The following is a 51036-nucleotide window of genomic DNA, read 5'->3' as shown; positions in this document are numbered from 1 at the left end:
TGTGATACGCGTGAGCAAATGTGATATGCGTGAGCATATGTGATATGCGCCATGCGCATAGGTTTTGGCTTTGTGCCTTCATGACATCTTGATTTCAAGCCTCTTGTCTATATCTTGTGGGTTGACCCGCCCCGCTCGATGTTAAGGCGGGTGCATACCTCTTCATCATAAATTCTGTACTAAAGGATAATTTGAATGTTGAGTATAAAGGTTTTGACTGTATACATTAAAATAGACTTTGTGCCTTCATGACATCATGATTTCAAGCCTCTTGTCTATATCTTGTGGGTTGACCCGCCCCGCTCGATGTTAAGGCGGGTGCATACCTCTTCATCATAAATTCTGTACTAAAGGATAATTTGAATGTTGAGTATAAAGGTTTTGACTGTATACATTAAAATAGACTTTTAAGCAACTTTCAACCGCTTTATTCATTTTAACCAACTTTTTTATATGACTCGTTTGAGATAAATCACAACGCGCATAAGTAAGCGGGTCAAAATTTACGACGACTAATCCAACTTTTACATTCTTCTAAAGGAAAAAGACCCAGGAATAAAGTGTTATCTGGTGGACCCACCTGGATCTGGTTTGTATAACAAGGTTACAAGGGGAGTGATGTACACTAAAGAAGAGGCTGAAGGAAAGAGATTAAAGAATCCGTTTGATACCATAACCGAAGGTATCGGGATTAACAGATTAACAGAAAATTTTAAAATGGCTCAACTTGATGGAGCTTTTAAAGGCACTGATATTGAAGCTGTGGAAATGTCTAGGTACACAATCTATCCTTATCTTCAAGAATATATATATGTAATCATGTAATATCACAATTTTTTGCGTCTTACTCTTATCAGTTTGTAGTAGAGTGACAGTTTTGAACCGTTTACTCTTAAAGGGGTCGATTAGGTTATGCTTCCTTTCAAATGTGTAAAAGTAGTTCTAAAATGGGAACCGTCAAATAAATTGAAACTAGGGGTCCAACTCGGCTCGTTTAACTTACATAAAGGTTGAGTTCTTACTAGAGTTCTAGCTCGGCTCGTGAGTAACTTTTCAAGCTCCAATTTGGCTCTGGCCATTATTATTTAAATATATATTTTTTTTATCAATTTTCAATTATATACTAATAAATAGCATAATATATATTCTTTAGTTATTGTTTTCATCATTTATATATAATAATAATTATTAAATATATTAAATAAAAGGCTCGTGAGCCGGTTCGAGCTCGATAAGTGAAGCTCATGTTCGGGCTCATTTGTTTTTAGGCTCGAGCTCGTTTAAGCTCGGCTTCACGAGCAGTTTGGCTCGTTTACACCCCTAATTGAAAGTAAAACAACGTTTATGTTTAATGAATACTGCCTCCAAAATCTTGTCGTTTAAAGGTTTGAAATTTTTTTATTACTATTGTAATAATATTGTTTTTGTAGTCATAGTTTAACGCAAAAATACATTTATAATTTTTTTTTATAAAGGGCCAACAGTTAAAAAGTTTGCGGGTCAACCTGTCTTGGGTCATTTTGACCCATACTCGATACATAGTTATTTGAAATTAATAAAACTCAGATAACAAGTTTTGGTGGGCCAGCCTGAGACCCGTTTGCCCGCACTGAAAAACAACCCATTTAGCCACCTGTATAATTATGTCATTATTCTTTTTAACAAATATTATGCTTCTTCTATTGATCAGATTCCTTCTAAAGAATGATGGGCTTTTTGTTGGAAGTTCTTCATCAATGAACTGTGTTGGAGCCGTAAGATTAGCCCGGTTATTAGGCCCGGGTCATACTATCGTTACAATTTTATGTGATAGCGGGATGAGACACTTAAGCAAGTTCTGTAATCCCGAGTACCTTTCTCAACACGGTTTAACACCTTTGGCCAAAGCATTAGAGTTTCTTGATCGTAGATGATATTGTTGTATCGCGCAGGGGACAATATTACTACAAAGTCATAGATTATTTAAATAGGTGTTACGATTAATGTTATATATTTTTTGTCGTTAAGGTTGTACGAGTATGTATTTGATTATCCGGTTCTAGCGAGAAACGTGTTATGTTTAGTCGATTTTTGTTAAATTGTTTAATGTTTCGTATTTGGTTCTTCGTTTCTAGCTAGAGACGTGTATGTCGTTCACTGTACGACAAGAGAATAATCTACCCCATTTAAGAATCTGAACGAAGAAACTTCAAAATTTTAAAATATTAACTTAAAATAAAACTTATTTTTTAAATTAATAATAACTTAACTCTTAAAGTTAATGACTCGTATATTTATCCAAGTATAATTTATTGTTCATTTGAAGTTTAAACATTTTATTTTTTAATTTTCTTTTTGTCTAAACAACAAATTCTAGATTTTCTAGAAGAAATACATAATAATGTTAAGGATTTTAATAGGTTGTGAGACACACCTTCCTCAACAAACTTTATTTATCCTTTACTCGCAATTTATTGCTTGTGAGACACACACCTTCCTCAACAAACATTATTTATCCTTAACTCGCAATGTATTGGTTGTGAGACACACACCTTCGTCAACAAACTTTATTTATGATGTTCGAATGTTCATTTATAATTATTATTTTTTCATGGTAAATTAGCAATTGTCATATATGTTTTCTGATTGATCATTGATTTAAAATTAGTTGTAGAAGATTTCATTTTTAAAACGCATAATTTAGCTTGTTGCATATACCACTGTTTCAACTTAGTTATGAAATATCTATAACACAATTATTGCATAGGAGGAAGTGAAGATTCGAGATTATGATTGAAGTACTCAAGTTCGAATTCGATCCCAATCGGCTTTTATCGCAGTGGACCTTCATGTAGCGAGCTTGCTCCGGAATAGGAGATGGTGGACTTGGACTAGCCACTGTTGTCTGCAATCGCGGATGTATAGTTTGCCTTATGTCATTGGGTTATCATGGATGGTCGGACTTTATTCGTTTGTCGTTAAAATAAAGTATAAAAAAAATAAAAGCCTTGTAGTTTGTTTAATAAAACAGAAAAGAAAGTCTTATTAAGTTAAATTATATTATAATAGAAAGCAACAAATAAATAAGTAACACAAGTATAGAAATTTTGAATTGACAAATTAATATCACATAAGTTTGAAACACGTAAGCGAATATGTATCACGTGGGTTTGAACTGATCCACTTTCGAGCTTTTATTACAATTAAAGTTGTAAAATGTACGTAGGGTGTGAGGAAACGAGTCAAACGTGCAAAACCCATGAGAACCATCACACTAGAACCCATGATACCCGTTTACATATAATTAAGTCAGTCTCGGGTCTAGCATATGGATGCAATTGGTCCCGGTTCTAGAAGTGGTGTTGAAGGAAAACCCCCATAAACCCGATTGTAATCCGAATTAGATATAAACAATTTTGTTCTTATAAAATAATATCACGATCAATATCCAGCCATAAATGTGTCCCTTAACTATCAACACGCCTTTATATCAATGCAAAATGCATTGAATTGTTTATATGTATAGACACATAGATTCTAAATATCACTCCTAAGTATCGACGCATAAATTCTGAATATCACCCCTAAGTATCGACACATAGATTATAAATATCACCCTTAAGTATCAACACATAGATTCTGAATATCACCCCTAAGTTTCGATGCGTAGATTTTGAATATCATCCCTAAGTAACGCCTCAGCATGAGATCACCATAATCATTAATTAGTAAGTAATTTATCATCTCTTATTGGTAAGTGATCATTGTTATTAGTTTTTAATATATAAAAACAATAGTATGCAGGCATCTTCATGTTCATCATCAAACTTTGATTTTTGAGTAAACTGCGGTTTTCGTCCTTGTGGTTTGTTCAAATCTGCAGTTTTAGTCCAATAATATCAAATTGATGATTTTCGTCCCTATGTTTTCATTTCACTTGCAATTAAACCCGAATTCATTAACTCCGTTAAGTCTGGTCGTTAAATCCATCAGCGTGCCCCTCACGTGAGATGCAGTTTTGTCCCTTTTTCCCCAAATAAACCCCAGTTCTAATCCACAAGCCCCTCACGTGAGGGGCTAGGGTGTATTTGGGGGAAAAAGGACAAAATCGCCCCTCACGTGAAGGACACGCTGATGGGTTTAACTACCAGACTTATCGGGATTAGTGAATTCGGGTTTAATTGCAAGTGAAATTAAACCACATGGACGAAAATCACAAATTTAAAACTGTTAGACTAAAACCGCAAATTTGGATAAACCATAAGGACGCAAATCACAGTTTACTCTTGATTTTTTAAAGGGTACGGTTAATCATCAAATGTAAGAACAACATCATGTGATGATCTTCATGTTCATGATCAAACTCCGATTCTTAGTTGTTTAGGGTTGTGCATCGTTAATCATATTTGCTTTTTATAGAACGTTATTCATTTTTTTACATTGTAGATTGTGGATTTGAAGAAATAAAACCCGTTTGTACACCCTAGTAAAATAAAAATTAATTTTTATTTGTTTTGCTTTGCTTTTAATCATTTTATGTAGATTTTTTATTTCGTTGCGTAATTCATAGACTGATTTGGGTGTTGGTGTAGGATCTATGATGGCTTTATCTAAATATCAACGCGTAGATTCTAAAACCCCAAAGTATCGACACCTCTACAGGAGATCACCATAATCATAATCTAAGGAGATGATATATGTAAGAATTTATTTGGTCTCCAAAATCCAATGTCGTATGTTCAAATCCTACAATGCGTGATTCGGATCTTTGACCGAATTCAACTGAAACACTAACCGGAACTAATATTAACTTTTCTTTCCCATTTTATTTGATTATTTAAGATTTTGTTTGAGTTATGTTTGGATTGACGATCTAACTATCCAAGTTCAAAATCTAATGATAATATGTTCTTTATACAACCCGTGCACATACACGAGTCAATAATAAAACTTAATATTTGATTATTGATTATTGAATTTTTTACTTTGTTATATGTGATTGTAACTCTTTCAAGTATACGGAGTTATGATTTATATAATTTAAGTGCCCGGTTTTAAGTTAATGGGTTGAATCTAGAGAGACCGTATACGGAGTTATGATTTATATAATTTAAGTTGTTTACACAAGCACCTAACCTAGTGCGTGTGTGTATTAGACTAGTTTGAGACCCATGTTATACATAGATAATTCATGAAGATACAATATTTAATAAATATACGATATACAATAAACAATAAACCTATAAAACACTAACTACACCATCAAAAATCTAACTGTGCAAAATAGTAGCAATGAAAGTTAAAGAATTTGTTGTAAGGCTCCGTTACCGGTAACCCTACTTTCGTGTTGGATTTACTCATAAACACAGTTCTAACTATCAGAGTTGATTAAAACATTTACGCGGAAAATAAAACTTTCATAAAACATTACAATATTTCACAACTTGCCCCAAAACATCCCTAGTCTTCCACATCAAAACATTAAAATTAAAACATCGTAAGTCTTCAGATGCCAGACTCCTGTTCAGTGCCATGTGTCTCCTCAAGCGAGCTGCCTCATCCTACTCACCTGCGTGCATACTAAAAGTCAGCTACGCTGAGTGAGTTCTAGTTAATCACATAATCATACAATACCTTCTTACATTTCATACTTAATCTCTTAACTTTCTTTCATATACACCTAAGTGTTCTTACCTTCATTTTTACTTTCTTACTTTCTTTACATACATAATCATACGTTCATTTTTACCTTCATACTTTCCTTACATACATAATCATACTTTTTAAAGAGCCTTTCGCCCTATAACCTCATAGATATTATAAGGGTCTGGTCCCTTGTTTTCGAATATTAGAAGGGTTCGATTCCCTAACATCACAGATATTATAAGGGTCTGGTCCCTATCATCACAGATATTATAAGGGTCTGGTCCCTAGTTTTCGAATATTAGAAGGGTTTGATTCCCTAACATCACAGATATTATAAGGGTCTGGTCCCTATCATCACAGATATTATAAGGGTCTGGTCCCTAGTTTTCGAATATTAGAAGGGTTCGATTCCCTAACATCACAGATATTATAAGGGTCTGGTCCCTATCATCACAGATATTATAAGGGTCTGGTCCCTAGTTTTCGAATATTAGAAGGGTTCGATTCCCACTTCGTTACCATACAACCATACATCATACCTCAAGTATTATTAGGGCTCGGTACCCTTTTCGTAACCATACAACCATACATTATCATTTCTTTCTTCTATTATCACTACCATGCTCATATACATAACATACATAACATTCTTACCTATACCTAGCGTTACAACCTGACAGTACGTGCAATATCCGAAGATCGTTCACGTACCATCAAGCAATCATTCTCACATAACACATATATCACATAGGGCATACACTTATCACTTAGGATAAATGTATTAACAACACATCAAGTATGCACACAGTCCCGAAAACATAACAAGTAATGGGGCTAGAAACTCACCTGAACACGGTTACGTTCACCGTTAATCGTAATTCCTTTCTTCAGTTGTGCACGGCTGACTGTATAACAAGTATACGTATCAATTAACTATCACTTCTCATAATGTATTTCTATCTTTATATGACCCACAACGAATGGGGGTCCGGGGGCAGCGCCCCTGGCAGCGGGGTCTAGGGGCGGCAGCCCCTAGCAGGGTCCAAGGGGCAGAGCCCCTGGCTGGGGTCGAGCTGCCAGGTCAGCTTTGAAAAATTTTATTTCCATTAACTGTCTTAACACATTTTTCATTAGATTTTTAATTTATTTTCTAAACGAACTTGGCTTTAGGCGAAGTTAAACCTCAGGCGAACTTGTCATCAGGCGAAGTTAAACCTCAGGCGAACTTAGCTTTAGGCGAAGTTAAACCTCAGGCGAACTTGTCATCAGGCGAACTTAAACCTCAGGCGAACTTGTCATCAGGCGAACTTAGCTTGCAGGCGAAGTTCATCAGGCGAACTTAGCTTGCCGCCGAAGTTCATCGCTTGAAGGCGAAGTTACCCAGATGAAGGCGAAGTTGCCCAGACAGCCTGCTGTTTGGTTTCAGTCCAACATTTCGAGCGATTTTAACACCCCCGCTATGGTTCAATATCACCCACTACGCTTCCCGACCATTTCCGGTCACTTAACCCTAAAAAGCTTGGATCTTTAAACTTCAAAGTTCAAGAATCTTACCTTTTTGAGCTTGTTGGATCTTGTTTCCTTGCTTAATCACAACCAACCGCTCTCTCTTCTCTCTCGGATCTTGGTCTCTCTCTCTACGGCTCTCGGCCTCTCTCTCTCTCCTCGGATCTCGGCCGCCGGTCGGCTTGTGTATGGGGTGTGTGTGTGTTTTGGAAGTGTGAAGGAATAGATGTAAATGAAGATATTTTTGGGTTTAGGGGATATTTATATCCCTTAAATCCCATTCTCATTTAACCCATCTCAATTAATCCAAGTCCCTGATCCGCTCCTACCCGATATTAATAATTAAAAACGCGAAATCACTAACATAACTTTCTTTATTCAACATTATAAATTTTAGGATGTTACATTTGTATACAACACTCTATATATATACTGTTTGCAGAATAAATATCTTTTCAATTTGAATTATTATCAGTATTAGCTTAGCTGGTATGGGAGATACAAAAATAGTATCATGTTTATTTTTTTATATATAGCAAAACTTAATAAAGTTCAAACTTTAAATTTAAATTTCTGGTTAATGTAAATATATATTGAGCAACGTATTTTTATAAAATAAACGATATAAATTTCAAATAGTTGCAAAAAAATAGAAAGTAATATTAAATTAACGATATTAAAAAATAATGAGGTTTAATGTGAAAGTGACAAAACTTCTAGATTTTTATTAATGGCGTTGCTAAACATGCCACATCCATACTATTTTTACTAAATGTATCACCCATTGAACTTATTAAATCAAATACCATTAGCCCTTAAACATTAATTGCATAAATATTAATCTCCCAAACATTTTTTTTTGACTTAATAGTCTTTACTAAATATATCAAATTAATAACCTGTGTGGATTTTACAGGAGTGTCTCCTCTTGTTGGACTCAGTGATCGTGGGTTTGTTGTGGGTCAGGCTGCGTTGAAGGCTGAATCGGGCAAAGTTGTTAAACACGAGAAAGCTTGTTTAGATAATCAACATGTCTTTCTACCATTTGCCTTTGATACATTTGGTTTCCTGGCCCCAGAGGCTGTGAAATTTTTGAGTAGGGTTCAGCGCGTCGTACACGAAACCTCTTCAGCTTCTAGGTCCCAGAACTTCGTTTTTAGCAGGATTAGCTTTGCTATTCAAAACGGGGTTGCGGCGCAGCTTGTTGCCCGTTTGCCTGCCACTCTATTGTAATCGTTTTATAGTAAATTATAATTTCCTAGCGGTTAATAAGTTGTAATTAAAAAAAAATTAATAACCATTAAGCTATATTATTATTATTATTATTATTATTTTAGTATTAATATTCTAAAAATTTATAATATATTTTATTAATTATAATAGTATCAATATATATATATATATATACACACACAGACATGTATGTGTAGTTTTATAAATATAATAATGCATCAACACTGATAATAACAAGTATTATTATCTCGATCAAGGACAATAAACACAACAAGAGAGAAAAATTAGAAAATAAAAATAAAAACTTTATAGTTTCCGATTTAATATTTTAAAGAGAGACAATAAAATACAAAAAATAAAATAAAATGTAACAGGATAATAATATGTCAAATAAAATTGTTAAATAAAATGAAAGTTTAAGAAAAATGATATGGCAAGTAGATGAGAGGGTACATTTAATCTAACCGAACCATTTTATTAAAGAGTATACACAAATAGATTGGGTGAGATAAATAAGCATTAATTTTTAATCAACTTCTTTATTTTTATATCTATGTATTAAATTATATTATACCATATCAAGTCATATCACAACAAATCACATGATATTAAAATAATATCCTATTATACCATATTACATCTTTACTTTTAGTAAACTAATTATATAATGACTTTATTACATTTGACCAGAGAATGGTCAAAGATCCACCGTCAATTTAAAGACCATATAGTGACCTTAAATCTTAGCCATCCATCAAACACCTGGATATCCTGCCTAGTAGTGTCGTGTATGACATGTCAAGAAGTAAATTATTAAGTAAACACATTATACGTACATGCACCATATCACATCACACTCTACACACATACTTGTCTCAAAACAATTTTATTCACCTTTCAATTCAATCCTAATTTATGTAAGGATTTAATTATTTTACATGTTGTTTGTTTGTTCAATTAAGTTATTCATTATATCATATGTTTGTTAGTTTTTAATTATGAAGAGTTTGAAATTTTAATTTGGATCAATTGACTGATTTATTGATTTTAGTTTTCTTTGTTGATTCACGTTTTTTTTTGTGTTCTTAAATTTGGTTTCGTTTTTGTCGGTGAGTGCAATCTGAATCGGTTATGCCGATTTTATGTTTCATTGGATTGAAACCTAGGGGTGCAAACGAGCCGATCTGCTCATGAATTACTTGAGATCGGATCGATAAAAAAATTGAAATTAGGCAAGGCCTTGCGTTTTTTTCATGTTCTTAAATTTGGTTTTGTTTTTTGTCGGTGAGTGTAATCCGAACTAGTTATGCCGATTTTATGTTTAACTGGATTGAAACCCAAACCGATCTGCTCATGAGTTACTTGAGATCGGATCGATAAAAAAACTTGAAATTAGCCGAGGACTTGCTTTTTTTCATGTTCTTAAATTTAGTTTCGTTTTTTTTGTCGGTGAGTGTAATCCGAATTGGTTATGCCGATTTTATGTTTCATTGGATTGAAACCCTAGGGGTGCAAACGAGCCGATCTGCTCGCGAGTTACTAGAGATTTGATCGATAAAAAATTGAAACTAGCTGAGGCCGACCGATTCGGTGAGTGTAATCCGAATCGGTTATGCTGATTTTATGTTTCATCGGATTGGAACCCTAGGGGTGCAAACGACCCGATTGCTCGCGAGCTACTTGAGATCGTATCGATAGAAAACTTGAAACTAGTCGAGGCCGATCGATAAAAAGATTGGATCGTTTAGGCTCGTTGGTCTTGATTTTTAAGTTTTGCCTCCTTTGGACTTCCTATAGTTCTATGCGTTATTTCATATTGTACAGCAGAGCTTGATCCGAGCTTATGCTTGTTTAAGGTTTTTTTTTTCAAAATATATAAAATAATTAAATTATATATTTATATATATATATTAATTAATTAATTAATAAATAACAAACAAGTCAAGCAGAGCCCTAGCTTTATTATTAATTAATAAATAATAAATGAGTCGGATGGGCATGGCTTGGCTTGGCTTGGCTTGTTTACACCCTTGGGTGAGTCTAATTGAACAAAATAACATTGTATTTGTTTAAGCATTTGTACAACTTACTTTTTTTTATATATATTTTACTCTCACAGCAACGAATATATTAATTTTTCTTTATACAAATCATAGCAATGTGCTTATACCAAAATGTTGTTATGACTAAAATATAAATTGAAATTATGCTACTTTTTTTTTGGTTAAATTAATACTTTGCACAATAAGGATGGATATACATAATTTTATGTCATAATGTATGTTTATGCTTTGTTGGTAATTGGTTTAAAAGTGTTGTTTTAAGAGTGTCACAGGTGGTTGATTTCTGATGGTCAGTTTTAGCTTAATATATTCAGTCATGGCCAATGCGGGATCGAAAAACCTTGCTACAAAGAAGAGTGGAAACGATGAGCCAAAGAGTGGAAACGATGAGCCAATGCGACCAGCAAGGCTGCGGAAATCTAAAGAAAGATTGATTGAAGTGATAGAACATGGTACGGCGAAACACTTCAAATTGAACAGGTGGTGTTAAGGAAATTTTAAAATTTTGTTTGTCGTTTACGACTTATATTGATGAAGCTTGTTGTTTCCTTATATATTGACTAATTTTTGCGTGTTATAATGCCATGTAGGGACGCGGGACGCCTCTTAAAGACATACCTAATGGTAAAGATTTAAACTTGTTTTTGTATTTATCCTTTGATAGTGACGTAGTAACAATACCTCACACTTAAACCTTTACTAGCGTTATTGTTTCAACTTTGTTTCAATCTTGCATTGTCTACATTTTAATGATATGATCTATGATACCCTTCTTTATACATTATCAAATTTTTATTCGGTAAAGGATTAGTCAACATGTTTAAGACGGAAAATTTAATCGTAATCCAGGAAATTTTTTTGGATCTTCACTTAATTAATGTTTAAAGTTAAGCTTTTGTGTTGGAGTCTATGAAAAGACTAGGAATCTTTACCAGACATTATATCATCTAAAAATTTATTAGCGTGTCTGATCGAAGTGCGCTATACTTTACAGTGGCGTATAAGATATCAAAAAAGAAAGCGGCGAGTGAGACGCTAAAACAGCTCCACACTGTCCTGTATATGAGGACAGGAAAGGTAATTGAGCTTCTATTAGTTAAATGTATTATGTATGCATATTTGCATTGTCAAAAAAAAAAACATTTTATAGGCATCTATAATGTTAGTTGAATACTAACTGAATTTAAACATGTTACATTTATAGAACCCCTTATAGCATAAGTAACACATATTTTTTAACACACTAAAAAAAAGGATCCAATTACAATAAGTAATTGGATGTTTGTTATATAGCTTACAAGTTACGCTATCAGTTGATAACTGTTAAGAGTTAAAATGCGTATTGTCATTAAGTTAAAAGAAATTTTGTACGAGCAAAATGAACGAACTATCATTAAACAACTTAAGCTAAAGGTCCGCAAACCTTTTTGGGTTGATGGACTCCAACAAGATTATGTTATATATCATGCGGCATTAAAATCAGAGGCAGACCTACACTTCTGGTGTAGGGGTTGGCCATGCCATGTGAAAATGTTTTTTAGAGGTATATTATGTTGAAATCCCGACTGACCCTATGAAATGGCCTTCTCTCGACCACGGCTGATTAAAATTTGTAGATACTGCATCATGGCACTTCATTTGCTTACACTGGAAAATTTGTTCAAATATTATATCTCATTGATTGATCAAGGCCTGTTGTATTTGATTTGCAGGCAATAAAAATCAAGAGTAACATTCTGAATTTTTCTGGATTTGTTTGGAATGAAAACGAGGTAAAATTAACTCGTTGCTTTCGCCATTCTTGTTAAAAGTGTCCACATTTCATTTTTTATTTATCCCATTAAAAATGTCCACTTTCAAAATTTATTAGTCAATTTTCAAGTTTACCCTTAAACACACATAATTAACATTAATAAACAATATTTATGGACCCAATTTCCAAGGGTATTATTGTTATTTGGTAAGCAAAAAAAAAAACAATAATTTAATCAACCTTAAACTTTGTGTTTTTTTAAAATAAGACACTTTGACCGGGACGGAGGGAGTAGCAAGTTGTATATCATTTAAAACTTTGGCATGGGCTGCGATGAGTAGGGTTGGGTCGAAACTCGACACACCTTTTGCATTTAAACCTAAGTCAAGTTGTCAGTGATCATATACGATTACAAAATCTACTTTGCGAGATTTTTATCCCATTTCTGTCTAAGTTCGGTTATTTTTCTCTTTTAATTTGACTGGTTTTGTCGCGTAGGATATTTTTATATGACCTGAACCGACCCATCCATTTATAAGCAAGTCAAAATTTAAAATTGTCATCTCTTGATAGTAATTCATATAGTTGTTGATGAACTAATATAAGCTAGATATTTATTATTATTGCAGGAAATTAAGCAGAAAACTAAGGTGCACATAAAGCTTAATAAATTCTATAAAGAGAAGTTGATTAAGTTTTGTGATTTGCTTGATGTACCAATTGCAAGAACCTAAGTGTATATATATATATATATATATATATATATATATATATATACTTAGGTTCTTGCAATTGTTTATTAGTTCATTGTTATCCTAAGTATTTGATGTCATGTTTTCACAAGAGTAATATGCTCTCATATGATATAATACATACATGCACACACACACATATACATACACACACACACATATATATATATATATATATATATATATATATATTTTAAAATAATGATGCCCAAACATAAAAAATTTGGTCGTACGTAGCGGATTGGTTCATCGATCACATTAGAGGTGCATATTCTGACTCATTTACTTATGAACGTTGTAACATCTGCCCGATCCGACCCGACCCAGGTACCCGTTTCCCTTATCCGATCTCTTTCTTTTATGATTTAATATTTATTTATACTTATATTTTACTTTTAATAATAATAATATACTTTTCCTTCCCGCCTCTTTCTCTCTCTTTCTTTCCGCCGTCCCGTCCCTCTTCCTTCTCTCTTTCCGCCTTGTTTCCCTCTTTCTTCTAACTCTTTGCTTATCCTTTGGTTCTTCCCGCCTAAGGATGTCTGCAGCTCCACGCGCCAGACTCCTTACATGGAAGCCTGCGTGAAGACATCTTGTTCCTGCGATGCGTGAAGAGAACTCTTCTCGCAGCGCGCTAAGAATGCATGTTCTTCCCGCAATGCGCTAAGAATGTATGTTCTTCCCGCGATGCGCTTAGAATTCCAGGTTCTTCACGCAGCGCGCTAAGGAATTGTGATTCTTCCCGCAGCACGCTAAGGATTGTTGTGCCAGCCTTCGCGCTCGCGCACTCAGCCTTCTCGCGCTTGACCCTTTAGTCTAGTCCTGTTTTATCCAGCCTGTATGCTTTTGTGTTGCCTTTTCTTCTGAGCTGTTGACCTAACCTATCTAATGTCTGAATAAGTTACTTTCGGCGCAGCATGCGTACCAACCCCATTGGTTGATAGAAAAAGTGACTGACATAATCTTTTGAGATCTGCTTTTGCCATGCTTGACCAGTACCTTTATCTGAACCGCCCATGCTTTTTTTTACTGTTCCCTGACAGCTTTATCTTGCCCCCTGCAGCTGCCATATCTTTTGATATCTTTTGTTATCTTTTGTTTTGTCTTGTTCTGTTTGTCTTGGAATCTTTTCCCTTTTTTCTGGATTTATGTCTCCTAGGGTTTCTCTATAAATAATAGTATTATTTTTCCTAACACTACACACACAAAACACTTACTCTCTCCTGACCTCCTCCTTGCTCTCTCTGCCGCCTCCCTCTCTGCCTCCGTTTTCTCCTCTCCTCTGCCCTGATTTCCGGTAATATATATAATAACTTATTAATTATGCTAACTTGTAATCAAGACTTAAAACCGATCGTTAAAACAATAATCTTATTTATAGGTTAACTTGTGCTTGTTTAAAGTTGGTTCTTGCTTTATCTTACACCGCATCGTTTATCAAGTGAGTTATCTCGTATCTAATCCCTTTTTATTTTAAATGCTTTGGGATGTTCATGTGTTCATACAAAACTTGAGTCTTAAACTGTTTATGAACTTTAGTCGCGCAGTATCCCATGTGTTGAGGACGTAGACTTGGCTGTTTATTTGTATGTGTGGATCATTAACCGTCTTGTCGGTCTATTCCGCAGTTTTCATGGTACCATTAGATGAACACGGGAGAACTATCGTTTATGATTTTCTCTTTTGTTACACTTGCACAGTTAGTCTTGTTTGTGAGCTCAATTGTGAGCACTGGCAGTCTTGTCTCTTAGAGTTGGTCCCGATCTGATTACACCCTTGTTGAAACCCAGACATACACATGTTGCGCGCAGATTTATTGTTATCTATGTATTGTATTAAACTTGATTTCTCACCAACACGCAAGTGTTTGACGTTTATTTTAACACATGTTCAGGTTTGCAGTAGCTGTTTTGGAGCTTGTGGACACGTAGGAAGTTTTCACTTTTGGACCTAGAATTAAAATGTATCAAGACAAGTTAATGTTGTTTGAATGTTATAATTTATAATATATTGATTTGTTTGATTTATGTTCTTTATTTTCCCCGCTGCGCGTGCGCGATAAAATGTGTATTAATAAATATTGACACCAATAGTGTCGCGAGTAATGAAGCAATATGTGGCGCCCCGATGTATAATCCGCCTTTGGTCGGGGTGTTACAAACGTGTAGACCTGGATTTGCTTTATGACTTTATCTCAAACGCGTCAAATATATAAAATAGCTAAAATGGGAACAAATGAGTTGGAAATCAGCCTAAGTCTATGTTTAATGTATATAGTCCACTAAACTATTTTTTCAAAATATTCATATCATTGTATTAACGCGGTAGTTTATTATTTTTATAACGGATAACATACGTGGAAACCACATAGGTATTCAACTAGTTTCATCAAGGGCACCCGTTTATTAAAGCTAATTTATAGGCCACCGAAGTATATATACGTGGCTTCTTTTTTATGGGTGACCTTGATGAAAACAGTTGTATACTTGGGCGGCCTTAACATAGACTATCCCTTGCAAAAGTGTATATATATTTTTGTTTGGTTTTGATTTAAACATACTTTTGGACATAATACGCCCTGTTTAAATCACATGATGGTAATTTTCTGGTGAAACCAACATGACATTATTTCTTTTTTCGCACGCACGACATCATCGCTAAACTAATTGAGTTTTTGCTGGTTCCACATGCCACAAATAATGTGCTGCTTGGAGCGAATGAACAGGTTAGTAATTTTGATCAGCCTTAACTCCAAATATCGTTTGTATACTATTTTCATCTCTTAGACCATCTCCAACGTATGCACCGAAAGTACCAAAACAATGAAAAAGTTCGGTGCATAAATGAATTTGGCTAAACAGTGTAAATATTTAGTGTATACATTGGAAATGCTCTTATTGATTAAACATGTTCTTCAGTCGTCAAGCAGAGGCAAAAAGCGCAAGAGGGTGAGCATTGTAAGTTTAAGTACATCAACTTCTGCGGTTACACCTTCAAAGGTACATTCTCTTTGTAAAATCCTACTTTGCTGACGTGGCATTTTGATCGGTCGTTTTGTGAAAAAAACTATTTACACACTTTATAAGCCACCCATGTTTGTGCCGAAAATGCCCCTTATTTTTTAAATTGTTATAATTTGTTTCCAACTCCGGGATGTCGAAAATGCCCCTTATTTTTTCTAAAAAGATCGGCAACCTCAAGGGTATTTTGTGTCCGAAATCGGTGTAAATCAAAAGTTATTAAAAAACTATGTGTGGCCTTAATGAGAAAAGTTTGAAAAAATGGATTATAAAGATTTTTCTATATAGAAGGAAGATGAAGCAGTTGAAGAGGAAGAGGAGGAAGAACATAAAACTGAAGAGGTTAGTCATTTCCGCGTTAACTCCAAATATTGTTTGCATGCGCGCTATTATTATCTCTTAGACCATCTCCAATGTATGCACCAAAAGTACCAAAGTGATGAAAAATATGGTGCATACATTGGAGCTTAAATGAATTTGGTAAATAGTGTAACTACATTGGAAATGCTCTTATTGATTAAACATGTTCTTTAGACAAGCAAAGGCAACAAGTGCAATAGAGTGAACATAATAAGGGCATCAACTTTTGAGGATACACCTTCAAAGGTGCATTCTCTTTGTAAAAACGATTCACACGCTTTATAAGACACCAATGTACGTATCTATTTAATTGTTTCCAGCTCCGAGATGTCAAAAGTGCCCTTTATTTGTTCTAAAAGATCGACGGCAAATTTAACCTATAGCGTTATGTCACCCTTAAAGGCGTTTTGTCCAAAATCGGTTTATATCAGAAGTTATTAAAAAAAACTATGTGTGAACTTAATAAGAAAAGTTTAAAAAATGGATTGTAAAGATTTTACTATATAGGTGTCATTTTCCAGATACAATATCTCATGCAATTATATAAAAATGGATCATATGCATCTTGTGTTTGTTTTTACAAAAGCAGATTAGTAGAAGTGCATCTGAGGCAACTCATGAGACTGAAGAGGGAGAAGAAGAAGCGGAAGCGGACAAGGAAGTAGAAGAGGAAGATGAAGAAGCGGAGGAAGAGGAGGATGCGGAAGAGGAGGAGGAGGACGACGACGAAGACGAAGAAGAAGAAGAATTAATATCCTGATTTTAACAACCAACTTTAAGCTAGATGTGATCAGCTGCTATGGCAGATGCCACACATGAAAAAAATTCTCACGAGAGAACATTTTTAGAAAATGGAAGTATTTATGAGGTTGATGAAGGTACTTGTCCGGTCAAATGAAAAGTACTCTATTTTTGCATCTTAAAATGTTTTAAAAACCAGTTTTTTACTCGTACCGGATTGAGCTTAAAAATGGTATAACCGGGTATACTGGGAGGTTCAACTGGTTAACTACTTTATCTTATAATTTCCTATAAATGCAATTCAGCTCCAAAAATAACCTAAAATTAAATAATTTGATAACAAAAAATAATTCAAAAGTTAATCCATATTAAAAAATAATAAAACAAATGCACTCAAAATTAAAAAAATAGTCCTAAAGATTACACGTTTGAATGTTAATTGTTGGGTTATAATATAGGCTGCTTAATATCAAAAATTTCTCGGACATAAAACCGGTTTGCTGGAAAAAAACGATATTAATAGAAAAAACCGCCGGTACGATATTCTAGTAAACCGGCCAAAAATACATGGCTCAAAATACTTGCATGATGTGCAAAATCCGGTTCAACCGGGCAGTTTTAACCGGATTTTAAAACACTCATCTTAAATGAAATCAAGCAGTGGACTATAATCGGCAGTATTCTATGAGATCCGAGAGTAGGATAAGTAAGAAATAAATTTTCTTACTTACCATACTCTCTATTATTTACAAGGCTGATAAAGTTACCTTTTAAAAAAATATATTTTTTAAGAATAATTGTTAAATACATGTCCTGTGTCACGTAAGGCATAAAATTTATTTATTGATGATACATGATATAAATTGTTTACTTCTTTTATAAATGTGAAAGATGCTGTACAAGAGAACCTAAACCCCAGCAATGATCAAATCAGAACCGAAATAAGAGAGATCTTGCAAATAAATGATGCTGAGGAGGTAAGAGTCTTCTACATTAGTTGATTAAAATAAATTTAATTTTAATTATATTAAAATTAACTAACAATATATATTTTTTACTATAATCTTATGAGGTTTCCCTATTCTTTCTTTATTTTGCAGACAACCTTTAATGACATTTTGAAACTGCTTAGTAAGCACTCTCTACTCTACATTTAGAACATCACAGTTTACATTTCGCTAGTATCGATCTATTTAGCAAATTGGTCGATTTCTACGGTGTTTTTATCTTGGAAAATTGGTTTTTATTGGTCCCAACCATCGTCTTTTGGTCACTGTTGTCCCAACTAACGAATTGGCTGCTGACGGTCCCAACATTTAACGTATTTGTTCCTAACGGTCCGCAACTAATAAAATTCTAACGTCGTTAGTTTCAGATTGCCGGAAAAACGTTTTTCCCCGGAAAACACACATTTTTTTCCCGAAAACACACATTATCGGAATCAGTTGATGGTGCTTAAATGATGGTGGTTGGTTGGCGGTCAGTCAAGCGGTGGTGGTGGCGGCGGTGTTAAGGTGGTGTTTTCCGGAAAAAAATTTGACTTTCCCGGCCAAAAACGTTTTTCCGGCGACCTGAAACTAACGAGTTAGAATTCTGTTAGTCGAGGACCGTTAGAAACAAATACGTTAAAAGTTGGGACCATCAGTGACCAATTCGTTAGTTGGGACCGGCAATGACCAAAAGACAATAGTTAGGACCAATAAAAACCAATTTTCTTAAAAAAACAAAGAATAAAAGTTGAAAATACTAGTTCTTGTTAATGACCTTGCGCCTTAATTTGCTACGCGCTTTTAAAACCAAGGTTTTAAGTTTTAACCAACTAGACCAGTTTTTACATTTAATGGCCATACATTACCAAGTGGTATCTTTAGGACAATTAACACAAGGGATATTATTGTCATAAGATGTTAAGCAATTGGTATTAACATATGATGTCTTGTTTCAACTTCAGATGAGCGGTTCGATACGGATCTCACCCAAAGAAAGGACACCTGCAAAGCCATTGTCAAAGAGGAATTGAACAAACTATACAACACAACAGATGATAGCGAATAATTCGTATTTTCTACTAATCTTTTCTGTTCTTGACATCATGCTTTGTTGGGTGTCTTTTAATGATTTGTAATCTATGGTTTTTAGTTCACAAAAAAAAACATGTTAAAGAGAGAGTAGTGGTTAATGCTTAGGTTATTTTGGCTTTTTGTTGATTCTGTATGCAAGAATATTTTTCTTTTTTACCTTTTGTGGATTTTGTACTTTCATATGGTATGTTGATTTTAGCTTTTGTTTTTTATGTGGAAGTGTGTATATTGATCGTGTGTATGCCTGGTAAAACATGTGAGTCGGGTTGGGCGGGATAACTGTCAACACGGGTTTGGTAACCAACACGTTGGCAATTCCAATAGGTGATGCCTTTCTAGGGTTTTCACTCCTGATTGTTACGTCGTTTAGATCTTCTTCTTCCGCCTTTTGTACTTAACTATGAGTTTGATGAATCGCCTAAACTTCTGCGTCTCAGACGTAAATTTAGCCCTAATTTACGTAAGGATTCGATAATTTTACACATCATTTGTTCATTTAAGTTAGTGATTATATCATCTGTTTGTTATATATAAGTAGAAGTTACATTGTTTATATCTTTTTTTCTAGGGATTGTTTTGAATTACTAATTCGAAGTTTTGATTTGAATCGATTGATTGATTGCTCAATGTTCTTTGTTGAATCACGTTTTTTTTGTTGTTAAATTTTGTTTTGTTTTTAGCCGGTGAGTGTAATTTGAATTGGTTATGCAGATTTTTGTTTCATCGATTGAAAACCTATCTGACTGCCTTGCGAGCTACTTGAGATCGGATCGGTAGAAAGCTTAAAACAAGCCAATGCTGATTCTCAAATAAAGCTCGAGCCTTGTATGGGAAGCTCATTTAGGCTCGATGAGCCTTTATGTATTTTTTTTTTAGTTTTGCCTCCTTTGGGATTCTATGTATTATTTTCACATTGTGCCGCCGATCTTAAGCCAGGCTTTGGCTCGTTTAAGGTGCTACACGAACTTGAGCAGAGCTTAGGCTTGTTAAGGTTTTTCTCAAACTATATAAAAATAATAAAAACACACGTACAAATTAATTATTAATTAATAAATAACAAACGAGTAGAACCAAGTCGAGCCGGAGCTTGAAAAAACAAACTCACAAGCTGGACTCAAGCTTTATTATTAATTACTCCGTAATAAATAATAAAGGAGTCAAGTTGGGCTTGGCTGTGCTTGTTTAAACCACTGAGTGACATTAATTGAACAATATAACGATGCACTTGTTTAAGCATTTAAACAGCCTACTGATATCTTTTTTACGCTCAGAGTAATATGCACTTAATAAAGTTTTCTTTATACAATCATAATAATGCATGTGCTTTTACCAAAGTGTTGGTATGATTGTCTTTAGAGTGTCATAGTACTTTTATGTGGTTGATTTCTGATGGTCAGTTGGTTTTAGTTTGATATATTAAGTTATGGTCAAGATGGGATCAACAAAAAGACATGAAGCAAGGACTCATGTTGCTCCCATAATGGTTTCTGGTTGCAAAATTAGTCGCAACATTTTCGGTCACAAAATCGGTCGTAAATAGGTTTGGTTGCAAAGCCGGTCGTAATATACTCGGTCACAAAAACGGTCGTAAATAGGTTCGGTTGCAAAGCCGGTCGTAAAATTTTCAATCGCAAAACCGGTTGGTAAAAATTGCAGTCGCAATCTCGGTCGCTAAACATTCGGTCACAAAAGCGGTCACAAAAACGACTCGGTTGCAAATTCGGTCGTTAAATTTGCGTCTACAAATTTGGTCGCAAAATCGGTCACAACAATATTTCCGGTCGCAAAATATGGTCTCAAAAAACTTCCCGACCAAGGTTGAACCGACGGTTGAAACCGCCCAAAAAAAAATTCGCCTTCGGCCCACAAATTTTTTTGCTTTTTCGGAGCCGAGCTTGGTTCAGTTACTATGGTTTAGCTTTGATTATTACGTTTTTCGGTTTCGGATAAGTTTTTTCAGTTTTGTTATTTTGGCTTCTGATCGATTTTGTTTTTGTTTTCATGCACACCCCTACATTTTATAGCATTTTAAAAGTTTGACTTTTAGAAGTCAAGATGAACACTTTTTAAAGCATTTTGACTTTTGAGTCAATAAATTTTAGCAAAAATTCCTAAAAAATGGACCTACTTGGGAAAGAGGTTCCATTTTTGTCCCTCAAACTTTAGAATTTCAAAAATATACCCTTTTAACTCATTTTTAACCATGTGTTAGGAAGCCTGTTGGTATAACACATCGTCAAAGATAACATGTTTAATTTGTAATAAACTAAAAGCATTTAGTTGGGTGATAAGATAACATTACAATATACAGAGATCTATAATTGTGAACTCAAGCTAAAAAGCTCAATTAACCGCGTTTGTAAATTGTATATTGTATTGATGTATTATCGGTGGTACAAGGAGACGCTCTAATAAAAAAACCCTCTTTTCGAATCGACCTATTCTGACCAATAGCCCAAATCCGACCCGTTTGTCAGTGCTATTAATCACTCGCTGAATACACAAATCATAACCCAAGAAACCAAAAACTAATAATCGGTGCAAGGAGACGCTCTAATCCAAATAACCTTTTTTTTAAATCGACCTCCCAAACCCAACCCGTTTGCCAATCCTACTAATCACTCATTGAATACACGAATCATAACCCGAGAAACCAAAAACTAATAGTCGGTGCAAGGAGAGGCTCTAATCAAAATAACCCTTTTTTTAGATCGACCTCCCAAACCCGACCCGTTTGCCAATCCTACTAATCACTCATTGAATACACGAATCATAACCCAAGAAGCCAAAAACTAATAATCGGTGCAAGGAGACGCTCTAATCAAAATAACCTTTTTTTTAAATCAACCTCCCAAACCCGACCCGTTTGCCAATCCTACTAATCACTCATTGAATGCACGAATCATAACCCAAGAAACCGAAAACCCATTGAATGCACGAATCATAACCCAAGAAACCAAAAACTAATAATCGGTGCAAGGAGAGGCTCTAATCAAAATAACCCTTTTTTAAATCAACCTATTCTGACCAGTAGCCCGAACCCCAAACCCGACCCGTTTGCCGGTCCTACTAATCACTCAAAAAAATCAAAAATCATAACCCAATTAACCAGAAACTAATAATCTTGAACACAATTTCAATTTTCAAATAATAATAATAATATTTGTTGTTTGTTTTACATAACTTGTCTATCAGCAGCTTCAGCAACAAGGGGTAATCTGGGAAGATGCCCCAAAACACAAGAAGATGAACCATAAACCAAACTAACCAACATAAACAAAACACAGTGCTATCCAAACTCATCATCAAATCCAACCCAATCCCATCACTTGGATTGAAACCCCTCTCTAAAAGATCAGGGAAAATCAACAACACGTCAAGCACGACGGCCTGCATCGCATTGAACCTAACGTACCTGCGAAAATTAGTTATTTTAGCCCGAGTGTGTAACAACCAATTAGTTATTAATTAACAAAATGATTTTTAGCCCACATGTATAACAATTAATTAGACTTAGGAGTGTATATGAGCTCGACTAGGCTCAAGCTCGAGCTCAGCCCGTGAGTTTTTTTCAATACCGGGTTCGGCTCATTTATTATTTATTAATTGATTTATATATATTTCTAATTCTTTTATATATTTTGCAAAAAACCTTAAAAGAAGTCTAAGCTTGTTCCGAGCTCGTGTAGTACCTTAAACGAGCCAAAGCTTGTTGTGCAGTATAATATGTAATACATATAGAAGTCCAAAAGAGTTAAAACTTAAGACTCAGGGTCCGCTCGAGCTCGAAAAAGCTCAGCTTATTTCAAGCCTTTTATCAAAGCTTTTAACAAAATGATGTGAGCTTGAAATGATTTTGTTAAAAGCTAGGATTATCCAAAAAATCAAAACCAAACCGAAAAGGAACTACATAACACTCGTTAAGGCTTGACAAGTCTAAAAGAGCTTCCCATCCTAGATAACTAAACAAGCTTTAGTTGAGGCAAGTGGTTGGCTGGAGCTCGAAAAAGCTCTGTTCATTTGGAGCTTTTAACAAAATGATTTAGAGCATGTTTGGGATTGAGTTTGAAACCAGCTTGTTAACTTATTGGTTTTATCATAAAGCCATTTTGAAAACAACTTTTTTAACCCTTTCAAAAAGCGCTAAAATAATAATGATTTTTGTATTTGCCACACTTTTTTAACCAATGTTGTAAAACTCGCTAGGCGGCCGACCCCCTTGTAGGGAGTACTCGGTTTGTACTCGAACATGATAAATATAATGTAAAATAATTATTGGATATTATATATATGTTAAGACAAACATAATTCACGTCAAAATCAAGGTTGCAAAAGCCGCTAGGCGGACGACTGGGGAGTTGGGTGTACTCGGAAATTGTAAATATAAAGAGAATTAACTTTCGGATATTATAAATAAGTCAAATATCGTAAGTATACTAATATTTGTAACAAAATAAGTGAAAATCAATAAAAAACAAGATAAATACATTTTTAAATATTAATTTATTACAAAATTTGCTAATCATTAACTTAAAAAGGTGATATTCTTTTTATAATAATTTATAGATATCTGAATTATGTTTTATTTTTTAAGTCAATATCTGCCAAAGTTGACCGACTAGATGCGATTCTGGCTTAGGTTGACCACAATCGATCGATTCTTAGCAACTAGGCGGAGTTAAAGAAACTCCCCTCGATGCCATACCTTGTAGCGAGTACTCGGGGAGTACTCGACCTTGGAGAACTACTTTTACAACATTGGTCAAAATAAGCATAATTCATATGAAAAACCCATAATTCAAAAAATTCATTTTTTGTTGTTAATTTTAATTCTTTTAGTAAAAAAAATTGTGGCCAAGTTGACCTTGGAGGCCGAGTAATCCCGAATACTCTGACTTTTGACCTAGTTGGACCTTAGCGAGTAATGGTGGCCGAGTTGAAAAAGGCGACAAGGTTGTTATCGCCGATTCCAAAGCCTTGGAATCCGACTTTTACAACACTGTTTTTAACTTATAACTTGTTTTCAAACTCAATCCCAATTGGGGCCAATTTTTTCCCCCAAAAAAAACTTTCAAGCTCAAATGGCATTTCTAACAACAACACACCTGCTAAAGTTAGGGTATCTAACAACACCAAAGTACAGCAACAAGAACACCAACGTCCCATTAAACGGGAAGCTTTTAAACACTCTAATATGTTAGTTGATGATTTGGTGATTATTAGTGTTGTACGACGGCGGTGGTAGTGGTGGATTGGAGGTAGGGTTTTGAATGTTAAGGGAGTGAATGAGGTGTGGTGAGATGGTTGATAATAATATTATGGTGTTTGTGAAGGCCATATGTATATGTTTATGTTATTGTTATGGTGGTGATGAATTACAGGATTGAGAAGGAGGAGGCAGGGATGGCATGGCATGGCAGTTGCTGTACCTACCAATAACATATCCTATATTATCAAAGATCCATAGGAAAACAATAATATTTATTGGAATCATAAATAATAATCATAATCAATCTTGCATTTATGAGTCAGGTTAGGCTAAACGTATCTCTCTTGAATACTTGTTATACCTTATTTTCTAAACTTTCAATACAGTTTACAATTTTATTTGATATATTACTCATCCTCTAATATTTTTTGTTAATGACTTATTTCAAGTCTCTCTTTATAATATCAAATAAAAAATCTTACAGTTTATTTATTTATTTATTTATTTTTCATTTTCTCTATTTTCGTGTTTATTGTTTTTTATCATAATAATAATATTTATTATTTATTATTAAATGCTTTAAAAAATAATGATATTATGTCTTTATAAGAACAATAAAATTTTTTGTATATTTTTATCTTATCATATGTCTTTTATTGATAAAAAAAAAGTCATTTGAAAATTATTTTTTTTTGTTAGGTTTAGGTGCATAAGATAATAAGATAATGTGACGTGACATGAGAACCAAACCAACTTGTTGATCAATTTGTATGTTGTTTAATCTTTTTTATTGGTTATAAAATGTGATTTTTATTTAAAAAAAAGGTAAACTATCCCAACAAATTATTTTATAAAAACACTAAAATAGAAAAAACATTATTTTTAATTAAAGAAACGTTTTTTTGCATAAAAAATTAATTTTGTTATTTTTAAAAACTAAAAAAACTGTTTTATAATATGAAAATAATAATAATAAATAAAATAAAATAAAAAATTAAAGTATAAAAAAAACTATGTTTTAATAATAATGATAATAAAAGATAAAAAAAATGGCAAAGGAAAAATAAAAAATGTTTAAACCATATTAATATAAAACTTTTGAAAGGGGGTATGTTTAGTAAAACTGAATGGGAGGGAGTACATTTAGCAACACCATTTATTTTGTAAAAGTTTACATGTCAGTCACATGCTTTATAAAGAACTTTAGGCCATGTGTAGTGAAGGGGCTACAATTGGGGGCGAATTGTGACACTTGGCGCCCAATCAGCATGGAGTGAAAATTTGTTTTTGGGGTGTAATGGTGTATGGGCTACAAGTTGGGCCCACAGTGTGTTATTTTATAATTTTCTTTTTATAACTAAACTAATTAAATAAAAACCAATTTATTTAGATAATTAAATAAAAATGCATTAAATTTAAAAAGAAATACAAAAAAATTAAAAAACATAACTAATAATGCATTAAAATTAAAAAAAATACATAACTAAAAATATTAAAAAACAACTAGATAACATACTAATATTCATAATATTTGCGCATTTTTTCAATTCGTTGTCGTTGCAATAATGCGGCCTTTTCGTGTAACCCGGCCGCTTTGAGGGATTCGTATTTTTCACTCAATTCCCGCAATTCCAACATTTGGTCAATCTTTTCGTGTTGTTTGCTGGTTTCTTTCATGACATTGTTGAGTTCCTCGACACATTTTTTTTGTTTTTTGATGATTTCTCTCATGGTAGCGGCGACTTCCACGAGTGTCAGTTGGTTTGGGTTGTTTGTAGTATACATTTTGCTAAATTTTTTGAAGAATTTGGGGTATGAATTGTGTATGAAATGGAGAAGAAGGTGTATGTTTATATATATATATATATATATATATATATATATATATATATAGTTTAAATTTTTTTTATATATATAGCCTTTACCCCCAACGATAACATTATTATTATTATATTATTATAATTCAAGCGAGCAGGCGACAACTTATCCCCGCCCCCGCCCCAAATCGCCCTAAAATCGCCGGGAGGGGGGGGGGGGGGCGGTGTTCTAGCCAATTTTCGCCCATTTATCGCCCAATTCAACACCCACTACGTTTGGCCTTATAAAGATATAAAACTGTGAATTTCAATAACCAGAAAACCTCAACCCTACCTACCGTGAAGCTAGTAAGAGCTGGGAAAACGTACCACCAAACTGATTACATAACCAAGTTTTTCCATCTATCCCAATCTATATTTAAACACTTTGATCTACATTTCATCCATAAATAACTTAATATCCCCAAGCACTTTACTTGTTTCAAGCTCTCCAAATACACCAACAAGACAACATAATCATCGACTGTACTATTCTCCTTTTATGTCCCATAACCGATATTTGCTTATAAAGCTCAATAATGAACAATAATACCAGTCTCACAGTATAAATAAAGAAATGTAAAAAACGGGTAGGTTTGTATATTCTAAGACATTTGTGACGATTATAGATGTAAGATATTGGCGCATAAATGTGACCAAAAATGATAATTCTCTTAATTTTCTCTATTTTACTAAAAAGCAATACAAAGACTAAACTCCACACTACAGTTTCTTGCTACAGATTAGAAAGAAGTTGCAATATCTTCTGCATGTATAAAATTGCAAGGTAAAAGGGGATTATGAACAGTAGCACAATTATACGTATCGTTGCAAGGGTAAAGATGTAACTTTACAAATCAGTGCTCATCCTGCGCACAAACGGTACAAAGTTATTCCAGTTTTCGACCCTAAAAATCTTTTCGTTCATTCTGAAATACGTAAATGATCTCACAGCTTCCGCCTGTGAATCATAACAATTTGAATGTATCTGCGTTAGACCGGCCTACAAACAGAAAGTCAATAATAAATTTTGTCAGGTAAAAGTGCTCAGAAAAATAGCAAAATCAAATTAGCAAGTTGTTACATACATGGATTAACTAATTGGAACATCACGAAAATGACTCGTTTTTTTTAGAAAATAAAGCTGATGCACGAAGAGTAGATACGTGAAAAGTATAAAGTTGGTTAGTTTTGTGCATTTATGATACAAACATGAACATAAAGTAGATACGCAATACAATTTGGCGAATTTCATGGCTATAGGATTAAAACTCGGATACCCGCATATGAATATACCCAAAAAGAAAATATATTTTTGTACTTATACTTAATTAATTACAGTTCTGATTTGTACTCTATTCTGATACTAAAAAACTCTATCCGCTTTTAACCGATATATGCAACCATTAACACAATATACCTTCCATTTCTTACCAAATATGCAATTTATAATCAATTTATTTGACATATTTTAATAAAAACACTGATAAGTATATTGGCAAAAGTGAAGAGCATTTATCGAAGTAAAAGTTCATATGTAAAAGGAAAACGCATACCTCATCGAACCGCTGATGTGTATTTCTTCCAGTCAATTCTACCACTTGTTTCTTTGAGGCTGCCCTTATCTGATAAGTAGTAAATTATCAGCCAGGTATATTAAATTATCAAGTATTAACTATTAAGGTATACATCTTATTTTCTTTTATTTTACTTTCAATACAACGAATTTGTAATATTAAAAGGGAAATCAGTTACGGTTATGAAGAAAAAAAGGAAGGAGAGTACCTGCTGAAGTAAACTTTCTGGACTGCACAGAAAGGTTTCGGGAGTTTCATCGTCCAACATCTCAAAGCAGCTACAAGGTTTAAAATATTAATGTAAGTATATTTTTCATCGACTTATATAAACAAAAGAAGTTAAAGATAGAATATTACGAGATCTGCAGAGCTGCACCATGACGAGACAACATTGAAGTCAACGGATCATAACCATCCCTAAAAGCAGTGTTGTAGTAACCGGCAGTAAGCTCAGCAGGATGAGAAATGGTCTGATACCACCAATATAACAAACCAATTCTAGCCACCACGCGTACAGAAGTTTGCTCATTTTCTTGATATTTTTTCAACAAATTTGCTGCAATTTCAAGAACTGCATCTGCATGACGGAGCAACCTATCACTGTACCAATCCTATGAAGCAAACATAAGCAGAATTTAGTCGATTTCATGGCGAATAGAAAATTTTGCATGCCTAAAAAACTAGTTAATCTATTTCCACATACACATAGGCCTGTAAACGAACCGAACGTTCGATGAACTGTTCGTGAACAAAAAATGTGTGTTCATTTATGTTCATAAACGTTCGTTTATGATCGTTTATTTATGATCTTTTATGTCTGTTTATTTATGTTCATTTATATATGAATGAAAAATAATTAAATATTATCTGGATGAATCATCTAGTTAGAGGTTTTATATTTGTTAGTTTAAGTTCATTTAAGTGTTTTCATTTATGTTCATTTATGTTTGTGTTCATATATGTCCGTTTATCTTTGTCAGTTATGTTCGTTTAGATTTTAAACAATTGAACATAAACAAACACAACTGCTCACTTTTTAAATAAACAAACATAAATATATATATTTGCTCGATTAAGTGTTCGTGTTCGTATAAAATAAAATGAACGAACACGTACATGCCCGTGTTCGTGTTCGTTCGTTTCATTTACAATCTTTCATCATTCACATTGACATCGGTCTCAATCTCTAGGCTCTGCTGATTTATTGGTGTCAGTGAACCGTTCAAATTAACAATTTAAGACCAATGAAGCTAATAAATGGCTTACCAGAAAAAAATGGCCATAATCAGATAAAAAGTTCCCCTCTCCATTTTCAAAAAAAGGAACATCGGATGGAAAACTGTTATAATCACCAGCATCTGGAGGTCCTTTATTGGCCCAATCAGGCTTCCCTTCTTGCCAAGCAACTGCACGTAAGTCCTCCATCCTAAATTAACAATAATATATTTAAATGTGAGTAAAAAGGAAATATTATAATCAGTTGGTTCATTAGAGGTTAAGCTGCATTACATGTATTTATCATAACACTGAAATGCACCAATCCCAGGAAATTTCCATCTGCCATCTTGAAGGGGATGAGCGGGATATCTGCATATGGTGATCAACAAGTTTTGAAATAGATGCTTATTGTGTCAACTGTTTTATTAAGGCCATACATATATTAAAACTACTTTACAGGCCACCGAAGTATGTAACTTGTTTCATTATTACTACTTCCTGTCAAAAGTATGCCACGATGACAAAAATGGCATTAAAACTTTTGAAAAGACAAACATACCTTCAATGAGGCATCGACAATTTAAAAGTTAAAAGTAGTTGTTTTTCATACAAACTTAAAAAAGTTTCATCATTGTGATATGTTTTTGGTTGAAATCAGAGTAAACTAATTTAAGCAGCCTATAAAGTAGTTTTAAGGGGTGTTTGGGATTGCTTCTTAAAAGTGCTTATGGCTTTTTGGAGAGGCAAAATATCCAAAATGCCCCTCCAAAAGCACCTAAAAGCTCCAATTTGGAGCTTTTAGGTGCTTTTGGAGGGGCATTTTGGATATTTTGCCTCTCCAAAAAGCCATAAGCACTTTTAAGAAGCAATCCCAAACATGCTCTTAATGTATGAGTGACCTTATGGTAAAAGTTCACTACTATGAAATAGATACATAATGGTGGAAACTTTGGACTTGTTTGACCAGTCTACTTTTAAGCTAACTTTTATTTTACCAAGTTTGACCCCATTAGAGATAAAAGCATAACCTGAATTGACAAATTCATAGGTCAACAGGTACCTGAGTTCTCCAGAAGGTCCAAGACCAACACATACTTCTTCTATTATAGTTCCCATTAAAGAGTCAAATTTGTTTGCGAAACTATGAATAAAGTCTTCATAACACTGTAAAGCAGTACGCCCAGAAAACAAAGGAATATTGTCTACCCCTAATGTAAGATAATCAACATTAGGGAAACCGTTCTGATCTCGATAGTAAATGTCCTTATTATGCTGACCAATCTAAAAAATAAGAAGAAACAAAAATAAGATCATCAGTATTTAAGAAAATTCCTTTTACACTGTATTTAGGATAAGGCCACCCAAATATGTATGTATATGACTATATGGGTTCATTCATTAATACCAATTATAGCCAAAGCTATGCTAGAGGGTGAAACGACATACAACTTTTCGAAAAGAAAACAAATTTAACCCATAGTATATCGACATGTGCTTTTGTCATTTCACAAGTTTTAAGGGCATATTCATAATCGGCGTGTTCTTCGGTAAAAGAAACATATAAGATCGCAAAAATGGCCTTCAAGTTTTTTAAACGAATCGAACCTAAAACATGGTGACACCTCATCAAATGTCTTTTCAAAACTTTTAAGTGCCTTTTCATGTTGGAGTCGATATGATGAAACGTAAGGTTAAATACTTAAGTTGTCTATAAATACATTATCCTATAGTGTAACACAAGTAGTAGAATATTGAAAGTAAAAAAACATACCTCTATGATCCACTGTGGAAGGCTAATACCTTGTACTCGTGAAGATAAATGAGAATTTGAGTGAAATGACAATGCTACTTGTAACTTTAATCCCATTTCAGATACTAATTTGAAAAGCTGTTCATATAACGACCAATTATATGAATGAGGGAAAAACCGTTCTACAACCCCCCACCAAACCTCAACAGCAATTCCATGGACACCTGCCAACTTGAGTGCTCTTAGAGATACAGTTAAGGCCTTCATTCTGAAAACAGCAAGAGGGTTGTATACATGTATACGTGTCACCACCGACATTGGAAAACAAATATAATATAAACAAGATTATTATATCCAAACTATAATAATCTTTTTTTATTTTCAAATTGACTGGCATTACAAGAAATGGTAATTACTTTCTGATTCTTGGAGTGCCAGTTGTATCAATCCCAAAAGAGTCAATTGGCATCATAACGTAGATTGGAACCCTTTTGTGTTTTGATGACTCGAATAATGTGGATTTTGATTTCTCTCGAACATCCATGCTGCAATGTGAGTCTATAAGATATCAGCATACGTGATATGATATCTTTAGTAGCAACAACAAAGCATACCGATTGTGAAATCACAGCATATATTTATATTAGTCAATCAAAAAATCAATATATGAGGCTTATGAGCATCCTATAACAGGATAATACTGTTTAGATATGCTTAAAGTGCATAGCAGTTTCCAAACTGAATCGCGTAAGCAAAACCTAAGATGTGTATATGTTTTGCAATATTTTATTCCACAGAAACTCATACAGGATAACACTTTTTACAACGGTTTAAAGTGTGTAATAGTGTTCAGAACTGAATCATGTAGAACAAGACCTAAATGCGTACAGGATAAACCAAATGTTTCACAATAACACACCAAGGTAGAACTCTAGATGGATCTAATTTTCAACCTAAATCTTAAGTTAGGACAACATTGACCTGAAAATCTTATCTCCATATATCGCTAATATTTATCTTCCCAAACTACACGTCTTCAGTAGATTGTTTCTGCAACAAACTGAGCAATTAATTTTCAAAACCCTAAAATACTCATGTTTGCCAATTTGCATCAAATTATGTGTGACTATGAATTATGACCATAAGTTCTCTCTAAAATCCTTCTAACGTTTTCAGTAAACTGTTTCTGCAACGAATTGAGCCCTAATTTTTCAAACATCCTAAAGTAAACCAGAAATAAGAAATTAAACCTGCAGAAACAAGTTTTTCACACTTAATTTCACTTACACTACACATAAGTACATAACAGACAAAAGATCCGCTAAACACAATCCAAATATACAATTCCTAACTTATCTTCCCAAATTACACATGTTTGCCAATTTGCATCAAATTGTGTGTGATTATGAGCTATGATCATTATTTATCTCTAAAATCCTTCTAAAACTCATCAGTAAACTGTTTCTGCAACGAATTGAGCACTAAATTTTCACAAACCCTAATACAAACCAGGAATAACTAATTAAACTCGCAAATACAAGTTTTTCACACTTAATTTCACTCAGCACAATTCATGTGAAAATCTTATCTACATGTTTATCTTCCCAAATTACAGCCAATTTGCATCAAATCATGAATTATGATCATAAATTCATAGTCTATCATAAAATCCTTCTAAATCTCTTCAGTAAACTGTTTCTGCAACAAATTGAGCCCTAAACTTTCACAAACCCTAAAACAAACCATGAATAACAAATTGAACTCGCAGAAACAAGTTTTTTCACATTTTATTTCACTCAAAACAATTGATACACACAATTCCTAATACACAATCCAAGCACATAATTCCTAATATACAATTCAAAATTCAAAATGTTATCTACAGAAATCGAATTCTACACCAATAGGTGATAAATTGACCTTATTAACACACATGCTTGCCAATTTGCATCAAATTATGTGTAATTATGAGTTATGCTCACAATTTATATCAAAATCTCTTCAATAAACTGTTTCTACAACAAATTGAGCCCTAAGTTTTCACAAACCCTAAAACAAACCTAATTTCACACTTAATTTCATCTCTAAACAGTTCACGAGCCGTACACCACACATAGCAGATGATAGTAATAATAATAATAATAACAACAACAACAACAACAAATCCTAATATATACACAACAGTTATCTAAATCCGATCGGACATAATAATAATAATAATAATAACTGACCTAACAATGCGAGTTTTACTACCGGAAACAGACCGCCATTTCGATAAACTCCGTTTGAAAACCAAAACCGTAGACACGTTCCGCAAAATCTTCCGTAAACTCCTTCTATTGAAACAAAACTCCTTCACTTTATCCGAAGAATAATAGATTCTGCTTCTTCGTTCCACACTGCATTTGCACGCCATTCCGATCGATCCATCGATCATCTCATCAGAGCTTATTATTATTATTATTATTTGTTATTATTATTATTATTATTATTATTATTATTATTATTATTATTATTGTTTGTTGAGTGTTTTAAGTTTGTGAGCTACAAATTTTTCATGGCCATGTTTTTAGTTTCTGTGCTTTGCTTTTTGATACCTTTTTGGGGTCTGTTTAGGAAGAAGTTACAGTTTTGCCATTAATACTTATTTATTTATTTATAATATTTATTTCTACTTTTTTTGGAAAGAAAATATCTAACGAGTAACCGGTTCTGTTAATCTGTTATAACAGATTCACTAATTGGATTAGTAAACATATGGTCTTCAAAAAGTATAAATGAGCCTAACAGGCTCGAGACCAGCTCATTTTGATTTACAGCAGCTCGAGCTCAAGCTCAGCTTGTCTCGTGAGATTTTTCTTAAGCTTGAGATCAGTCGGGTTTGGTTTGGCTCGGCCCGTTTATTATTTATTTATTAATTAATTAATTTATACACATTTTCAATTAATTTTGTATATTCTGAGGATATTTAAAAAACCAAACTTGGTTCGAGTTTGTGTGTAGTATCTTAAATGAGTATAAGCTCGGTTCGAACTCGTTGATTTAAAACTTATACTCGTGTGTGGTACCTTAAACAAGCCAAACTTGGCTCTAGGTCGTGTGTGGTACCTTAAACAAGCCAAAGCTTGGCTCGAGCTCGTTGAGGAGTTAAACTTCCTAAGCTTGTCAATTCTTGATGTGCCTCTAAACGATCTTCTCATAGGCTTGGGCTCGGTGAATAAATGAGTTTTATTTGTGGCCCAGGCTTGATAAGACCCGACTAGTTTCGAGCATTTTGTTAGTTTGCTTTCAAGTAGCTCATGAACTGGTCAACCAATTTGTACTCGTAAATATGTAATCTTAGTTTCAACAATAATAATTTAAAATAGTTATTATTTCTCCTTTAAAACCACTTACCAGTTACTTTACATATCCACTTTAATATGAATGGCCAGTTGGCCATGTAAGCTACTAAAAGACAAGAGCATGATAAAGAAGATGGCTTTGGTTCTTTTTATAATCTTATCCACTTTGAAACCTCCACGTTGGAAACTATTTAATCAAAATTATTAAATAGAAAATGAAATTCTTATCTCAGCAAGACACCAACCCATGTCGAAGAATCAAACATAAATATAGCATTCCATTTGGGGTCTTTGTTATATGGAGTATTATCTAATTGTCAGGGTCAATTATACATTGGTATAAAATTCTAACACGAGCATCTAAATGCATCTTAGACTGTTTTTTATAGGTTTTTGAATTTTGACAGTAGTTTCTCGCATAGTTTTTATATCTCAAGTGTTTTTAATCATGGAGTATTAAGCTTTCTAAGTCAAGTTTAAATTAGTCAAAGAATTGAATATATTAATTTGTATACTCAATATTCATACCAAAACTTGTTCAATTTATTGGTATAGTGATATGGTGTTTGCCCCTCTAAAAATCAGTTGATGAGTTCAAATCCTTACAAGTAAAAGATTCGAGAGATTTAAAGCGAAAAAATTGTTAGTTAAAAAAAAATTCATACCAGAACACTTAAAAGGGTAAGTTCTCATTTAATAAGTTACTCTCCACACCATGTCGAAAATTGAAATGCTACAAAGCCGATAAATTTAACTCGAACAAGCCGAGCCCGAACTCGGCTCATTTCGAGCTCTTTTTCTAAAGCTCGAGCTTGACCACATAAAAAAACATACAGCCAAAAACATCACATACACACTAAGTGTATGTGATGAGTTCAAATCCTTACAAGTAAAAGATTCGAGAGATTTAAAGCGAAAAAATTGTTAGTTAAAAAAAAATTCATACCAGAACACTTAAAAGGGTAAGTTCTCATTTAATAAGTTACTCTCCACACCATGTCGAAAATTGAAATGCTACAAAGCCGATAAATTTAACTCGAACAAGCCGAGCCCGAACTCGGCTCATTTCGAGCTCTTTTTCTAAAGCTCGAGCTTGACCACATAAAAAAACATACAGCCAAAAACATCACATACACACTAAGTGAAAGTACAAAAAATCCATAAAAAGCCTAAAGTTAATATTCATGCATACAAATTAACTTAAGCAACAACTACTCCTATCTCTTAACAGGATTTTCAGTTAACTAAAAACAAACTTTTATCTAACAATAGATTACAGATAGTTAAACAAGACCCGACACTGCATACTGGCAAAAAACTAAAGGATTAATAGAAAATACCAATTACGCTCCAGTGCCGGTGATTTTCAACATGACTGATTGACTGACTACACTGATGCTTTTTTTCCGGTTGCATCTTCATCGGCTATTTTTGTAAGTTCTTCCTTCACCATGCATTTTAAGGACGCCTTTCTTGGTGTCAAATCGGTATTGAATTGCTCATCTGAAGTAAAAAAACATGACTTCAGATATTAGTACAGGTTGTTTTTAATCTGCACACCGCTAGTTCTCCAAAAGAAACTACTTAGTACTGTAAGGGCATTATGGTCAAATGTAAAAACTGAGTGGTCAAACTACTTGGTAATGTAGGGGCATTATAGTCAAATGTAAAAATTGGTGTAGCAACTTTCTTTATGATTCTTAAGGTATCTATCATCACATGCCCAATATATAAATACAAATAACCCCTATACGTGCTTTAGTATACTTAATTATATAAAAAAAACCTCTATGTACAACCTAAAAAGCTACAAGTACGATCTCTGGTGCACAAAATCTGCCCATGTAAACTTATGTTAAAACAGACTGATGTCAAATGTGTAAACGTTGGCTATCTAAATTTGAAATGTGGGTAAATGATTATAACTTATTGTTTTTTACTATGAGTAAACGTTTGTTACCGTTCTATTAAAGAGTCCTACCTGATATGTTGCAAAAAGGGTGATTCTATAAGAATCCAATTGTCTTCAACTTTTATTTTTCATTTTTAGTAGATAATTAGTAATAACTAGATAACATTAACAAACTTATGATAATGAAAATCTGAACTGTATTTACTAAAAAAGTATTTAGAAGATTTCATAAATCTAAGTAAATCCTTTAGCTTAACCCCTTTGACCATTAATGATAATGCGCAGCACAAATCAACATATTTGCTAAATGGGTCGAAAACGTGAAACTATAACGTTCCAAATAAAGAGTAGAGAATGCTTACTAAGCAGTTTGAGAATGTCAAGAAAGGTTGCCTGCAAAATACATAATAAATGTTATTAAATATCAAAGTTTTATGTTCTAAATAACCCTGGATATATATTTAACTTTTAGTTGGTAGATAATTTAATTATTTACATTTGCAAACACAAAAGTGTTATTAAAAAAGAATAGGGAAACCTCATAGGATTATAGTAAAAAATGGTATTGTTAGTTTAAAAAAATTATATATATATAAGATAAATAGTGGATCTTGGTGCCACAACTTTTTCATGGTCAACCAAACCTAGACTTTTAATTAAATTACTTTAAGATGTTAACAAATATTACTTGGTGGTGTGATGGCTAGGATTAGAATTGTAAATATGTTTTGATTTTTCCTTCGCAGGTTCGACCCATAATTGACTTTTATGTACTGATTTTTTTAGTTTATTTTAAATATGTTAGTGAAGCTTATTAATTTAAGTTTACACATGTTATCCGAATTCACATCAGTTCATCGTCAACGCGGGTTTCTTTTTGTGTTACTTACTAATTTATGTTTACGATTTAGTGTATGTTTGGTCATTTCGATTACTGATGGACAAATATTCTTATCTGCCGACCTATTCAATGCTGGAATCCGACCCGCTATTAATGTGGGTATCTCTGTTTCCAGAGTGGGGTCTGCAGCTCAAATTAAAGCTATGAAAAAAGTAGCCGGTAAATTAAAACTGGAACTGGCACAATTCGCAGAATTAGAAGCTTTTGCACAATTTGCTTCTGATCTCGATAAAGCTACTCAGAATCAATTGGCAAGAGGTCAACGATTACGCGAATTGCTTAAACAATCCCAATCCGCCCCTCTCGCGGTAGAAGAACAGATACTTACTATTTATACCGGAACAAACGGTTATCTCGATTCATTAGAAATTGGACAGGTAAGGAAATTTCTGGTTGAGTTACGTACTTACTTAAAAACCAATAAACCATAGTTTCAAGAAATAATATCTTCTACCAAGACATTTACCGAGGAAGCGGAAGCCATTTTGAAAGAAGCTATTTAGGAACAGAGGGCACATTTTTTTTTGTTTTAAATATGTTAATGTATTGTGTTTGGGTGTTAATGAATATTTTCCAAGTTTATTTAAATATGTTAGTGAAGCTTATTAATTTAAGTTTACACATGTCATCCGAATTCACATCAGTTCATCGTCAACGCGGGTTTCTTTTTGTGTTACTTACTAATTTATGTTTACGATTTAGTGTATGTTTGCCGGCACAAGACGCACATTTTTTTTGTTTTAAATATGTTAATGTATTGTGTTTGGGTGTTAATGAATATTTTCCAAGTTTAGCTCTAGCGCCATAACTCGATATCATCCGAGTTCGCGTCAGATTGCCGCTGCAATGCGGGGGCTGTGTTTGTATGTTAATGGATTTACTTTTTTGGTTTAGTTCCGATGTGTTAACCCGATACTAGCCGAACTCACGTTGCCGGTGCCGTAACTCGATACCATCCGAGTTCGCGACGGATTGTCGTTGCAATGAGGGGGTTGTGTTTGTATGTTGACGAATTTATTTTTGGTTTAGTTCCGATGTGTTAACCTGATACTAACCGAACTCATGTTGCTGCGCCGCCGCAACGCCGGGGGCTTTTCACCTATATATATTAAAGTTCATTTGTTGGTGCCACAAAGTTAGAAAGCAGATACTTTGACTATTTAGGCAAATGCTTTGGAGATTTTGACAATTGTTATTTGATGGTGTGATGGTTGTAAGATATATTTGATAAAACCCAACCTGCTTATTTGCCCAAGTTCGATTCATTCATCTTTCACAGACTTTTGCTCCTTTTTATTTTTTAATGTTTGACACCACTTTTCATTTTTCCTTTTCTTCGACGGGGTTCTTTTCTCTGCATCTCATGTGTATTTTGTTATTCACTATGTTATTGTATGTTAGTGTATTTTGTTTTACAGCTCGAACGCGAATTTCTCGTATTTTATTTGTTGTGACTGTTGTGTTTAAGTTAGGTTTTACCGTTCGCTACATCGGTAAAACCCGAACGTTGGCAAAACCCATGTGTTGTTGGTAAAACCCGAGCGTTTTGAAACCCGAACGTTGCTTGTAAAACCTGAACGTTACGGCGGGAAGTCAACGTGAATTCGATCGATATCGGTTACGAATAGCCCTGGCGCAACGCGCCAGGTTAAAAACTAGTTAAAATGAAAACTAAAATTTCTTTCCACGAAATAACGTAAGAGATTCCTACCGTATTGAAATCAGCTTCTTTAAGGGTCTCATGTACTGCACTTCTAAGTTCATCGTCACTAGGCTGTGGCTTCTCCTCTTTTGGCGTCTCCTTCTCTTTCACAGCTTTTTTCGCTTTAAAAAAACAAGTAGACGATGTATATCACATGTAATGAGGTTGGTTGCCAGAATCAGTAATAAATTGTAAGCTTGATATCGGCTTTGCACCTAATATATATGTATGCACCGCATAGCACGGGACATGTGATGTGGCCTTTAATAATTGTTTTTAAATATAACTATAAAAAAACGTAACTGTTTTAAACTTGTAAATATTTTTTTTCCACATAAACGTCTTTTAAATATGTGGAATCTGACACTGCGGCTTGCGTGGCAAACTGGCTATGCAATAACCAATGCCACATTGACAATCGACAATTTACATGTGCTTTCGTTTGCAATGAAATCGATTGCCGAATGTGGTAATAAATTGCAATTTAGATTTCAAATCTACGCCTGCTTTATATAAATATGACACATGACATGTGCTTCGGCATTTTACAGTTATTCTTTTAACCTTTTCAGCCTCGTAAATACTTTCATTATTTAGAAAGGTAACTTTAACAAAGTAATTAAATTTACCAGTTTTGTCTTTGGAAGCAGATTTCTTGGAAGTTAAATTCTTGTCATCAACCACCTGACCTTTTTTCTTCCTGGAAAAAGTCTTTGTGGGAGGTTGACTTTCACTTTCATCCTTGGATTTTGACTCAACTGTGGTTGGAGTTTTCTTTTGAGCATTAGATTTCTTTGGCGGTGGTGCTTTCTTAGATTTGGTTTTTGAAGCTGAATCCGTCTTGGAAGAAGATTTTTTAGAATCCCGTTTGCGCTTCTTACTGTTTTCTTCTTCTTCTTCTTCATCCACGGATTCAGGATCAGACGCATGTTCATCTTCACTTTGAGATTTTGCAGGCCCGCCATTCTCATTCTGATGTTCATTATCTCCATCCTCATGTTCTTCCTCTGAGTCTTCGGTCTCAGAAGTTTCCTTGTGTTCTTTAGATGCACGTTTACTTTTCTGCTTTTGTAAAAACATACACAAGACGGCTATAAACTTTCAATGTAAAGGCACATAAACAGGATGAAAAACACTACACATTTTGCGATACCATTTAGTGATTTAACCGCTTAAAAAGTAAAAGTGCATAGGGGTTTCTGTAAAAAGGTAAAAAAAAAAAGTTGAGGAACTTGACCAGTATGTAGTTTTTTCACAAAATAAAAACGACCAATCAAAATGTCACGTCAATAAAAGTAGATTTTTTTCAAAATAACCATTTTCAAATATGAGAATGTACCCTTGACGAGTCTTTTAAAGGTGTAGCCTCAGGAGTTGATGCGCCTTTTTTGTTCACCCTCTTGCGTTTGCTACCTTTACTTGACTGTAGAACATGTTTTATATAAGAGCATTTCCAATGTATACACTAAATTACATTATTTAGCAATGAAATAGCAATATTTTTTAAACATGCTTACGCCAAATTCATTTCAGCTCCAATGTATGCACCAAAATTTATAATCAAATTCTTTTACACCAGGTAATTTACTTTTACACCAGTTTAGTATTTTTGGTGCATACAGTGGAGATGGTCTAAGAGATGATAATAGTATGCAAACAATTTTTGGAGTTAAGGTGGAAACGACTGACCTGTTCTTTGTCTGCGAGCAGCTCACTAGTTGTAGCATGTGGAACCAACAAAAAATCTATCAGTTTTGCAATGACATCTTCCTGCACGCGAAAAAAAGAAATTATATTATGCTGGTTTCACCAGAAAATCAAAATCAACTTGCAACTATAATTATGAAAACATGACTGCAGATACTTAGATAAGAAAAGAACCAAACAAAGTACAAACCTTCTTTATTTTGGTTATGGTAATTGGTATGTCAAGCAGATCACAGAACTCAAGCAGTTTCTCCTTATTGAGCTTGTCAAGCTTCTCATGCACTTTAGCCTTTTGTTTTTCCTAAAATAATAGCGAATATCAAGTTTATAAGTTATAAATCATAGTCGCAACAACCAATATGATTAAGCAACAACCACCATTTTTTACTCTCTTATAAATGGATGGGTTGGATTGGGTCATGCTTTATCTCTGATGCGTCAAAACAGATCAAATATAAAAACCAACTTAAAAGGAAATGAGTTGAAAATCTGGCAAAGAGGATTTTGTAATCATAGCTGACAGTTGACAACTTGACATGCTATTTCACTTCTATAGATTTAGATTTTACATGCAAAAAGTGTTCAACCCAACCCTACCCATTGCAGACCATGCCAAAAATGACCCGTTTTGACCTATTACCCAACCAGTCCATTTTTCCACCTTTGATCAATTACATTCCATAATGCACAAACACTCCATATCTGCAGTGAGTCCTTTATCTCTAACTTAAAATTTCGTACCATATTTAAGTATCATAGTATGTACCTTAAATATAATATATCTACATGCACATTCATTCTTGATATGTAAAGGATTTGTGTTTCTTACATCATTTGACATTTAGTGCTCCTAGGCTTTTCCGATTAAAATTCAAGGTAGGAAAATGTTTTTAACAAGGGTGAGGAAAGCAACAAGTTACTTTTACCTCATTTTCATGCCAGACAAAACCAGAAAACCGCAGTACATTACTCTTGATTTCCGGAGCCTGCAAGTCAAACACAATAGCCCTTCAGCCAAAGAAGAAATATTATTTGAAGACATTTTCCAGTTTGAAGCAAATGAAGAGCCATTACGCAGTATCTACAAACTCTAATGACGCATGATAGCAGAATCTTATGTACATTGTTGGAGTCCATTAAACCAAAAAGGGTTGCAGAACCTTTAGCTGAAGTTGTTTGATTATATACACATTTTGACTATGAACAACGGTAAATTATAGACAAATAGTTTCATTCAAGAAATCATCAGCTGACTGGTAAACTTTAAGCTGTATAACAAACATCCAATTACTTGTAGTACATGGCTTATCTAAATGAAACATATTAAATTCAGTATAGTATAAACTATAAGAGCTAATATATAATCAGGATCCTAGGTCTGTACTACCAACAAATTCAAATAAGTAGCAAATAAGTCGAATGAGGTAGAAACGGTCACAACACTTAAACACAAGAGTGTCTTCCATTTACAGTATATGCCTATTGAATACACTTTATACACAAAAATGCTAACTTTATTTTGAGAAAGCAGAAATGCATACACATAAATTGAAGCTCAATTACCTTTCCTCTCTTCACAAATAAGATAGTATGGAGCAGCTTGAGTGTCTCATCAGCCACCTTCTTCTTGGATAACTTGTAAGCGACTGAAAAGTAGAACAAGCTTTAGACATAAATAGGAAAAAAGTTAAATAAAAAAACCTTCAATCTCCAAAAACGACAAAAAAACTTCAAGCTAACTAGACATGTTAACAAAAAAGAAAAGAAACCCTAACAGTATTCTGCTGACTAAATAATTAGATGATAGCGCATTGCAGTTGCACACAAAATAAGTAACAAAATCAACATCGTAATTGGTAAAGAATTCTGGTCTTTTTATAGACTTAACACAAAAGGATAACCAACATAATTAAAGTTAAAGTGAACACAGCACCAAAACGTCAGAAATAAGAAAAAAGAAAGATGAAAAACTTATATTTTAATAATAATTACACGCATGACATCAAAATACTAATCACTAAGTGAACGAAGATCCAAAAAAAATTCCTAGATTATGAAAGGTGTTTCCTCTTTTCAACAGGTTGACTAATCTTTACCGAATAATATATAATAATGTACAAAAAAGGGCATCACAAATTGTTAAATTAAAATGTGGAAAATGCTAAGCATAACCCTCAAGGAAACCATAGTATGGTTAATTTTAATCATCTATGTAAACATATAGTTTACAATAACCTTAAGTTTGTTGTGGAGCACTCCTTTTTAGACAAAAATAATCATATAGCATATGTTCATTGTTACCCATATCACTAAGGGTTATGCTTAATAAATCCCTTATAATTATTGCAAACCAAACTAACTGTCAGAAGCAAAAGTGAATCAATAATGCAACGTCAGCATCAAAGGAAAAAGACATTAACACATTTAAAACTTTACCGTTTGGGATATCTTTCAAAGCCATGCCACGTCCCTGCATTGCGTTATAACAACATATATATCAGTCAGAAAGGAAACAGCGTGCTTCTACAATTTAAGATGTAAACGACAAACAAAATCTTAAAAGTTCCTTAACACTACCTTCTCAACTTGAAATTCCTTGGAGGCGTCCAGCTCAAAAATTGCAACCAATCTTTCTACAGATTTCCGCTCCCTTACCGGTCGATCAATTATTGGAGCAACAGGAGTCTTAAGCTCGTCATTCTTCTTTTTCTCCTCAGTTGTTTTCTTGTTTTTGCTTTTTTCTCCACCACTCTTCTTTGTTGCGCGCTTTTTTGATCCCGCCTCTTCTGACTCAGCACTTTCAGCAGCTTTATCATCATGTTGCTCATCTGCATCTCCAGCGTCATCAACTTCCATTGCATCACTCTTGGCTTCTTCTTTCCTTTCATCTTTCTCTTCTTCCTTGCTAACAGCTACCTCATTCTCTTCTTTATTGTCAAGTTCGTCTTCTTCAGTTTTTTTATTGTCATCTTTGACTTCTTCAGTAATTTCATTGTCATCTTTTTCTTCAGTATTTTTATTGTCATCTTTTTCTTCAGTTTTATTATTGTCATCTATGACTTCTTCAGTTTTATTATTCTCATCTATGACTTCTTTAGTTTTTTTATTGTCATCTTTGACTTCTCCGGGTTTATCCTCAGTTTTATCACACATCTCCTCAGATCCCTGATTCTTCCCACCATTGTCAGATTTAACTGGGGACTTGGTTCCATTATCCACCGCCTCAACCATGTTTTCATCGCCCATAACTGAATCTATTAAACTAAAACCAACCGAACATCAGAAATCAACCACATATAAGCACCATGATACTCTTATAGACAACATCTTTAAGCCAATTACCAACAAAGCTTACACAGTTACACATACACTATGACATACAACTACATCCGGCCTTGTGGTGCAAAGTATCAACATACTTTCACACATTTTTACCAATCAACGCAGTGTACTTTTAGAAATTACACAAAAAAGGTAACCTAATTTCAATTTATATACCAACCATTAAAACATTTTGGTAAAAACACTTTGCTATGATTGTATAATAAAAAGCTTCATAAATAGATTGCTATAAAGAAAAAAAAATATCTATAAAGCCTAAGCTGTATAAATGCTTGAAGTACATTGTTATTTTGTTCAATTAGCCTAGCCTAGATTTTCAGCTCTGTTACCAAACATGCACAATTGCACTCACATAGAAACTAACGCAGAGTCGCAGAGCAATCAATCAATTCAAAAAAAACATCAAATATCCACACAATTCATTAACATTTACAAACCCTAAGTAAACAATGCAACTCGCACGTCTTAATAATCAAGCACAAGAGTAACAAACAGACGATGTGATCAATAACTTAATTAAACAAAAAGCATGTAAAATAACCTAAGCTGTAGAATTACTTAACATGCACAAATGCACTCACACAAAAACCTGATTCGCATATCATATCAAACCTAAATTCAACATATCTGATCCGAATCAGTGAATTACACTCACGGACTAATAGGCGAAACAAAAACTAAACACGCGGAGTAATCAATCAATCAATTCACAACAATTAATCACTCACAGCAGTAACAAACAAACAAACAACGGATGTAATCAATAACTTAATTGAACAAATAAAATGTAAAATCATTGAATCCTCACGTAAACTAGTGCTGAATTAGCCTCGCATAGGTTTTCAGCCATATTACTTAACATGCACAAACGCACTCACACAAAAACCTTCATATATCATATCAAACCTAAAATCGGCATAACCGAAACACAAATTAAGCGCGCATAGCAATCAATCCAAACCAAAACTTCGAATATCCATCCACCTAATTCATAGCAATTACAAACCCTAGGTGAACAATGCAACTCGTACGGTCCATTTAACCACTCACAACAGTAACGAACATCAATTGACATAATCAATAACTTAATTGAACAAATAACATGTAAAATAACCTAACGTCAATTCATAACAATTACAAGCCCTAGGTAAACAATGCAACTCGTACGGTCCAATTAATCACTCGCAACAACGAACAAACAATTGATGTAATCAATAACTTAATTGAACATATAACATGTAAAATCATCGAATCCTCACAAACGCACTCACACAAAAACCTAATTCACAAATCATATCACACCTAAATTCAACATATCTAATTCGAATTAGTGAATTACACTCACTCAATCAATGAATTCATAACAATTACAAACCCTAGGTAAACAATGCAACTCGTACGGTCTAATAATCACTCACAACAGTAACGAACAAGCAATTGATGTAATCAATAACTTAATTAAACAAACAGCGTGTAAAAATAACCTAAAAACAACACATCTGTTTCAAATTAGTGAATTCACAACAATTACAAACCCTAGGTGAACAATGCAACTCGTACGGTCAAATTAACCACTCACAACAGTAACGAACAAGCAATTTGATGTAATGAAAAACTTAATTGAACAAATGATATGTAAACTCAACGAATGCTTACGTAAATTAGGGCTAAATTGAAGCTAATTTGAGTTGAATCGGAGCGTACAGAGAGTAATGTTATTGTGATGTGATGTGATATGTTGATGTGAGCGCGAGGGGTATCGGACTTGAAATACGGATTTTAAATCAGTTTTATTTGACACGTCATCCAAGAGACACTGGGCGGGTGGGTTATCCAGGTGTTTGCTTTGGTGGATGGACGGATGACATAAGCTTTGCTTTAAATTGACGGTCGATGTTTGACTATTATTATTACAGGTGAGAGCCAGGTTATGTTTGGTGCGATTCGATGCGGTTTTTTACTAAAAATGAATTTAAAATTAAATTGTCGGTTTTATGACTTTTTAAAACTGTTCGGTTTTGATTTTTCGGTTCGTTTTTAGGTTTTTGGGTTTCGGTTTGGTTTAGGATTCGGTTTTGCTACTCGAGTCAACTTTTTAGGCAAAAAAAAAATTGACACAAGATATTGAAATTGGTATGATATATTTTTAACTAATAATTAATAGCATATTGAATATTTAAATAAACATATCAATTTTCTTTATTTAGATGTGTTAAAAATTTGGTTCCAATATGTAGAAACATAGATATTACATCAATATAGCAGGTAGGCGGGCAACAAGCTGCGCCGCCACCCCTTTCTGAATTGCAAACCCTAACCTGCTAAAGACATACCCCTGCCCCTTTGGAGTCGACACATTGTTATGCACAACCTGTTGGACCCTAGTTAGAAAACGGATAGCTTCCGGTGCCAATGAGCCAAATGTATCAAAAGCCAGAGGGACAAAAGCATGTTGGTTCTCTTTTAGGCTTTAGCATGTTTCTCCACCTTCTTCGTTTCAGCCCTTTTCATTGCTTGCCCAGCTACAAACCCATTATCCCTCAAACCAGCTAAGGGAGATACCCCTGTGAGGTCAACACAAGCGTGTTTTCCCCCGGCCCAACCAAAGACGAGCAAATCTGCCGGTCGTAGAGAGGATCTCCCTTCCGTGGGGTCTGTAAGGAAGTTTACGGGGGCTTCCTTTTTAGCTGATATCCCAGCTCGCCTTAAGATGTCCCAAAGAACGTCCCGCACCCAATCATGTCGGTATTTGAACCCAGGCATCTCCTTGCAATGAACCGCATGCTCTCCGAATTTATCCAGGCAGGCCTTACAGCAGATCGGACATGTTTCGTCTTCTGGGTACATTGGGACCATCAAACGGTACTTAAGAATGGCCCTATACTCGACCGCAGACATGCTTTGGCCCAAGCCATCAATCGGGATAACGGTCAGAAAATCTTGGGCATGAGGACCTTGTAAGCATTCAAAAACCGCCTTCTGTCGGGGGGACAATCCAAAAACTTCTCCCAGGCTCTGAGCGATTTTTCCAAAAAGGGCATTCGCCAAAGTTTTTTGAGGCTTTGGTGGGGCGGTGTCCATATTAGAGAAATCGCCAATGTCAAAGTCTGGGAGAGCGCCATTTAGGCGTTCCAGGGCCTGCACGTAGTCTGGGTCCAGGTCGACAACTCCGGTATTCCTTAAGATGTGATTCTGTAGCTTCCAAGACTGAGCCCTCGACGCTACAAAAGCGTAAACCCCAACATCATGAGCCGAAAGTGTGACATCTGCCCAATCCGACCCGACCCAGGTACCCGTTTTCGAATCCGATTCTTTTTATAATTTAAAATTTGATTATTAATCTTTGTAAAATTAACATTAAATAAATTATATATATATATATATATATATATATTTTTATATTACTAATAATAATAATTCCTTTCCGCCGTCCCGTCTCTTTTCTCTCTTGTCGCCGTCCCGTCTCTTTTCTCTCTTGTCGCCGTCCCGCCTCTTCTTCTCTCTTGTCGCCGTTCCGCCCCTCTGCTTAACCCTTGAGCCTTTAAACCCTTTTTCTTTTAACTCTTTGCTTGTCCTTTGGTTCTTCCCGCCTAAGGATGTCTGCGCAGCTCCACGCGCCAGACTCCTTACAAGGAAGCCTGCGCGAAGACCAACTGTTCCTGCGATACGCGAGGCGAACTGTTCCCACAGCGCGCTAAGAATGGTAGTTCTTCCCGCGGCGCGCTAAGGATTATAGTTCTTCCCGCGGCGCGCTAAGAATTGTAGTTCTTCCCGCGACGCGCTAAGGATTGTAGTTCTTCCCGCGGCGCGCTAAGGATTTGTAGTTCTTCCCGCGGCGTGCTAAGGATTTTTCTCTGTCTGCCTCCGCCCTCGCGCGCGCTCGAGTCTTCTCGCGCTAGACCTTAAGTCTTTTCTTCTGTTTAGGTCTGCCTGTATGTTTTTGAAATATCTTATCTTTTGTAAGAGCACTGTAGGTCAGTTCCGACATCTGTCCGAAAAGCCACTTTCGGCGCAGCATGCGCACCAATCCTATTGGTTGACAGAAAAAGTGACCGACATAATCTTTTGAAATCTTCTTTTGCATGTCTTGAACAGTGCTTTATCTGACACCTCCCATGCTTTGATCTGTAACCTGTCAGCTTTTCCCCATCCCCTGCAGCTGCCGGCATATCTTTTGATATCTTTTGCTTTTGTTCTCTTGTGCTTTTTAGTATCTTTTGCTTGATTTGATATGATCTTTTCCCCTTTTCAAGGGATTGTGTTCCCTTGGGTTTTCCCTATAAATAAAGCTAATTTCTTAACACTACACACACTACACTTAAACACTCCCCAAATCTCTCTCCCTTTGCTCTCTGCCGTAGTTCCTCAGCAGCGCCACTCCTCTCTTTGCCTCCGTCTTCTCTTCTGTTCTGCCCAGAATCTCGGTAAATATAAATATATATATTTTGTTTTAATTTGTTTAACTAACAAAAATCGATACTTACTGCATATATTCAAGACATAAAAACCAATCGTTAAACCAATAACCTCTTATTTATAGGTTAACTTGTGCTTGTTTAAAAGTTGGTTCTTGCATTATCTTTCAACACACCTTTTTCAGGTGAGTAATCTCGTACTTAATCCCCTTTTATTTTTAACGTTTTGGGATGTTCATGTGTTCGTACAACTTGAGTCTTAAACTTGTTTATGAAATTTATGTGCGCAAAACCCCATGTGTTATGGACGTTTACTTGGCTGTTTATTTGTATGTGTGAATCATTAACCGCTTTGACGGCCTATTCCGAAGTTTTCATGGATCCATTAGATGAACACGGGAGACCTATCGTTTACGGTTTTATTGTTTTGTTACACATGCACGTATGATTTCTTGTTTTTGTGCTCAATTGGGAGCACGGATTGAACTATGAGTTATGATCTAAGGCTTGATCACAATCTGATTACACCCTATGTTAAACCCCAGTTAAGCACATGCTGCGCGCAATGTTTGTTATTATCTATTTATATCTATTAAACTTGATTTCTCATCGACACGCAAGTGTTGACGTTTTATTTTAACACATGTTCATGTTTGCTGTAGCTGCTTTTGGAAATCTCAAGGACACGTAGGATGTTTTCTTTTTTCTTTGGACCTAGAATAAAATGTAACAAGACAAATTATGTTATTTGGAATATTTTGAGTTATGATATGATTTTTGTTACTTTACGATTTGTGTTCTGCGCGTGCGCAATGAAAATGTATTTATTAAATATTGACACCCAAATAGTGTCACGAGTAATGAAACAATACGTGGCGCCCCGATGTATAATCCGCCATCGGTCGGGGTGTTACAGAAAGAAGGCCTAAACCCCCTAAGCGCATCGGTAAAGATGCAAGTCGCCACTGAAGATCACCAAAGAACGGGCCTCCACATACAACTATGTCTTCGATGGCTTCTCGTAGCCCTTTATCAAAACAGGATACCGCATCATCCATCATATGGGGGTGGCATGTTCGTAACCCAAAAAGCAACTTAGCAACCCCCATGCAAGACCTAAGCAGAAGGAGTTCGCTCTAGGGATCCCTAAGGCAAGGTAAGAGTTTCATAAGATCAACCGCACGAGATGCTCTCCGCCTCGCCAACTCCTTAATAAAGTAGGGATCTCGACTAACAGCCCCTCCAATGAGCTTTACCCCTCTCTCTGGTCTACCAATCCCACTAGGGAAGAGCCCATCTTTGACTTTCACCCCATTACACGCTGGCCAAAAAACCTCGGTTTTCTTAATATTAAGTTGCAGCCCCAATGATGGCCCTTCTGAGTTGATAATGTCTAGGGCTTTAGCGACTTCGTTGGCACCACTAATAATAGTCCCATCATCCAAGTACCAAGCATGAAATGGGAAGTTACAGTCATTTTGTACCCGGAGAACAAGAGGGTGTAATGCTAAGGCAAAGAGGAGGGGCCCAAGGGGGTCTCCCTGCTGAACCCCAGTAGTAGCCCCTATACAGTCATCATCAACGTACAACCTAGCCGGCTGGGCATAAAGGAACTGGACCCATAGATAGATAGACGGGAAATGATGAAGAACCTCTCGGAGAAGGGCTGTGCGGTCGACCATATTGAAGGCGTTGGAGAAGTCCACGGAAAGCATAGCTAAAGAGCCGTCCGCGTGAAAGGAGTTAAGAAACCTGTTCGTGCTGTGAAGCACCGCCTCTGCCCCATTAGGGGTCCCCACCCCAAACTGAAAGTCCCCTAAATACTGAGTCATTTCCTTCCCAACCATCTTCATAGCCACTTTAGAAACCAACCTACGCCAGATAGCCCCCACAGCAATGGGCCGAATTCCATTATCCGGCTTTAATAAAGGGGTAAGAGGGCCGAAGCAATAAACTCAGCGAGCACCTTGGGGCACAGACCCCCTAGCCATAAGTTGACGACTTCAGTGATGGCTGAGAGCAGACCCATATGTAGAAACCAAATATATTTGTTATTGACCATATGTTAAAACTAAACAAATAGTCATCTGTGGATTTTGTTTTAATGGTTACGGTTAAGGTATTATGGTTATTTTGAATTTTTTTTTTGTTATTTCGGTGCGGTTCGGTTTTTTGGTTATGAACAATATACAAAACCGAACCAAAACCAATATTTCGGTTTTTGCTAGAGTTCAAAACCGAACCGCCGGTTTCTAATTCGGTTTGGTTTTTTCGATTCGGTTTATTTGGGTTTTTCGGTTACGATTTGGTTTTTTCGGATTCATGCACACCCCTAGTGAGAGTGCCCGCATGTTGCTGCGGGTAAACTCGATTTTGAATATAATTCATGTTAGAACACAGAATTACATAGAGTTAACAATATATTTTGAAATTTTAAAAAGGTAAATGTAAATAGTAAACATCATTTATTTTATATAAAAATAAAAGTGAAACAATGAAGTAATTTTAACGACGACATTTGTACCACCTCAGCATCACTAGTAGTGCTTCCTGGAGTATAGCTCATAGCCAAAGGGTGTAAATCATGTTATGTTGACGAGTAAATTGATTAATGGATTGATTGTATTAAATTTTCAACCCTAACTCGACCCATATACTTATTGTGACGTGTCTTGTCGGGTCGCATCAATATACAATAATTAAAAAGAAATTTGTCGATAAAAATCGAGAATTAACCTAACAATAAACAAAGACAAATCAAGCAGTCCTCTTGCTTTTTGCAAATCCTTACATTGTGACAAAGAGTTATTGCACTTCGAACGATTAACAATTTCCCCTTTTATTCTAAGCATTACATCAATCCACCCTTGACAATTTCTTTACTTCATATTTCAACCCAACTCCTCTTTATCTTCTTCTTTGGCCATCCAGCTGGTGTGTGATGTAACAGTGGGAGTAAGGGTTGTACG

At 34.7% G+C, this 51036-nt stretch overlaps 2 protein-coding genes and 1 long non-coding RNA gene across 5 annotated transcripts; all 3 read right to left on the bottom strand.

The window, feature by feature from the left end:
* Positions 1-22253: 22253 nt before the first annotated feature.
* LOC143635807 (uncharacterized) lies at positions 22254-24329 on the bottom strand. The gene is made up of 2 exons (XR_013154127.1): positions 24240-24329; positions 22254-22549 (listed from the first exon to the last, which is right to left on the bottom strand). It is a non-coding gene; the product is annotated as an uncharacterized LOC143635807 (long non-coding RNA).
* Positions 24330-26886: 2557 nt separating this feature from the next.
* LOC143635806 (inactive beta-amylase 4, chloroplastic-like) lies at positions 26887-33206 on the bottom strand. 2 transcript variants are annotated; one of them, XM_077103547.1, is made up of 10 exons: positions 32976-33206; positions 31161-31289; positions 30766-31012; positions 30055-30275; positions 29286-29363; positions 29043-29202; positions 28134-28387; positions 27985-28054; positions 27756-27824; positions 26887-27202 (listed from the first exon to the last, which is right to left on the bottom strand). In XM_077103547.1, the coding sequence occupies exons 1-10, from the start codon at positions 33179-33181 to the stop codon at positions 27050-27052; spliced, it is 1587 nt and encodes a 528-aa protein (XP_076959662.1). In that variant the 5' UTR covers positions 33182-33206; the 3' UTR covers positions 26887-27049. The 2 variants fall into 2 exon arrangements, with proteins under 2 accessions (XP_076959662.1, XP_076959663.1); XM_077103548.1 differs by having other exon boundaries at positions 26888-27202; positions 32998-33184.
* A 1848-nt stretch (positions 33207-35054) lies between these two features.
* Positions 35055-45489, bottom strand: LOC143635858 (DEK domain-containing chromatin-associated protein 1-like). Of its 2 annotated transcripts, XM_077103586.1 has the most exons (13): positions 45309-45489; positions 43457-43572; positions 42888-43384; positions 42747-42780; positions 41874-41956; positions 41237-41296; positions 40501-40611; positions 40293-40373; positions 39943-40026; positions 39233-39665; positions 38613-38725; positions 36363-36393; positions 35055-35591 (listed from the first exon to the last, which is right to left on the bottom strand). In XM_077103586.1, the coding sequence occupies exons 2-13, from the start codon at positions 43554-43556 to the stop codon at positions 35476-35478; spliced, it is 1743 nt and encodes a 580-aa protein (XP_076959701.1). In that variant the 5' UTR covers positions 43557-43572; positions 45309-45489; the 3' UTR covers positions 35055-35475. The 2 variants fall into 2 exon arrangements, with proteins under 2 accessions (XP_076959701.1, XP_076959700.1); XM_077103585.1 differs by having other exon boundaries at positions 42888-43572.
* Positions 45490-51036: the final 5547 nt, after the last annotated feature.

This window comes from Bidens hawaiensis, unplaced genomic scaffold (assembly GCF_021521415.1).
Source record: "Bidens hawaiensis isolate Kalapana, Puna unplaced genomic scaffold, B.hawaiensis_p1.1 tig00007737_1, whole genome shotgun sequence".
Classification (NCBI taxonomy): domain Eukaryota; kingdom Viridiplantae; phylum Streptophyta; class Magnoliopsida; order Asterales; family Asteraceae; genus Bidens; species Bidens hawaiensis.
Note: the sequence above shows the minus strand (reverse complement) of the source record. Positions and strands in the feature narration are given on the sequence as shown.

What these genes read in the sequence shown, in the direction of transcription:
- LOC143635858 (XM_077103585.1), bottom strand. Translation starts at nt 43,556, where the DNA reads ATGGGCGATGAAAACATGGTTGAGGCGGTGGATAATGGAACCAAGTCC. An exon ending in TTTGAAAGATATCCCAAACG is followed by an intron (nt 41,957 to 42,746) that starts GTAAAGTTTTAA and finishes TCTACTTTTCAG; the next exon opens with TCGCTTACAAGTTATCCAAG. An exon ending in TGCTTCCAAAGACAAAACTG is followed by an intron (nt 38,726 to 39,232) that starts GTAAATTTAATT and finishes GTTTTTTTAAAG; the next exon opens with CGAAAAAAGCTGTGAAAGAG.
- LOC143635806 (XM_077103547.1), bottom strand. Translation starts at nt 33,181, where the DNA reads ATGATCGATGGATCGATCGGAATGGCGTGCAAATGCAGTGTGGAACGA. An exon ending in TTCCACAGTGGATCATAGAG is followed by an intron (nt 30,276 to 30,765) that starts GTATGTTTTTTT and finishes CTTATTTTTTAG; the next exon opens with ATTGGTCAGCATAATAAGGA. An exon ending in GGTGCAGCTCTGCAGATCTC is followed by an intron (nt 28,055 to 28,133) that starts GTAATATTCTAT and finishes TAAACCTTGTAG; the next exon opens with CTGCTTTGAGATGTTGGACG.